The 69,847-nt window shown below is 45.1% G+C and overlaps 1 protein-coding gene and 1 non-coding gene across 2 annotated transcripts; both read left to right on the forward strand.

Annotated features, from left to right (window-relative positions):
- Positions 1-13,866: 13,866 nt before the first annotated feature.
- trnaw-cca (transfer RNA tryptophan (anticodon CCA)) lies at positions 13,867-13,938 on the forward strand. The gene has a single exon. It is a non-coding gene; the product is annotated as a tRNA-Trp (tRNA).
- Positions 13,939-28,548: 14,610 nt separating this feature from the next.
- On the forward strand, positions 28,549-47,626 carry LOC144687510 (lamina-associated polypeptide 2, isoforms beta/delta/epsilon/gamma-like). The gene is made up of 6 exons (XM_078553742.1): positions 28,549-28,871; positions 29,091-29,217; positions 31,145-31,264; positions 32,309-32,394; positions 43,199-43,278; positions 46,467-47,626. Exons 1-6 carry the CDS (start codon positions 28,638-28,640, stop codon positions 46,753-46,755), a joined length of 936 nt encoding a protein of 311 aa, XP_078409868.1. The 5' UTR covers positions 28,549-28,637; the 3' UTR covers positions 46,756-47,626.
- Positions 47,627-69,847: the final 22,221 nt, after the last annotated feature.

The following is a 69,847-nucleotide window of genomic DNA, read 5'->3' on the forward strand; positions in this document are numbered from 1 at the left end:
GAAAATGAATTTATAGTGTGTTTCCAGGACAACATAACATGGAACAAACCAGGGAGAAGGCTATTTTAGATCTTGTATTTTGTAATAAGATAGGGTTAATTACTAATCTCATAGTAAATAATCCTATGAAGCAGATTGATCCTTAAATGTTAGAATTACAAGTTAAGTTTGGCAGTGATATACTTAAATTCAGAACAAGAGTCTTAAATTTAAAAAAGCCAAATTACGTAGTTATGAAAGGCCAGTTGGCTAAAGTTGATTGGGAAAATAGATTAAAGGTCTAGAGGTAAACAAACAGTGGGAAAAATTTAGTGAAATAATTTAAAATTTGCATTGAAAATTCATTCTAATGAGAATAGGAAAAGTGATCCATCATGGCTGACTAAAGAAGTTAAGGATAGCTTTAGATTAAAAGAAGAGGCTTATAATATTGCAAAGATTAGTAATAAACCGGAGGATTGGCAGAGTTCTGGAAACCAGAAAAGAGCCACTACAAAGTCGATAGAGGCGGGGGGTGGGAAATAGACTATGAGAGTAAACTAGCAATAAATATAAAGCAGATTGTAAGAGCTTTTACAAGTATATAAAAATATAGAGTATTGCTGAAATAAGAGACATGCTGTTGAAGCTTTTCAACTTGCACTCATCAGGACAGATTCACAAGAATACCAAATATAAAGGGAAGAACAACTTATATTGCATGAGAAGAGGGTGCTGATTGGTTGGCAAATCAACTCTGATTGGTAGAGATGTTGCCATGGAGAATGCACCAGGAAACAGTTAACTGTCAAGCTTTCGTTTAAGTTCAAACCAGGCAGGTAGACTCTAATTGGGGAAGGCATTGCCATTGGGAATGAATCAGGGAATGGCTGTCCCCCAAGCTTTTGTTTAGTTAAAAAAGGTTCAATGTGTGGACATGTTCTTTCTGTCTCCAAAGGACAGGGCCCAGTGTGTATGTGGCTTCCAGCACACGTAAGTGAGCCACGCTGAGCCCAACTGATGTTCTTAAATTGGTTGTCACTGTAATTCTTAGCACAATCAGGATTGTTCAGCAAGTGCTGCCCAATCACGGGATCACTATGTTTTGAGTTTTGCAATCACTGGCTGGTTAGGTACAGCTAATGCTTTGAACAGGGATGTGCTGTTTGATATGATCCGCAAGTTATTAAAATGTATGGTCTATAGACCTGGCATCACACCAGCACTGAAATTCAGATACCATATTACTCATTTGTGTGATACGCAGAACATCTTTTTGGCTTGATGGCAGCACCGTGTTAGTAGAGGATCTACAGGTTCCTCTTTATATTGCAAACATTACACCCTTGTTCAAAAAAGGTTGTAAGGATAAGCCCAGCAATTACAGGCCAGTCAGTTTAACTTCAGTGGTGGGCAAAATTCTAGGAACAATTATTCAGGATATTAGTCACATGGAAAAATATGGGTTGATAAGGAGGAGCCAGCATGGATTTCTAAAGAGGAAATCATGTTTAACTAACTTGCTGGAGTTTTTTGAAGAGGTAACAGAAAAGGTCGATGAGAGTAATGCTGTTGATGTGGCGTACATTGACTTTCAGAAGGCATCTGATACAGTGCCACACAACAGACTTGTGAGAAAAGCTATTGCTCATGGAATAAAAGGGACAGTAGCAACATGGATACAAAATTGGCCGAAAAATCGGAAGCTGAGACTAGTGGTCAGTGGATATTTTTCAAGCTGGAGGAAGGTTTGTAGTGGAGTTCCCCAGGGGTTGGTATTGGGACCCTTGCTTTTTCTGATATATATTAATGATTTAGATCTTGGTGTGCAGGGGACAGTTTCAAAGTTTGCGGATGATAAGAAGCTTGGGAGTGTTGTAAACTGCAAGGACGACAGTGTAGAACTTCAAAAAGATATGGACAAGTTGGTGGAGTGGGCAGATAGGTGGCAGATGAAGTTCACTGTGGAGAAGTGTGAAGTGAAGCATTTTGGTAGGAAGAATGTGGACAGACAATATAAAATAAGGGGTGGAATTTTGAAGAGAGTGCAGGAGCAGAAAGACCTGGATGTATATGTGCATAGATCATTGAAGGTGGCAGGACAGGTGGAGAGAACAGTTAATAAAGCATATAGCATCCTGGGCTTTATTAATAGGGGCATAGAGTACAAGAGCAAGCAGGTTATACTGAATTTACAGAAGATACTCATTCGACCACAGCTGGAGTATTGTGTACAGTTCTGGGCACCACATTATAGGAGGGATGTGAACACATTGGAGAGAGTGCAGAAGAGGTTTACAAGAATGGTTCCAGGGATGAGAAACTTCAGCTATGAGAATAGAATGGAGAGGTTGGGAGTGTTCTCCTTGGAGAGAACGTGGCTAAGAGGAGATTTGATAGAGATGCTCAAAATCATGAGGGGGCTGGACAGAGTAGATACGGAGAACGAGAGGGCACAGATTTAAAACAATTTGCAAAAGAAGCAAATGTGACTTGAGAAAAAACTTTGTCATGCAACGAGTGGTTCAGGTCTGGAATGCACTGCCTGGAAGTGTGGTGGAACAGGTTCAATCGAGATATTCAAGGGGGCATTAGATGATTATTTGAATAGAAAAAATGTGCAAGGGTTCAGGGAAAAGGCAGGGGAATGGCACTAGGTCATAATGTTTATCTGGAGAGCCAGTGCAGACACTGAATGGCCTCCTTCTGTGCCACAAGATTCTGTGATCTGCCTTGCCTGTTATTTCCTCAAAAACTCTAATAAGTTAGTTAAACATGATTTCCCTTTCATAAAGCCATGTTGGCTCTGCTGATCTCCTTGTGATTTTCTAAGCATCCTGCTATCCTTGGTAATGGATTCTAGTACTTTCCCTATGACAGATATTAGGCTAACTGGCCCATTGTTTCCTGCTTTCTGCCGTCTTCTTTTCTTGAATGAAGGATTACATTCGCTATTTTACAATCCCCTGGGGCCGTCCCAGAATCTAAGGAATTTTGGAAGATGATAACCAATCCATCCACAATCTCTGCAGCCATCTGGTCCTGCAAACTTCTCAGCCTTTACATCTAATACTTTCCCCAGCACCTTTTCCCTTGTGATGGTGATTGTTTTAAGTTCCTCCCTCCCATTCAGTTTTTGATTTTCAAGTATCTGTGGGAAGTTTTCTAAGTCTTCTACAATGAAGACAGAGACAAAATACCTGTTCAATGCCTCTGCCATTTCCTTGTTTTCCATTATCAATTACCTAGACTATCTCTCTAATGGACTTTAGGGCGGGATTTTTTGGTCCCATCAGCAGCGGGTGTCATGGCGGGAAAACGTGGAGAACAGCCAAAGGTCAGTTTCCCACCAACGTAAAAGAAGTTTGCAGTTTTCCACTCCCTACTTTCATGGCAGGTTGGGTAGCCCACATAGCATGTCGGGAAGCGCAGTTGAATGCATCTGAATATCATGAATACTCATTAAAAAGGCAGCTCGCCAGAATGATGCCCACACTCCAGATCAAGTGCCCACGCCGGCAGCTAATTAGGCCGACGTGATTCACAACCGCATGTAGGTGACGTGCACCTAGCGAGCACCACTTCACTCATGACCTTGAGGTATCTTCGCCTACCTTTCATTGCGCTGCACTCGGGGCCGCCCTGTCTCCATGCCAAGGCTGCACAGGCAAAACCAGCGGGAACTCAAGGGGGGGTCAGGCTTACTACGCAAGATTAGCAGCAAAGCGGAGGATGTGGAAGGGGCTGGAGGGCAAAGTTTGATTGGGGGAGGATGACTGGGGAAGAGAGCACAGAGACATAAGAGTGGTGGGGGGAATTAGCCAGGGCCACACAGCACAGACTGTGGTGGATCAGCACCATGATTTGGAGGGCTGTGCTTGGCACACCTGTCCTGGTCCCAGTGCAGGGAGGAAGAGGGTCCTTTGTCAGTCATGCCCAGCATGGTAGTCAGTCCCTCACACACATCGGGCATTGGTGGCTTGATACTGGGCTTGATACAGATGGAACAGTCATAGTCAGTGGAGGTGTCTGCAGCCTGTCGATGGGGAACCTGTAATATGGCAACGGCACTTGATGGTCTCATGGGGCGGGGTGTCTCTGTAAGTCACGATACAATGGACCTCAAGGTGGGGTCAGGTCTACATGGGGCATCGGGACATCAACATCAAACAGTTCAGGGGGCAGGACAGGGATATCAGCCACTATCAAGATGGGATCGCGGATTAGAGGGAGAGGAAGGAGAGTGACTGGAGGGAGGGAAACCTGCACAGTGGGAGGGATTTCAATGGTCACAGGGGGGGTAGATGGGTGCTCAATGCTGGTCCGATAGTAAAACCTAAGCACCACCATTTTCCAAACTGATCCAATGATACGGCTGAAAACGAAGCGTTGGAAAGAATTGCCAGGGTAAGGCCCTCAGGGCTTGTGGGAAGAGTTGCCCACTGCACATGTGGGCTGACTGAAGGGGAACCCTAATAATTCCCATTTTTCCAAATGGAGAGGAAGGCACAGCTGAGACATGTAAGGAACAGTCAAATGCCAATTTAGGGGATGTGGCCTTAACTCATTTTGCAGATTCTTGTCAGAGTATAAACCCGATTGGGGCCATAGTAGGATTGGCTTCCCCTGTGTCCCCCTCGTGAGAAATCCTGAGTGTCAGAAGGAACCAACTGAAAAGGGGCCACGGGTCAAACTGCATCTGCCTAATAGCCCTAAGACCTCTAAATCAGGCAGCTGGCAGTTTAAGATTTTGAAGGCCCCGTCTCCCACAATACTCTCACTACATGAGTGCAGGTTGGGACTATTGTGTATCGAAGGACACAGTCCGACAGTGCCTTGACTGAGGATTCTCTTGCCTGGCAAAACTCAGTCTGATCCAAACCCTGTGTCAAAGCCCTGTCATGCCTGTGTTGTTTGGATGGGGTGGGGGGTGGTGCTCCCTACCGGTGGTCCAGAAGGTTGTGATAGAGCTCCAAGGGGCTCAGTGCAGATATAATGTCTGGATGAAAGTGACCTATGGGCTCCACACTGACTCCCTGGTTAGTGACTGGAAGGTGATGATTGCAGGCTCCTGTTCCTTCATGTTTCTGTTCAATGTTTCCGCAGACATGAGCACAAGTGCCTCATGGATGGAGCAGACAGTGCTGCCTTCAGCCTGGCAATCAGGCAACTAACGAGGAGGAGGAGAAGGACCCATCACTGCCAGGCTGGGCTAAGGGGAGAGCCTCACTCTGGCGAAAAGGGCCAGCAGGGCCCCCTCAACACCTAGAAGCTGAGGCTGACAGAGCCATTGAGCGGAGGCGCCTGGCAAGACCAAGGGTGTGTAGAAGATGCCTCTCATACCTCCAGATGAGTGATAGATACCTTCACACGTTTAGGGATGTGGTGTCTCATATCTGCCACATTCTCCAGGAGGGGTTGGCGCCATAGAAACTGGGAGGTCAGTGGCTCAAAAAGTGACCACTGCTCTGAACTTCTTTGTGAGTGGCTCGATACAGGGCTCCACTGGGGATCTCTGCAGGGTTTCTTAAGCACCTGCTCACAAATACATCCAAGAGGTTACGGACGCCCCAGTTAGCAAGACACATAATTACGTCCAGTTCTCCCTGGATGATGCCAGCCCGGCTGCCTGATTAGTGGGATTTGGAGCGATCTCTGGATCGCCACAGGTGCAGGGTGTCATGGACTGCACTCGTGTGGCCTTAAGAGCTCCCTGGGAACAGCCACTCCAATTCATCAACAGGAAAGGGTTCCACTCTCTCAATGTGCAGCTGGTCTGCAACCACCAGAAGCAGATAGTGCAGGTATGTGCGAAATACCCTGGAAGCTCCCACGACTTGTACCTCTTAAGTCACTCAAGGGCCCTCAGCACATCCAGGGTTGGTTCCTTGGTGACAAAGGCTATCACCAAAGGACGTGGCTGATGAGGCCTGTTCGGTAGCCACAAAGTGCCTCAGGGTAGAGGTTTAACGCTGCTCAATCTGCAACACACTCAGTGATCAGACCATTGGCATCTTGAAGATGCGTTTTTGATGTCTGGATGGCACTCTCCCGTATTCTCCCCAGAGGGTCTCCCGTACTCTCCCCAGAGGGCTTGCCATGCCCTAAACAACCCGGCACTCCAAAGGGGGTCTGAAGAAGAGTCACACGGACTCGAAACGTTAACTCTGTTTTTCTCTCCACAGACGCTCTTAGACCTGCTGAGTTTTTCTAGCATTTTATGTTTTTGTTTCAGATTTCCAGCATCCGCAGTATTTTGCTTTTAACTCCAAAGTGGGGATGTGTTATCAGAATAAGAGATGAAAAAGCTGCACATCTCCTCCGATGATGAGGATGTCGAGAGGGCTGAGCTCAATGAGGTTGAGGAAGCTGAGGTTCCAGAGGAAGAGACCACAGCACAGAACAGACAAGGTAGGCATGCACTTGACATGCATATAGCCACCAGGTTCCAGGAGGATGATGATGACTAGCTCATATGAGCCTTTTTTCACCAGTGGCCTCCATGCTGGGTCTGCCTTACCGGCTTGGTTGTGATCCTAATCAGGTCAATGCAGCATATCCATCTCTGAATGAGGAGTTACAATTTTGCATCACAATGTCCTCATCATGGAAGGTACAGCAGCCTCAGGAGCATGTGGCCTTTCTGTTACGGAATAACTGTATAATAGCTGTTTTTGTGAGCAGAGCTGAGATGGTGCAGCCTCTTCAAGCATCTTGCCAACATTCCACTGCCTATAGCAGCCTTCAAGAGGCAGGACCAGCACTGCAATCCTCAATACTCTCGTGGCAGTACACCTGCAGTCTGGCAAGGCGCCTCAAGGAGAAGAATCATCGCTCAGTGGTTCTCCCCTTCATGTGTGGGGTCAATTCTGAATCCACATTGCATTTTGTCCGCACAGGCAAGTGTTCAGGCCTCATCATTGTACTGAGTCCCCAGCATTAGATATATCTTCAGGACACAGTCATCTGTAACTCTCAGTAATGGCTGCGAGCCTGCACTTCAGCTCACCTTTCAGTGACTGTAAAACCTTCAGGAGCAGCAGAGTCTGATATCTGTCAAGCACTCCTGACCATGTCTCTGTTTGGAGTCTCCCAGTGTCCCATGCTGCCTAACCGTGGCATTTGTGGGCCCAAAAGAAAATGCTGACACTTCATCTGGGCCTTAAGGACCCCAATCGTTGATAATAAAGAGTCAGATGTCTCGGAGCCTCGCTTTGATCCTATTTGAGACATCCACATTTTCATTCCAAAAGTCTGACATGGAACCCAGGCACACCGACGTGATGGTGAGTTGTACATCACCATGTCAACTGACGATCTCAGAGCTGGTAGAGGGTTAATGTGACGAGACACTAGCCAGACCTTCTGGCCCAGTGCTGCATCCTCACATGTCCACATCTTCACACAGCTCCTATGTCGCACACTTTTAACCATCCAGCAGGAATCACAAGGCTCAACATGTTCTCAGCGAGGTTCACAGCTCTAAATGATGGAGGTTGGAATGTGGGGCTAATGTTGGGGTGTACACGCGGATATGAGATAATGCAGCAGGCAGACAGAAACGCAAACTGGGTCCGAGTTTGGGTCTATATGTGAAGCTCACTCAAGGCTGATGGAAAGTACATGGAGGCCGATGAAAGGTGCATGTTGCCAATCAATCCTGTAAGATCCACATTGAGCACTCTACAATACAGAAGCATCAGGGACTAAAGCAACCTCCAGGCTTCCTTCTAAACTCATGAGGCAACATTATACGGAGCTTTGAAGCAGGTCTCGGAGATGCCTTGGCCAACCACAACTTTCTTAGAGGCAGACGCTTCACTCACGTCGATACTGCGCATGAATGGTCAAGAGCTGTAATGAGATGCTCCCGGACACCATACAGCAGAGGCAGGGGATGGGACATCTAGGAAGAGCGGGGTGGGCAACATCTATGACACTTGACTGACCAGAGCACATATCATCAGGTAGAAATGGAATAAGTCAAAATCAATTTACATTTGTGCAAATTCTATACAGATTGCGGACACCTGTGTTATCTTTGTGCTTCTAGTATTTCTTAATTTATCTTATCCTACCGCTACATCTAGGTGCTTCTCTGACATCCACAGTGGAGGTGGAGGCAGCCTACTGACCGCTACACCCTGGTGTCTGTGATGATCTTGGCGGACGTCCTCTGGAGAGTTGAGGCCTGGAGGGCCCCGGCCTGCTTTGGGTGCCCTGCTGTGGGGCAGGTGGGCTCTCCTTGGCCTACGGAGCTGCAGATGATGGGGTTACAAGCAGAGGGGATTGGGATCGGCTGGACACTCCTGGAATCACCTGGGTGGATGGCCCCAGGGTGTCAAGCTCCTCCCTATGGGTGCCCGTGGGCCCCTTGCTGACTCCTTGAGGAGAAGGGGCACCTGGAGTTAGATCAAGATGCCCTATCCCCCTCTCGCCTTGGCACTGATGGATCCCACCTATGCCTAGAGCAATGGAGTGCAGGTCCTGGCACAGATCAGGCGCAAAGTCCTGGATAAAGGTCTCCATGGCAGTCGCTATCCTACCAGTGTTAACCTCGGCACATTGACATGTTAGCACAATGACATCAGGCAGAATCCGGGCAGATTCCTCCATCATCCGTTGCGATCTGGTGGCAGCATCTGAAAACCCGGTCTGATGTTCCCATGTCTGTCCTTGCAACGTCTCTATCAGGGCCGAGTCCAGAGGCTCATCATCGGACTCAGATCCAGCAGGAACCTGGCCTCCAGCAGTCCGCCGAGTGCCGGTGACCCTGTCTCCATTTGCTGCGGACCCAAATCTGAGCTGTGTTCACCAGATGGTGATCCCGAGCCTACTCTACAACTTGGTCCCACTTAGGAGAGTGTCACTGCGCTGGTGGAGGGTGCGGGTGAGCGCTGTGACGGCTTTACATCAAGTGTGACCTCAGGATCCTCATCCAAGGTGGTCTGGGGGCTGGAGCTGATGGGCTGGCTGCTGGTGGGCTTCTTCCTTTTGCTGCTGGTGCCTGTCAAAGAGAGAAGAGATAATATGTGATTGGCTGCATAGTCACCAACATTACAAAGCACTCACAGTTTCGGTGGGTGTCTGATGAGCTGTTAATGGGGCCTCACTGGCTTGGGAGATGCCAATCTCAACTCTCGGCATAGGCACGGTCCCAGTCCTTGCCAGCCAGCTCTGCTGCATGCTCCTCAAACTGGGGTCCATGTGGTGTAAGTGCAGCCACAGTGCTGTTAGGGAGGGAATTCCAGGATTTTGACCCAGCGACAGTGAAGGAATGGCGATAAATTTCCAAGTCAGGATGGTGAATGACTTGGAGGGGAACTTCCAGGTGGTGGTGTTCCCATCTATCTGCTGCCCTTGTGCTTCTAGATGGTAATGGTCGTGGGTTTGGAAGGTGCTGTTGAAGGAGCCTTGGTGAATTCCCGCAGTGCATCTTGTAGATGGTACACACTGTTGCTACTGTGTGTCGGTGGTGGAGGGAGTGAATGTTTGTGCATGTGGTGCCAATCATGTGGGCTGCATTGTCCTGGACGGTGTCAATCTTCTTGAGTGTTGTGGGAGCTGCACTCATCCAGGCAAGTGTGGAGTATTCCATCACACACCTGACTTGTGCCTTGTCGATGGTGGACAGGCTCTGGGGAGTCAGGAGGTGAGTTACTCGTCACAGGATTTCTAGCCTCTGACCTGCTCTTGTAGCCACAGTATTTATATGGCCAGTTTCTGATCAATGGTAACCCCCCAGGATGTTGTCAGTGGGGAATTCAGCAATGGTAATGTCATTGAACATCAAGGGGCGGTGGTTAGATTCTCTCTTGTTGGAGATGGTCATTGCCTGGCACTTGTGTGGCGTGAATGTTACTTGCCACTTGTCAGCCCAAGCCTGGATATTGTCCAGGTCTTGCTGCATTTGGTCACGGACTGCTTCAGTAACTGAGGAGTCATGAACGGTGTTGAACATTATGCAATCGTCAGCGAACATCCCCACTTCTGACCTTATGATGGAAGGAAGGTCATTGATGAAGTAGCTGAAGATGGTTGGGCCTAGGGCACTACCCTGAGGAACTCCTGCAGTGATGCCCTGGAACTGAGATGATCGACCTCCAACAACCACAACCATCTTCCTTTGTGCTAGGTATGGCTCCAACCAGTGGAGAGTTTCCCCCCTGATTCCCATTGACTCCACTTTTTCTAAGGTTCCTTGATGCCACACTCGGTCAAATGCTGCCATGATGTCAAGGGTAGTCACTCTCACCTCACCTCTGGAGTTCAGCTCTTTTGTCCATGTCCAAGGCTGTGATGAGGTCAGGAGCTGAGTGACCCTGGAGGAACTCAAACTGGGCATCAGTGAGCAGGTTATTGCTAAGCAAGTACCACTTGATAGCACTGTTGATGACCCCTTCCATCATTTTACTGATGATGGAGCGTAGATTGATGAGGCGGTAATTGGCCAGGTTGGACTTGTCCTGCTTTTTGTGTACAGGATATACCTGGGCAATTTTCCACATTGCCAGGTAGATGCCAGTGTTGTAGCTGTACTGGAACAGCTTGGCTAGGGGCGCGTCAAGTTCTGGAGCACAAGTCTTCAGTACTATTGCCAGAATGTTGTCAGGGCCCAAAATCTTTGCAGTATCCAGTGCCTTCAGCCGTATCTTGATATCATGTGGAGTGAATCGAATTGGCTGAAGACTGGCATCTGTGATGCTGGGGACCTCCGGAGGAGGACAAGATGGATCATCCACTCGGCACTTCTGGATGAAGATTGGAGCAAATGCTTCAGCCTTACCTGGGCTCCTCCATCATTGAGGATGGTGATACTTGGGGATACTTGTGGCGCCTCCTCCTCCAGTGAGTTGTTTAATTGTCCACCACCATTCACAACTGGATGTGGCAGGACTGCAGAGCTTAGATCTGATCTGTTGATTCTGGGACCGCTTAGCTCTGTCCATTACTTGCTGCTTGTGTTGGTTAGCATGTAAGTAGTCCTGTGTTGTAGCTTCACCAGGTTGACACCACATGTTACGTATGCCTGGTGCTGCTCCTGGCATGCCCTCCCACACACTTCATTGAACCAGGGTGGATGGTAATGGTAGAGTGGGGGATATGCCAGGCCATGAGGTTACAGATTGTGTTTGAGTACAATTCTGCTGCTGCTAATGGCCCACAGAGCCTCATGGATGCCCAGTCTTGCGTTGCTAGATCTATTCAAAATCTATCCCATTTAGCACAGTGGTAGTGCCACACAACACGATGGAGAGTATCCTCAATGTGGAGACAGGATTTCATCTCCACAAGGACTGTGCAGTGGTCACTCCTACCGATAATATCATGGACAGATGCATCTGCAGCAGGCAGGTTGGTGAGGATGAGGTCAAGTATGTCTTTCTCTCTTGTTGGTTCCACATTGCTGTGAGTCTGGAGTCACATATAGGCCAGCAGATTTCCTTCCCCAGCATTAGTAAACCACATGGATTTTTACAACAATGGTTTCATGGTCACCATTTGACTTTTAATTTCATTTTTATTGAACTCAAATCCCACTATCTGCTGTGGTCGAATTTGAACCCTGGGTCTCTGGATTACCAGTCCAGTGACAATACCACTATGCCACTGCCTCCCTTGTATGAGTTGGCATGTATGGGCATGCAGGTGGGTGGGGGTTGAGGAGGGGTGAGCGGTGAGAGTTAAAACAAAACTGAGGCAGGCCTTTAAACAGCCCACCTTGTCCTCAGCAGCTTCCCTGGCCGCCTCTAATCTGCATCTGGGGCATTGGGACCAGCTCCATCCCACACCCAACCCCAGAACAAAGATCCAACCATTGTGGTTAGTTCCTCCCAAGCCAAGCAAGATGAGCCATGTGATTTCACCAACTCCTGCTACCCAACTTGGGAATGAAAATAAGCCCAAAGAGTTTTTCTCTGGAATTGGGACTGCTGTGGAAATGTAAACTGCAGGCAATTAAATTAACTGTCATTTACAGTGGCTAGTATTGTAATAATGGAGTCAATCAGAGACAATGTTTTATTGCTGAAGTTATACATGATACAAATTAGACTGTTGTGGTTGTTGGACTGCAGTCATTTTAGTCCCAGGACAAAGCTGCAGGATTTCCTCATGGGTAATGCTTTAGGTCCAATTATCTTCAAACCTGAGTCAATAATCCAGGCTGACATTTCAGTGAAATACTTTTTGCAGTCTCCTGGATGACACATTAAACAAAAGCCCCCTCACATGGGTGTAAAACATCACGTGGCACTATTACCAAGAAGAGCAGGGGAGTTATCTCCAGTGTCTTGGCCAATATTCATAATTCAATCAACATCACAAAATAAACAGATTACTGGTCATGATCACATTACTGTTTATGGGAGTTTCCTGTGTGCAAATTGGCTGCCTTGTTTCCTACATTACAGAGGTGACCACACTTCAAAAAGTACTCCATTGGCTGTAAAGCATTGTGGGACATCGTGAGGTTATGAAAGGAGACATATAAATGCAAGTCTTTCTTCCTTTTTTCCATCAGAAAGTCATGGTTAGGGCTATTGGTTCCTTCACTGTCGCAGGGTCAAAAACCTAGAACTCCCTCCCTAACAGCACTGTGTATGTACCTACACCACATGGACTGCAGCCGTTCAAAAAGGCAGCTCACCACCACCTTCTCAATTAGAGACAGGAAACAAATAACAACATTGCCAGTGTCCCTTAACAACAAATAAGAGGAAATGATAGGGTTATATATAAGAATGATGACCATGTGTCTCTAAGTGGTGCCTGCCTGGTTATCCTGCTGATCCTGCTCTCTGAATGATTGTTCAGCAGGAGGTGCTGCTGCTCCATTCCCACCTCCAGGAAACAGCCACAGTGGGATCACAGGGAGGCGGAGAGGGAGAGGCCAGGAAGCGAGGGGGGAATCAGGGGAAGGGGAGGGGTCAGGTAGAGGGGTGTGGTCAGGGGAAGGGGGGGGGGCAGTGTTGGGGGAGGGGCTAGTGTTGGGGGTGGGGTCAGTATAGGGGAGGGGCCAGTATAGGGGAGGGGCCAGGGACAGGAGAAGTGAGTGCAGGTATGAGGAAGGGGCGGGGCCAAGATTTGGGGATGGGCCTGGCTTGCGGGTGGGCTGGGGCCAATGTTGGGGTGGGGCCGGTGTTGGGGGTGGGCCGCTGATGGGGAAGGGGTGTGGTCAGTGTTGGGGTAGGGCCAATGTTGGGGGTGGGCCGCTGATGGGGAAGGGGTGTGGTCAGTGTTGGGGTGGGGCCAGTGTTGGGGGAGGGCCGCTGATGGGGAAGGGGTGTGGTCAGTGTTGGGGTGGGGCCAGTGTTGGGGAGGGCCGCTGATGGGGAAGGGGTGTGGTCAGTGTTGGGGTGGGGCCAGTGTTGGGGGAGGGCCGCTGATGGGGAGGGGGTGTGGTCAGTGTTGGGGTGGGGCCAGTGTTGGGGGAGGGCCGCTGATGGGGAGGGGGTGTGGTCAGTGTTGGGGTGGGGCCAGTATTGGGGGAGGGCCGCTGATGGGGAGAGGGTGTGGTCAGTGTTGGGGTGGGGCCAGTGTTGGGGGAGGGCCGCTGATGGGGAGGGGGTGTGGTCAGTGTTGGGGTGGGGCCAGTGTTGGGGGAGGGCCGCTGATGGGGAGAGGGTGTGGTCAGTGTTGGGGTGGGGCCAGTGTTGGGGGAGGGCCGCCGATGGGGAAGGGGTGTGGTCAGTGTTGGGGTGGGGCCCGTGTTGGGGTGGGGCCAGTGTCGGGGGTGGGCCGCTAATGGGGAGGGGGTGTCTGTCCGGACGGAGCCCGGGCCGCGGTCGGTCCTCGCCAATTGTGCCGGCTCAGAGATGGGAAGAGACGGCAAGCAGCGGCCTCAGTGCCGCAGCTTTAAGTAGATTTCCCGGAGCAAGTTCTTTAGACCTCGTGGCGCAACGGTAGCGCGTCTGACTCCAGATCAGAAGGCTGCGTGTTCGAATCACGTCGGGGTCATAACTTTTTGTACAATGAATGCCATCTTTATAAATAATTACCTTTAACTATTGTACATGTTGCATACACTATATACAATTATGACGATCTCTAATTCATTCATTAATTACTTAATATATATTTTGAGGTACTATATTTTATTTTGCTTTTATATTATTCAATCTCCTGCGGCTTCATGTTCGCCTCCTGCAGGAATCTTTCCCTCATGACAAGAACTGCAACCCCCTGCACACTGACCCTGGACATTAACCCCGCACACTGACCCTGGACACTGACCCTGGATATTAACCCTGGACACTGACCCTGCACACTGACCCTGGACATTAACCCTGGACACTGACCCTGGACACTGACCCTGGACATTAACCCTGGACACTGACCCTGCACACTAACCCTGGACACTGACCCTGCACACTAACCCTGGACATTAACCCTGGACACTGACCCTGAACATTAACCATGGACACTAAACCTGGACACTGACCCTGGATATTAACCCCATACATTGAGCTTGGACACTGACCCTATTTATTGCTGGTGCTACGTCGAATGCAAAGCTCACAAGCGCAGTGTCTCAGTAGCAATTGCATGAAATTAACAAAGCTGCAGAGGGCGGTACTGAGAACTGAAATGTTACATGGCCCAGCTGACACATTGCCTGCCTTGTTGGGAAGAGGAAGGGGAGAAGCTGCTGAGCAGATGGTATCAATTCTATTGACAGAAAAGCGAATGAGTTCCTTGCATGTGTTGGAGGTGGTGGTGGAGGAAACAGGGGAGAGGGGTTTAAAGAGAGGGCTGCAATAATTCATTTATAAGTGTTTGTAAAGGCTATAAGGCTGACATCCTATCAGCCGTTAATTTACAATCTGTACACCAGATATGGCGTATTGAACATTGAATTTATAAGTCTTATATTTTATGCTATAGTATATGAAGTTTGGTGATTTTTAATTAAATTGGATTACGCATAATGTTATACCTGGTCTCACATCCCAGCCATAGACCCAGGATCATTGAGGGTTCTTCCCCTCTTCAGCCTCAGTGGAAATCCCCCTGCCCCTCCAGGCTCCACAGTCATCATGGTTTGTATCTCTGAAGTCTTCTAGTTTGGCATCAACCAAACTCAACAAGAAGCCTTCCAATGAATGAAAAACTAGAGTGGGGGATATGCCAGGCCATGAGGTTACAGATTGTGTTCGAGTACAATTCTGTTGCTGCTGATGGCCCACAGCACCTCATGAATACCCAGTCTTGAGTTGCTAGATCTGTTCGAAATCTATCCCATTTAGCACGGTGGTAGTGCCACAACATGGTGGAGGGTTCCTTAATGTAAAGGCGGGACTTTGTCTCCACAATGACTGTGCAGTGGTCACTCCTACCGATACTATCATGGACAGATGCATCTTCAGCAGGCAGGTTGGTGAGGATGAGGTCAAGTAGGTTTTTCCCTCTTGTTGGTTTCTGAGCCACTTGCCGCAGACCCAGTCTAGCAGCAATGTCCTTTAGGACTGGCCCAGCTCAGTCTGTGGTGGTGTTATCAAGCATCTTGGTGATGGACATTGAAGTCCCCCCACCCAGAGTACATTCTTGCCACCCTCAGTGCTTCTTCAATTGGTGATCAACATGGAGGGGGGTTGGTAGGTGTTACGCAGCAGGGGGTCTCCTTGTCCATGTTTGACCTGATACCATGAAACTTCATGGGGTCTGGAGTCAATATTGAGGACTCCCAGGGCAACTCACACCCGACTGTCCCCAAACATTAGGAAGGAGGACTTGGCAGGGTCAACAGGGCTGGGTTTGCCGTTGTCATTTCTTTTGCCTAGGCTGATGCTGGGTGGTCATTCGGGTTTCATTCCTTTTTTTTAGACTTCGTAGCGGTTTGATTTGAGTGACTTGCTAGGCCATTTCAGGAAGCATTTAAGAGTCAACCACATGAACACTGTGTAATGACTGTGCAATGTGTAACTCTCCCCCATATCCTGCACTCAGTCCAGAAGGAAACAGTGCAAAAATAATGTTGCAAGTTCCTACCTGCTGGAGGAATCTGAACACAGCAACAACAGTTATTTAATCAAACTGTAATCTCCTGTTTTTTATAAGCCAATTTGACCTGCAAAGTATTCAACCTCAATGTAGGAAAAAGCGAGAACGTTGCTCCATGAGTTGAGGCATTCATTTTCAGACACCAACTGTCATTGCCCCATAGTTAAGGATTGATACAGGGCTATGGGGAGAGAGTGGGGCAGTGAGATTAGTTTGGGATTGATACAGGACTATAGGGAGAGAGTGGGACAGCGGGATTTGTTTGGGATTGATACAGGGCTATGGGGAGAGAGTGGGGCAGTGGGATTTCTTTTGGATTGATACAGGGCTATGGGGAGAGAGGAGGATAGTGGGATTAGTTTGCGATTGATGCAGGGCTATGGGGAGAAAGGGGCACAGTGGGATTAGTTTGGGATTGATACAGGGCTACGGGGAGAGAGCAGGGCAGTGGGATTAGTTTGGGATTGATACAGGGCTATGGGGTGTGAGTGGGACAATGGGATTAGTTTTAGTTGGCTCCAGTAAAGAGTTGGCATGACACAATGGGCTGAATGGTCTTGTTCTGTGCTGGAAACTTCTGCTGTTCCCTAGCCTCAATGGCAATAATTGCTGACTGAACATTCGTGTTTCCATAACTGTAACCTCCTCTTTGTCCCTACAGTTGTAACATAGAAACTAGGAGCAGGAGTAGGCCATTTGGCCCTTCGAGCCTGCTCTGCCATTCAATATGATAATGGCTGATCCTCTATCTCAACGCCATGTTCCCATTTTCTCTCCTTACCCCTTGATGCCCCTAATGTCCAAAAAATTATCAATTTCTTTCTTGAATATACTCAGTGACCCGGCCTCCACAGTCTTCTGTGGTAGAGAATTCCACAGGTTGACCACCCTCTGAGTGAAGAAATTTTTCCTCATCTCAGTCCTAAATGGCCTGCCCCATATCCTGAGACTGTGGCCCTGGTTCTAGACTCACAAACCAGGGGAAACATCCTCCCTGCATCTAGCCTGTCTAGCCCTGTTAGAGTTTATATGTTTCAATTAGATCCCCTCTCATTCTTCTAAACTCTGGTGAAGACAGACCCAGTCGAACCAATTTCTCCTCATAGGACAGCCCTGCCATCCCCAGTATCAGCCTAGTGAACCTTCGCTGCACTCCACCTATGGCAAGTATATCCTTTCTTAGGTAGGGAGTCCAAAACTGCACGCAATACTCCAGGTGTGGCCTCACCATGGCCCTGAATAACTGCAGTAAGACATCCCTTCTTCTGAACTCAAATCCTCTTGCAATGAAGGCCAACATACCACTTGCCTTCCTAACTGCTTGCTGCACCTGCCTGTTTACTTTCATTGATTGGTGTACAAGGACTCCCAGATCCCTTTGTCCACATTTCCCAATATATCACCATTTAAATAATACCCTGCCTTTCTGTTTTTCATACCGAAGTGTATAACTTCACATTTATCCACATTATACTGCATCTGCCATGTGTTTGCCCACACACACAACTTGTCTAAATTGCCCTGAAGCCTTGTAGCCCAAGCTTCCTACTTCTGTGCTCTGTTATTAGCAGGAGATTAGGATGTGAATGGTAGATTCTTGGGCGGATTAAATATCTTTCGTCTCAGATCAGCTGTGGCTCCATGTTCTGGCTTGACTGTTTACTCTCACATTTGAGGGAGTGGTTGCAGAGCACAGCATTGGTATTGGGCGGTGAGACAGTCTCATTGTGTAAGGCCACAACCTGCCATCCATTAGTACTGAGCAATAGATCTGTTTGGTACTGATTGGTGGAAAAGCAGACTGAATGGTTGCAGTCAACTTCTGGTAATGTTGGGAGAGATCAGTCAACTCTCGAATGCAAAGCTTCTACAGCAGCAATAGTAGTTCCCATGTGGCATTTTGGATTGTTCCCTGATCCTCTGTTCAGGAGCCTCTGCTACAGATTGTGAGAGTGGCCATATTCAAATACACAAGAATCTGGGTTGAGAGCTCAACTATTCACCGAATTTATAAACAACCTGGGTGATGGAATACAAATTTAAAAATCTAAATTTGCCAATGACACAAAGAAAGGTGCTATTATAAGAATTGTAGATGGAAGCTTAAAATTAATGTGAGAGGTTGGGAAGTTGTATGGAATACAGTGTGTGTGTGTGTGTGTGTATGTGTGTTTGTGTGAGTGAGAGAGACAAAGGGGAGTTAACCATAAGACCATAAGATGTAGGAACAGAAGTAGGCCATTCGGCCCATTGAGTCTGCTCCACAAGTCAATGAGATCATGGCTGATCTGATAATCCTCAACTCCACTTTCCTGCCTTTTCCCCATAACTCTTGATTCCCTTACTGATTAAAAATCTGTCTATCTCAACCTTGAATATATTAAACAACTCAGCCTCTACAGCCCCTGTGGTAAAGAATTCCACAGATTCACTACCCTCCGAGAGAAGAAATTCCTCCTCTTCTCTGTTTTAAATGGGCAACCCCTTGCTCAGATTATGCCCTCTGGTCCTAGACTCTCCCACAAGGGGAAACAACCTCTCAGCATCTACCCTGTCAAGCCCCCTAAGAATCTTACATATTTCAATAAGGCCCCCTCTCATTCTTCTACACTCCAATGACTACAGGCCCAACCTACTCAACCTCTCCTCATAAGAAAATCTCTCCATACCCAGGATCAACCTAGTGAACCTTCTCTGGACTGCCTCCAATACCAGTATATCTTTCCTTAGATAAGGGGACCAAAACTGTTCATAGTATACTAGGTGTGGTCTAACTAGTGCCTTGTATAATTTTAGCAAGACTTCCCTATTTTTATATTCCATTCCCTTTGAAATAAAGGCCAACATTCCATTTGCCTTCCCTATTACCTGTTGAACTTGTATGCTAGCTTTTTGGGATTCATATGCAAGGACTCCAAATCTTTCTGTGCAGTAGCTTTCTGCAGCCTTTCTCAATTTAAATAATACTCAGCTCCTCCATTCTTCCTGCCAAAATGCATATCCTCACATTTTCCCACATTATATTCCATCTGTCAAATTTTTGTGCTCTGTAGACTCTTTGTTCATCCTCACCACTTGCCTTCCCACCTATTTTTGTCATTCGCAAACTTGGCGATAGTACATTCACTTCCCTCGTCTAAGTCATTAATATATATTGTAAATTATTGTGACCCCAGCACTGACCCCTGTGGCACTCCACTAGTTACAGGTTGCCATCCTGAAATTGCCCTCCCTTATCCCAACTCTCTGTCTACTATTAATTAGCCAATCCTCTATCCATGCTAATATACTACCCCCAACACCATGGGCTCTTATTGAGTAGCCTTATGTGCAGTACCTTATCAAACGCCTTTTGGAAATCCAAATATATTAGACCTACTGGTTCCCCTTTATCTATCCTGCTTGTTAACTCCTCAAAAAATTTCAAATAAATTTGTCAGGCACGATTTCCCCTTCATGAAGCCATGCTGACTCTGTTTGATTATATTATGCATTTCTAAATCCCCTGCTATTATATCCTTTATAATAGACTCTAATATTTTCCCAATGACGGATGTTAAGCTAACTGCCATATAGTTACCAGTTTTTTGTCTCCCTCCCTTTTTGAATAAGGGTGTTACATTGGCAGTTTTCCAATCTTATGGAACTTTTCTAGAATCGAAGGGTTCTTGGAAGATTACTACCAGCACATCCACTATTTGTGTAGCTACTTCCTTTAATATCCTAGGATGCAACCCATCAGGTCCAGGGGACCTATCAGCCTTTAGCCTCATTAGTTTCCCCTATACTTTTTCTCTAATGATAGTTATTTTATTTATTCCCTCACCCCTTTTTGCCCCTTGATTATTTAGTATTTTTGGAACGTTATTAGTATCTTCTACTGTGAAGACTGAAGCAAAGTATTCATTCAACTCCTCTACCATTTTCTGGTTCCCCATTATTACTTCCCCAGCCTCATTCTGTAAGGGACCTATGTTCATTTTGGCCTCTCTCTTCCATTTGATATATTTAAAGAAGCTCTTACTGTTTGTTTTTATATTGCTTGCTAGTTTACTGTCAAAGTTTATTTTCTGTATTTTTTTTGATCATCTTTTGTTGGTTTTTAAAACTTTCCCAATCCTCTGATTTACCACTAATCTTTGCCACATTGTATGTTTTTCCTTTCAATTTGGTACTGTCCTTAACTTCTTTGGTTAACCATGGTTGGTTTATTGCCTTCCTAAAATCCTTCTTTCTCACTGGGATATATCTTTGTTGAGAGTCATGAACTATTTTCTTAAATGTCTGCCATTGTTCATCAACCGTCTTTTCTGCTAAACTCCTTTCCCAGTTCACTCCAGCCAATTCTGCTCTCATTCCTTTGTAATTACCTTTATTTAAATTTAGCACAGTTGTTTCCAGCCCAAGTTTCTTACTCTCAAACTGAATGCTAAATTCTACCATGTTATGGTTTCCCAAGGGATCTTTTACTCTGAGATCATTTATTAAACCTGCCTCATTACACATTACCAGATTGGATCCTGGTTGGATCCATTACACATTGTTCTAGAAAACTGTCCTGGATACACTCTTGCTCGTGGCTCCCACTGCCAATTTGATTTTCCCAATCTACATGAAGATTAAAGTCACCCATGATTAACGTACTGTCTTTTTTACATGCCCTCATTATCTCCTGATTTATTCTCTGTCCTACAGTATAACTACTGTTAGAGGGCTGATAGACTACTCCCACCAGTGTCTTCTTCCCCTTGTTATTTCTTATCCCCACACATAAGGATTCTACAGCTTCCGATCCAAGATCATTTCTTGCTATCGTACTAATTCCATTTTGTACTAACAAAGCTACCCCACCACCCTTTCCTTCCTGCCTGTCCTTTCAAAAAGGTCACGTAACCCTGAATATTTAGTTCCCAGCTTTGATCTCCTTGTAACCATGTCTCTGTAATGGCAATAACCTCTACTTGTGCCTTTAGTTCATTTATTTTATTCCAAATACTATATGCATTTAAGTAAAGAGCCATTAATTTTGCCTTTTTTACCATTTTTTTCCCCTTTGACCCTATTTGCTGCTATTTTTATGTTTGTATACTCTGTCCTTTCCTGTCACATTCTGAATATCATTACCTAAATAGCTGCCCTGCAAAGCTGCCAAATCCTTTTGCTTTGTAAGCCTACGTATCCCCTCTCCAGAACCCTCACCCCATCCCCCCCCCAACTATTTAGTTTACAGCTCTCTCTGCATCCCTAGTTATTCGATTCACTGGGACACTGGTCCCAGCGCCATTCAAGTGAAGCCCAACCCACTGGAACAGCTCCCTTCTACCCCAGTACTGGTGCCAGTGCCCCATGAACTGAAACCCATCCCTCCCACACCAATCTTTGATCCATGCATTTAACTCCTTGACCTTATATTCCCTATGCCAATTTGCCTGTGGTTCAGGTAATAATCCTGAGATTATTACCTTGGAGGTTCTGCTTTTTAATTTAGCTCCTAACTATTCAAATTCTTTCAGCAGAACCTCCTTTCTAGTCCTGTCAATGTCATTGGTACCAACGTGGACGACGACAACAACTGGATCCCTCCCCTCCCACTCCAAGTTCCTCTCCAGCCCTGAGGAGACGTCCTTAATCCTGGCACCGGGCAGGCAACACGGCCTTCGGGACTCATGCTCACGGCTGCAGAGAACACTATATATCCCCCTAATTATACTGTCCTCTACCACTACTACTTTCCTATTTCCTCCCCCCACTTGAATGGCTCCCTGTATCACCATGCCATGGTCAGTTTGCTCATCCAGCCTGCAGTCCCCGCTCTTGTCCAGTTGGAGGGGGTACAGTATCTCAGATACGAGTGATGAGGTGATGAATGTGGGAGAGCGACTGTTCAGATGGTCTGTTGAATAACTAAATATGATTTTGTTTTTCAGAATTGTGAAGTTTAAAAGTGCTTTATATGAATCAGATCGCACAGATATTGTACTCTGTGGGTGAGTGGGGGTGATGTCTGCAAATATCTGCTGTACTTCCGTCAGAATCATGGGAGGCCATAAAGAGACACTGCAGCCGGGTGAAAGGAGGTATTTCATGCTCTTCTTGGGACTTTCTCTTACCCCTGTTTAAGTTCTGTCAAGATATCAGATCCCTCAACACCCGCCCCCCACCACCCCCCACCCCCCCCACGCCCCCCCACCGCCCCCCACCACATCCCATATCACTTACAGAAGTTCATGGTCTTCATTTTTAAAGTAAAATTTCTAATATTTTTCGAGGAACAGTGCCCTTTGCCGAAAGCCCCCCTAGAAATGCATCACTAATTTTATCCCTTAACTGTTGGGATTTTCCCTATGTATTTCCTGTTGTACTGTTGGTACTGAATTCCCTCAGGGCAATCACCACTCACCAGCTTTACTTCAGCAGAAAACCGTTGCGCGTAGTGTGAATGGCATTGCAAACCATTTCTACATAGAACCCACTGATTTATCAATTAGCTGTCAATTTTCCCCAGAGACTGGAGGGAGGATGCTCTCCCTTTTGTGTATGCTGACCGATTCAGACACAGAGTTGTCAGCTTTCAATGTTTGCCACTTTACCAGTTGGCCTGTTGCACAAGATGCTTCTGGTGAAAAGATGAATGGTCACCCTGGACCTTTCCCATCTGCAGCCCAATTAATTGTTCCTGTCCCAAACAGTTTGCCAACTGCGCCAGGAGATAGAGGAAGGAAATATCATCGGCATCATCATGGCAGCTGGATATGCAGTCCCAGAGTTAACCTGCCAGAGCATCATCCCGTAAATAAAACCATCCCTGAGCCAATCACTTTTAAACCTGGAAACAGTAAGAAGGACTGTCCTATGATAAAGAATTCAGGTAATAACTCTATCTCCAGTCTCAGGCTGGACAACTCATGATGTACAAATGTAGAACAGAAAATGCTGGAAATACTCAGTATTATGTTTTCTGGGGTTATGATGCTCTTCTACTAAATTTAGAGAAGATGAGCAGGAGAATTCCTGTGAGCATTTGCCCTGATTAACGCTGTAACTGCTGACGCCAACTGGAAAAGCATCAGGGACAGTTGCACATGCACATTTGGCCCACACTCAGCCACTGGCACATACCCAGCTGTTCCTGACGCCTTCCCAGTCGCAGAAGGAGTTTGGACCAGCATTGATTTGACTGTGGTACACAGTAAAACATAATTTGCCAGCAACAGTTCATCCCAGATGCCAATCTGTGATGGACACACAATCTCAATGAGATTTTGTAGGTATCATCTCCTTAAAACAGATCCAGTGAGTTAAGGTTTGTGCACAATGTTTCTATACAGCCCGGTAGCATGTCCGGTAGATAATGGGACTCTCAGTCCCAGCGTCATTGCTTTGAAGGAGGTGTTAATATCAAGAAAATCCAAGCTTGTTATGAGGAAATACTCATAAGATGGCACATTCCATCCACTTTACTGTCTGCTTCAGAAAGCTGGAAGAAAATAGAGGCCTTTGAAATGTGGCTGCTAAGATGTATACTAAAAACTCCACATTCAGACTGTAAGACAAATGATGAAGTGTTTGAAATTGTAAGAGCTAAAAGAACACTCAAAAGTGACATCCAGAAAAGAAAATGTCAATATTTTGACCATTTGATCAGAACTGAAAAGCTACAGAGATCTCTACTAGAAAGCAAAGCGGAGGGCAGCAAGACAGTGTTTGACCTAGGTGTAGTTGGATGATGGATGTCACAGAGTGGTTGCAGTCGAGCCACGGTGGATGTGTGAGGATAGCGCAAGACAGACAAGCATGACATACCATGACAACACATCTCCTGACAGGAGTAGGTACAAGCAGCATCAGCAGCAATGATTTGTGTCCCCCACTGGGTGATGATTTGTCCTTAAATATTTTAGTGAAAAATACTTCCTTTTCATTGATTTTTACTTAAAAGTATCTTTAAACTAAATATTACAATCAATTCTCCACGTGGAAATTGAGACTCTCATTCACTGAAATTTCCTGATTATATATCCTCTTCATGTACTGAATCACCAGAAGCAAGTTTTACAGAGAGAACAGTTGTTAAGTGAAAGGTGAACTAGATACAAGAACTTGCAATTGGCTAAGGACTGCACAGACCTCAAAATGGGTAACTTGAACTATATTGTTAGTCTATGTCAAGCTGACTTGTTTGTTTTAATACATGCAACTGGAACTTTGACACTGACAGAGGCTGCAACAGCATATGTGTATGAAGTGCTCCACCTAGTGTTGCAGCACAAATGACACAGCTCCCAATTAATGTACCAAGTTTTGGAATTAGAAGGTCATGGGTTCAACTCCCTGTCCAGACCTTCAGCACTCATTTTAGGCTGATACTTCAGAGCAGTATTGAGGATGAGCCTCACTGTCAGTGGTTGGTTTTTATATCAGATCAGGACAAATACTCTAGCTCCCTTCCTTTTTTAATTAACAGTTTTGTCATTGCATGAGATAGTGAAATATCTGATGTTTATTAATTAAAGAGAACACACTGTACAGTACATGCAAGCAATATTGTTAATGCACAAGATCCCATGTTCAATCCTGGATTTCGACAATTCTCACCTATTTTGTTGAATGGCAATGGTAGCATGGTGGATTATATTGATGGACCAATTATCGAGAGGCCCAGCCTCATGCTCCAATGACATGAACTCAAATTCCATCACAGCAATTGGCGTTATTTCAATTCAATTAGTCTCAGCAAGCTTGTGTCAGTAATGATGATGATGAAACTGTTGTTTCCGGCATGGATTGGTTGGGCTGAATGGCCTATTTCTGTGCTGTACATATCCTTTGTAAAGCCCACTCATAATGGAGGGATTGGGGGGAATGTCCCTTCTCAAGAACGCAAGAAGTAGGAGCAGGAGAAGACCATATGTCCCATCATGCCTGCTCTGTCATTCAATATGATCATGGCCGAACTTGGGCTCAAAATTCCATTTTCCTATCCACTGCCCGTATCCCTTAATTCCCCGAGAGACCAAAAATCTGTCTATCCCAGCCGTAAATCTATTCAATGATAAAGTATCCACAACCCTCTGGGACAGTGAATTCCAAAGGTTCACAACCCCTTGAGTGAAGTAATTTCTCTTAATCTCAATCCTAAATTATTGGCCCCTTATGCTGAGACTGTGACCCTGTGTTTTAGATTCCCTGGCCAATGGAAACAATCTCTCAGGATCTACCCTGTCAAGGCCATTCAGAATATGAATGTTTCAATGAGATCGTCTCTCATTCTTCTGCACTCCAGAGAACATAGACCCAATTTACTCAGCCTCTCATCATAGGTCAATCGTTTCATCCCAGGGACCAATTTAATGAACCTTCACAGTACTGGCTCCAAATCATGTATATCCTTCCCTAAATATGGAGACCAAAACTGCACTCAGTATTCTCTCCTTCACCTCCTGGATATATGGTAAAGATATTGAAGACAATTTTCAGTAGCGCATTCAGTTGCTAATGATCCACTTATGTGACATTACACTGGCAATTGCATGGAGTGGGCAAATTCCCTCTATTCACCTCACCCATTTCCCCTAACATCACCCCCCCCTGCAACCCACCCACCCCTCTGTGCCTAGTCTGGCCACATTTTCTTTCTCCTTTTGTTCTCTCCCTCTCTATGGTTCAAAATGTGTTCTCTCCATCCACCCCTCAATTCAAGCAGGGTCAGTTAACCTCATGAGTATCTAAGCTCCAAATGCTGCGCCCCACTCAAGAGGTGAAAGATCAGTTTTATGAGGATGTTGATACTGTTATCAGCAGAATCTTCAAGTTACAACATCTTTATCTACTGGGGGATTTCAACACAAGAGTGGGCACAGACTATGAGGCATAGTTCTCCAGCCTCGGACATCATGGCCTGGGAAAGATAAATAAGAACAGACAGAGTTGACCTGAGTTTTTCTGCTGCCTTGCGCTTGGTGTAACGAACACCTTCTTTAAGAACAAAACATATGCCACAAGGTGTTGTGGAGACATCCAAGATCTTCAGTTGGAAAGCACGAGCTGGATCCGATCATCACCAGATGTGACTCTCTGAACAGCATTCTCAACACACACAGATACCACAGCGCTGACTGATATAGATCACTCCCAGGCACTCCCTGGGATGTAATCCTTGAATTCTCCCTCTCTATTCTCTCTTGCCCACTTTTTATTCTCTGTCTCCTTCTTTATTCTTTCATGGGATGTGGGCACCACTGACAAGGCCAGCATTTGTTACCCATCCGTAATTACTCTTGAACTGAGTAGCTTGCTAGACAACTTGAGTCAACCACATTTTTTTAAAAATTCATTCTCGGGATGTGGTCTTCGCTGGCTGGGCCAGCATTTGTTGCCCATCCCTAGTTGCCCTTGAGAAGGCAATGGTGAGCTGTCTTCTTGAAATGCTGCAGCCCATGTGGTGTAGGTACACCCACAGTGCTGTTAGGAAGAGAGTTCCAGGATTTTGATCCAGCGACAGTGCAGGAACGGCGATATATTTCCAAGCCAGAATGGTGAGTGACTTGGAGGGGAACTTCCAGGTGGTGGTGTTTCCATCTATCTGCTGCCCTTATCCTTCCAGATGGTAGTGGTTGTGGGTTTGGAAGGTGCTGTTGAAGTAGTCTTGGTGAATTTCCGCAGTGCTTCTTGTAGATAGTACACACTGCTACTAATGTGTGTCAGTGGTTGAGCAAGTGAATGTTTGTGGATGTGGTGCCAATCAAGTGGGCTGCTTTGTCCTGGACGGTGTCAACCTTCTTGAGTTTTGCAGGAGCTGCACTCATCCAGGCAAGTGGGGAGTATTCAATTACACTCCTGATTTGTGCCTTGTAATGGTGGACAGGCTTTGGGGAGTCAGGCGGTGAGTTACTCGTGGCACGATTCGTGACTCTGACCTGCTCTTGTAGCCACAGTATTTATACGGCGAGTCCAGTTCAGTTTCTGGTCAATGGTAACCCCCAGGATGTTAATAGTGAGGGATTCAGTGATAGTAATGCCATTGAACATCAAGGGGTGTTGGTTGGATTCTCTCTTGTTGGAGATGATCATTGCTTGACACTTATGTGGCGTGAATGTTACTCGCCACTTGTCAGCCCAAGCCTGGATATTGTCCAGGTCTTGCTGCATTGACTGCATGGACTGCTTCAGTCTCTGAGGAGTCGCGAATGGTGCTGAACATTGTGCAATCATCAGCGAACATCCCCATTCCTGACCTTATGATGGAAGGAAGGTTATTGATGAAGCAGCTGAAGATGGTTGGGCCAAAGACACTACTCTGCGGAACTCTTGCAGTGATGTCCTGGAGTTGAGATGAATAGCCTCCAACAACCTCAACCATTTTCCTTTGTGCTAGGTATGACTCCAACCAGTGGAGAGTTTTCCCCCTGATTCCCATTGACTCCAGTTTTGCTAGGGCTCCTTGATGCCACACTCAGTTAAATGCTGCTTGATGTCAAGGGCAGTCACTCTCACCTGTGGGTCTGGAGTCACATGTAGGCAGGCCTGGGAAGGACAGCAGATTTCCTTCCCTAAATGGCATTAGTGAACCAGATGAGTTTATACAACAATTGACTATAGTTTCACAGTCACTGTTACTGGGACTAGTTTTCGATTCCAGATTTTATTAATTGAATTTAAATTTCACCAACTGCCATGGTGGGATTTAAACCCATGCCCCCATAACATTAGCCTGGGCCTCTGGATTACTAGTCCAGGGACATTCCACTATGCCACCATCTCAACCCACCTCTATCCTCCCTCTATTCTCCCTCTTCTCTCTATTCTCCCTCTCCTCTCTCTCTTCTTGGGGCTGGATTCCTTGGAGAAAAGAAGGCTGAGAGGAAACTTGATAGAGGTGTTCAAGATCCTGAGGGGTATGGACAAGGTAAATAGTGAGAAACATTTCCCACTCAAGAGAACATCAAGAACTAGAGGGCACCGATTCAAAACAATTGGCAAAAGGATTAAAAATCAGGTGAGGAAAACGTGTTCTCCCTGAGGGTGGCTGAAGTCTGGAATGGACTTCCTGAGAGGATGGTGGAGGCAAGTTCGATCGAAATATTGAAAAGGGAATTGGATTGCTATCTAAAAAGAATGTTCAAGGTTATGGGGATAAAGCGGGAGTGGAACTAGGCAAAATGCTCTTTCAAAGAGCCAGTGCAGACTCGATGGGCCAAATGGTCTCCTTCTACTCTGTAAAGATTCTATGACTCTCTCTAATCTCCCTCTCCCTCTATTTTCTCTCTCTTATTTTCTCTCTCCTTTTATTTTCTCTCTCCTTTTATTCTCTTTCTCTATTCTCCCTCTCCATTTATTTTCTCTCACTATTTTCCCTCCTTTTATTCTCTCTCTCTGTTCTCCCTCTCCTTTAATTCTCCCTCTCCTCTTATTTTCTGTCTGTATTCTCTCTCTCTATTCTCCCTCTCCTTTTATTCTCTCTATTCTCCCCCTATTCTCTCCCTCTCCCTCAGAGTCCTTGGTTACGGTCCCGCCCATTTTCCCACTCTGTCCAATGAGAGTATTGTGACTGTGGTGGCTGAGCCAATGGCGGCTGTTGTTGTTGCTGGGTGTGAGAGCGGGAGCCTGCGGCCTCTAGGCCTGTCGGATTTGGCGCTCGCTGTCTGAACCCCGGCGCCATGCCCGAGTACTTGGAAGACCCGTCGGTGCTGACCAAGGAGCGGCTGAAGAGTGAGCTGATCGCCCACAGTGTGAAGCTGCCGCTGGGGGAGCAGCGCAAAGATGTTTATGTTCAACTTTACCTCAAACACCTGACAGCGCGAAACAGCGGCCGGAGCCCCGACTTCTCCAGTGATGAGGAGGAGAGCGGCCTGGGAGCGGCCCGGGGCCGTGGACGAGGCCGAGCGGGAAAGGTGAGGACCAGGCATTCTGGCCCTCCTCCCACCTCCCCCGTTTCAGATGGTGAAGTGAAGGGATCAGCAAGTAACCCAGCAGTGGATATTTGGGCAGAGAAATACTGCTTGGGGCCAATACGCACCTCAACACCCAGAGTTGGGCATTTAAAGAATATATGATTTAAATGTTTATATTTATATCAGTTTCTTAGCTTTAATATTGTGTTTGTTATACAGAAAGCCACAAGGAAGACGGATAAAACTAACGTGGGAGAGAAAGATTTAATAGATGTGACTGAGTTGTCAGATGAAGATTTAAAAGAACAGCTTGTAAAATACGGGTTTTCTGCAGGTCCTATTGTGGGTGAGTATTAATAACGAATTACACAGTTATTTTGCAATGTAGGGCTTCCAAGTGTTGAGAGCCTTGACGCAGTTGGCAGGAAATACCCTTAATTCCTCCATAATTATTGGTGAGGAAAACCATCAAATTAACCTCAGTCATTCAGCCAGAAAGTTGCCCATTGAAGCATCCAACTGTGTTTTAAATTATTCCGGAACTTTCACATTCACTATCCAGAAGCTGTTTCATGATATGAAATCTGAATTTATGTTGTTTGAATCTATGACCCTATTATCCACCTCTCGGTTCAGTTTCATACATTACTTGGAATTTCTTTCTACCATTTCCTTGATTATCTTGTATCCCTGTCTAAAATCAGCTTTCCGGCACCTCGCCACCAGTATGAAAAGCTCAATGTTCTCCAGCCTTTACTCGGAATTCAGACACCAGACACTATCCACTTGAGTGAACACATTAATAATCCATACATGAGTTGTGCTTTCCACTGAAAACTGCAATAGAATTATATCCTGTGGGGAATTACACATTCAAATGTCAAATGCTACCTGTGACATTCCTCGTGATTCTTGTAAGTGACCTTTAATATGGCTTTCCATTGTCACCAGGCACAGCAGTTATAGTCACAGAGGTCACACAACTAAATCGTCTTGTTTCACCCATTATATAGTTCTTTATTTAGCAGTCTCAATCTCTGTGCACCACTCCTATTACAATATATATATATATGGCATGTATTCCTCCTTTCTCAGCCAGGATTTTCCACTGTTCATACTTTGGTGTGCTCATGCCACCATTCTGTCCTGGTCCTTTGCAGAGAATGGTTGACACCGGCAGCAAAGAAATTGTAGGGTTAACTCCTTGTGCACTTAGTTCAGTGCTGCTCATGAGTAGGATTCATTCCTTCATATGCCCATTGTGTAACTGCTAGCAGAAACCTGCAAAACATTTGCGGTGAAATTATTGCAACAGTATTTCTTTAAATCCCCATCCAATGCCATTCCATATAATGTCATCCATCTCATGCCATATCCATCCCAAGCCATATCCATCCAATTTCTTTCATCCGTCTCGTATCATTCACATTCCATCGATCATCCCAGCCCTTCCTATGCCAACCCCATCCCATCCCTCCCATGCATTCCACACTGCCCTCCCCCCACCCCCAGTAAAGATTTCTGTTTTGTGGAAACTCTTCCCTCCTTGTATTTTCAGTAGATTGTTTTGCTGTTCAATTATTGTGTTTGGTATCCATTCCCAAACTTTTGTGGGGAAAATGGCAAAGTGCTGAACACTTTGCATATCACATCTCATGTGTTATACTTCAGCCTGAGGGAGCAAGTCTTGCCTTTTGGAATGCATGTCACAATGCTGGGATTGTGCTGAATTTGAATGATGAGATTTGATTATGAATCAGGAAAGCTGAAAATGGGTTTTTGTTAGGGCACAAGCAAAATGTTTCATATCCCACAAAGCAAGACCCCAGGCCATGTCACTCTTGGCAGCAAGCTTATGGAGACAGCTCGTGCCTTTGTGAGACTGTCACTTTGTGCTGTGTGGTTGAGATTGGGAACTCAGTTTTTCATCGTGCACTGGGTGAAAAATCACCTAATGTGGAGATACTGAAGTCGACTACCCTGGACTAAGTAAAGGGGAAAAACAACCAGAGTCACCATTCCTGATTGTGCAGTTACTCTTTCCACTTAACTCGCTGTTACCTAGCTGAAAGAGCGTTACATATGCTGATCAGTGTTGTCTCTTCCAATAATGTAATGTGCAGATCACTGTTGTACAAAGCTCTTGTTGAGGGCCATTTTACTTTTCTCTTATTTTCACATTTTCTTTTTCTCGCTCTTTGGGGGTATCGAGATTGATAAGCTGCAGGTGAAATGAGTAGCATGTCCTAATTCTCTCCCTCATCGTTGTGTAGCCACCACTAGGAAGGTTTATGAGAAGAAGCTGGAGCAGCTGATGGACCAGGGCTCAGTAACTGAGGAAAACCAGCCGAATGGGAGCACAGATTCTGATCAATACAGTGACACAGAAGAAGGTGAATAGACCTTTGTAACTGCCAGTTTATAGGACGAAAATAAGAGGTGCTCTATGGCACTGCTATAATACAACTAACACTGAATTTACCGCCTCAGATTGATGGATTTTCATTCAAAAGGAAAATGTTTGCCATGAGCTTTGGTTCTTATAATATATATTTTGAAATATGAATTCCAGATGCTTAACAAAAGTTCTTGAGAATACAAAAATCATTGAGTCCAACTGTTTCTAATTGATATCCACCACAAAAAAACAGCTTCCACCCCAATATTCTTCAAATATTTCTCCCTGATTCTCTCTCCTCCTGTTAATCTGAGTTTGTAATTATCTGAGTGAGACCAAAGGGAGTTTCGGTTCAGTTTGGGTCAGGAGACCAGAAGGAACCAAACTCTGTTCTAGTGTACTGTGATAGTCAGCTGTAGGGTGGCACACTGGGATGGCTGATTCTGTATGAATTGGAAGAGCTTTCCATTACATGAATAAAAGTTGCTAGAATATTTCTGAAGTTTAATTTTAACACAACGTCATTTCTAATGGAGCTCAGCTGAATCTGTGGATTGGCAGTCGAACAGCAGGCTGATGTTTACCTCAGCTGCTGGTTCAAGTGTAAATTAACCATTTATCTTATCTCCATAGAATTTCGAGCCCTTGACTAAAAACAGAAAATGCTGGAAATACTCAGCTCACATGACATCTGTGAAGAGAGAAACAGAGTTAACGTTTTAAGTCGATGAAACTAACCGAGTTTTAACGGTATATAGTACAGTACAAGCTTTCCCATTGCCCCAGTTTGCTTTAGCACTACCAAATTTGTGTTCAACGTCAATTAAATGTTTTTGTAAATTCTCCCTGTTAGTCACCCCAGGTTCCAGGTTGGACTGGTTCAGTGCTGTTTAAAATTCTGCTTGTTTTTCCTCTCTGTGATAGTGAGATCAGGTGTGTTGGAACCCCAGAAAATTGTAGATTGGACTGTTTGTGATCAGACAGCAATTCCAGAACTTGGTGAATTACCTACCTTTGTACTTATCTTTTGATTATTCAGAGATCATAAGTGAAAATAAGGAGCTGTTTACAAGCAAGACCAAGACTCCTGTAATAACCAGGCACAGAAAAACTGAGTACAGTTGGGTAAGTGATTTAGATAGATTATTCCATAACATTTTCAGTCTTGATCCTTCCTCTGTCAAAAGTCCAAATATATATTTAAACAATTATATACTATGAGTAAAAATGATTAATAATTTGAATTAAGCAACGCAAATAACAATGGGATTTAGTGCTGAAAAGATTGGTCTTTCAGGTAATTTAAATTGAGAGGAATGCTTTCTGATTTGTATAGTGGTTTTCAAAAATTTTGCACATATGCTATGCTATCAGAGTGAGTGTAAAGTAGCTTGCAGCAATTTGTGAAACACAAAAGTTGTCTACTAAAGTGAAGAAGAATGTTTTATTTCCGGACTTAATATTGAGTTCAACAATTTCAGATCATGAACTCTCTCCTCCATCCCCACCCCCTTTCCGATCCCCCTTTTTCCAATAATTTATAATTTATTACTAATATATTTTTCTTTTCCCTCTTATTTTTAAATTTATTTCGATCTATTGTATTCCATCTTTTAGCCCATTTCGATCCCTTCCCCCCACCCCACCCCCACTAGGACCATCTGCCACTAGCTTGTCCTGCTTGCTACCCTTAATGTCCACATTAGCACATCCTTTAGATAATATCACCACCGTCAACACCCCTTTTTCCTTTTGTCTACGACATCTTTGGCGGTCTCTTCTTGGCCTCCACCTATCACTGGCCCCCTATCGAGCTCTACCTGTCCCACCCCCCTCTACCAGCTTATATTTCGTCTCATTTCTATATGTCTTAGTTCTGATGAAAGGTCACACGGACTTGAAACGTCAACTGTATCCCTCTCCGCAGATGCTGTCAGACCTGCTGAGTTTTTCCAGGTGTTTTTGTTCTAGATTTCCAGCATCCGCAGTATTTTGCTTTTATATAAGAATGTTTTATTGATGTCGTAATGAGGCACTACATTATTTATAGCTGTAATTAGACTGTTTGCTGGAGTAACACACAACTGGTCAATGTTGGTGTTTATGCTCAACATAAGCCTCCTACCACCCTACTTCTCACTCTATTAGTGTGCCATTCTATTCCTTTCTCCTTCAATGCACTAACCTGACTTGCACCTAACATGCACAGCACATTACGCAGTTACTGGTAGATTAATTACACATGGAACATAGTCTGCTGATGAATATGTTAAAATGTGGAGCAGTGGTGCACACACATGGGAGAGGGCAGGTTTCTACCAGTAATATGTGTGTGTGTGTTTTATATATAGGCTTTCACAACCTGCAGACATCTCAAAGCGCTTTACAAACAATGAAGTACTTTTTCAATTGTAATCATTGCTGTAAATGTAGGAAATGTGGTAGCCAATTTGCATGCAGCAAGGTTGCACAAACAGTAATGGAATATATGACCAGATCAACTAGTTTTTGTCTTAGGCTGTTGGTTGATGGATAACTATTGATCAGAACCACTGCTTGGTTTGCAAATTGTTAAAAGGCTACTCATTCTTTCTGAAATAAAAACAGAAAATGCTAGCAATGCACAACAAGTCAGTCAGCGTCTGTAAAGCAGCAATGCAGGTCATTGTATACTATTTCAAAGTATAGGCACCATTAATTTATCTTGATAAATACTGACTTACCTGGCCATTTACAGCATTTGCAATTTTTTTAATTCTCTACTACAGTCAAACCCTCTTAAGAAAATTGATAAAAGGCTAAAGCATTTAAAAGTGTAAAATATCCATGCCCTTTTCTAATGATGGATATCCCTGTTGAATGAATGTGTCAATGAATTGCAAAAGCCTGGATGTAGTGCACTCAAGTGTGTGAGCTCTTTTTAAGAAGTGGGTTGTGAAAATTGCTCACTAACCAGTTCAGTGATATTTGAATCTTTTTCACCTCATAGGTGCTAGGGCCCAAACAATTGGAACTCAGTGTGACAGGCACTTTTACTTAGGTAGGAAAACCATCTCAGCCGATGCTCAAGCTTTGTTATGCTTCAGATTTATCCATGTACAGTGCCACATTTGATATAAAAAAATCAAAACAAAAAATAGAAGGTTAAAGGAATAAAATTACTTGGCAAAAGCATTTATAAATTGGTTTCCATTGTAATACTTCCAGATTCTTTCTATATTACCAGTTTTATCTGAAATGTAGTAGTAACCACTTCCAGTCTTAAATAGACTGCTAAAAGAAAACTCTTGGCCTGGCTTCTAGTGATCATTAGAGTTGAAAATCAATTGCCCCCTCATTTTATGGAATTTGCAAAGAAATCAGAATATATTTGTTCTAAAACCATTTGCAATAATTTTGAGATGGATGATAGTGGTTGGGACATGGGAATCCGATGGAGGATGACTTGGATACCATGCTTGAAGGTAACTCCACTGAACTGAACCAGAATTCCCTGGAACTCCCAAGTATAAATTTGATATTTAGTCCTGACTTAAATTGGTACATCTAAGAATCCTACACTTCAGTTTGTATTTTGAAAATGGGATCATTGAGTTAAGTCGTCACTTTTTAGATTTGCTTTCTTCTCTCTTCCCTTCTGTCTCCTTGATTTGTCAAGTATAAAATGTTGGTTAACTGTTTGTTTCTACCATTTTTCTCCACCATATATTATTTGTCAATGATTTGGACACTGCAAAGCTTGAGGTTTAGTTTTGTTGTACTTGAATGATAGGCTGTTAAATTTGAGGGGTTCTTGTAAACTTTCTCTCAACTTTAGGGACTTAAATATTTAACTATGATTGACAGGCATAACAAGTAGGGAAACCTGACAATGATTCCAGTTTCAGGATCACTTAGTAACCTTGAAATCATTTTTGTAAGTATTCCTTTAATCCTTTGCTAGTTCGAATTAGGTGTTGAAAAATTAACTGCATGCAATCATTATATTCTTTATATCTTTCATCATCCATTCTTTTAACCTTGGATTGGTTTATTTTAATTTCTCTAGCCTTGCTAGTGTGTGTACTTTTTTGTTGTTTACCTTTTGTTTTGAATGCAATTCTTCTATATAAAATTGTTTAGTCTTTTGTTGGGATTGGAGATAATTACACACAGGACACTGGAACTGAGGTGAAAAAGAAACTAAGACCCTTGTGTGTAGAATATTGCATTGGAGTTTAGGGAAGGCAGTCTTTGCCAACAGTTTTAGCTTCATATTGAAAATGACTTTGGGCTGAAACCACTGGTTGAGTTTTAAAAGACAGAGCAACAGCATTTCTGTGATTTAAAACAGCTAAGATGGTTGAGCATTTGGATAACTACCCTACAAATACCAATTCCATTAAAGCAGAGTCAGGCTGTCCAGAAGAATCTATCAGAGACAATCATCTTAGAGAAATGTGAATGACCCCCATGACCCATTCACAAAACATCCAGACATCAACTGTATATTCAGCTGGGTGTTGGACAAGCCATTAAATGCAATCACTTTGGACAATGGACCCTGGCTGATAAAGGAACTCTTCCAGCTATAATCTCATCATGCCTAAACCATGGACCTGGAATCAACTTGCTATGACCATGTTTGGGTAACTGGTCAGGTTGTGACGAGAGATCATGATGAGTAAACTAACCCCCTTTGTGTTAAGAAACTGCTTTTCTCCAGACCAGGCAGAACAGAAGAAGCAGAGATATGGAAGAATAAGGTCCCTGAGTAGGGGCAAACACACATGTGCCTACAGACATCTCCCCTCATCTCTCTTTCTCTTTCTCTCTCTCTGGTTTCCCCCCCCTCCCCCCCATCTTTCTCTCTCTGGCTCCCCCACCCTCCCCATTTCTCTCTTGCTGGCTCCACCCCCCCCCCCCCCCAATCCCATCTCTCTTTCCCTGGCTCCCCTCCGCTCCCCCATTTCTCTCTCTCTGGCTCCCCCTCACTCTATCTCGCACCCCACCGCATCCCCCTCACTAGTTATGTCCACACAAAAAAATTTCAATAGGTTTGTCAAACATGGTTTCCCTTTCATAAACCCATGTTAAATTTGTCTAATCCTGTTGCTATTTTCTTAACTGTCCTGTTCTCACATTCTTTATAGTAGACTATAGCATTTTCCCTACTATATTGTTAGGGTAACCAGACTATAATTCGCTTTTTTCTCCCTCCCTTTTTGAAATGGTGCGGTAACATTTGCCACCCTCCAATCTTTGGGGAATGTTCCAGAATCTACAGAATTTTGGAAGATGACAGCTGAAGCATCCACTATTTCCAGACCACCTCCTTTAATACCCTGTGATGTAGATTATCAGGCCCTGGGGATTTATCAACTTTCAGTCCCATTAATTTCTCCAGCACTATTGTTTTAGTCATGCTAATTTCTTTCAATTCCTCCTTCTCACGAGTCCCTTGGTTCCCGAGCGTTTCTGAGAAGTTATTTGTGTCTTCCTCCATCAAGACAGAACTCGAGTAGTTGTTTAATTGCTCTGCCATTTCCTTGTTTTTTTATTATAAATTCTCCCATTTTGGACTGTAAGGGACCTACAGTTGTCTCCGCTGATCTTTTTCTTTTTACATACTTATAGAAGCTTTTACAGTCCACTTTTAGGTTCCTTGCAAGTTTACTCTCATATTCTCTTTTTCCCCTCTTAATCTCTTGGACTGCCTTTGCTGAATTCTAAACTGCTCCCAATCCTCAGGCTTGCTACTTTTTCTAGCAACTTTATATGACTCCTTTTTGGACCTAATACTATCTTTAAGTTCTTTTGTTAGCCATGGTTGGGCTGCTTTTCCTGTTGTGTTTTTGTGCCAGAAAGGAATGTATAACTGTTGCAATGCATACATTCATTCCTTAAATATTAGTCATTGTCTATCCACCGTCATGCCTTTTAATGAAGTTCCCCAATCTATCTTAGCCAACTCAATCCTCATACCTTCGTAATTTCCTTTGGTTAGATTATAAAGTTTGTATACTTTGCAGTAACAAGGATCAGGAAAGAAGGTACCCTAGAGTAATTGACTTAAAAGATTTAATTTAAAGGGATAAGTCATGGCAGGATCGCTCAAAGCCGTGGTGTGCTCCATGTGGGAAGCCGGGGACATTTCCAGTGCCCAGGACCGGCATGTGTGCAGGACGTGTGTCCAGCTGCAGCTCCTGGAAGCTCGGGATTCAGAGCTGGAACGGCGGCTGGGGACACTGGAGAGGTGGTCACACCGCAGATGAAGGGACTTGAGGAAGGAAGGGAATGGGTGACCACCAGGCAGTCGAAGAGAAACAGGCAGGTAGTTCAGGAGTCCCTTGGGGTCCCACTCGCAAATCGGTATTCCGTTTTGGAGGCTGATGAGGGCACTGGTTCCTCCAGGGAGTGCGGACAGAGCCAAGCTTCTGGCACCACAAGCAGCCTGTCTGTACAGGAGGGGAGGAAGGGAGGAAGAGCAATAGTAATAGGGGATTCTATATTCAGGGGAACAAATGCTACTGTGGCCGTCAACATGACTCCAGGATGGTATGTTGCCTCCCTGGTGCCAGGGTCTGGGTTGTCACTGAACGGCTGCAGGGCATCCTGAAGGAGGAGGGTGATAAGGCAAAGGTCATGGTACATGTTGGTACCAATGACATAGGTAAAAAGAGGGATGAGGTCTTGCATCAAGAATTCAGGGAGTTAGGCAGTAGACTAAAAAGCAAGACCTCTCGGGTTGTAATCTCTGGATTACTCGCAATGCCACGTGCTAGCGAGCTCAGAAATAGGAGAATAACACAAGAGTTGGTGCAGGAGGGAGGGTTTTAGATTCCTGGATCACTGGGACCATTTCTGGGGAAGGTGGGACCTGTACAAGCAGGACGGTCCATATCTGAACTACAGCGGGACTTGCGGGCGTGTTTGCTAGTGCTGTTGGGAGGAGTTTAAACTAATTCGGCAGGGGGTGGGGACACAATGTTAGCAGAATAGGGACATGTCATAATACAGTAAAACAATCGAGTCAGAGGGAGTACAGCTGCAATAAGCTTCAAGGCAGTAAGGCAAGGCTGGATAGCCTCTACTTTAATGCCAGGAGTATTACAGGTAAGACGGATGAGGTAAGGGTGAGGATTGACTTGTGGAATTGTGATATTGTAGCCATCACCGAGACATGGTTGAGGGAAGGGTAGGATTGGCAGCTCAACATTCCGGGATATAGAATCTTCAGGGGAGACAGGGAAGGGGGTAAAAGAGGAGGAGGTGTTGCATTATTAGTTAAGAAGTCAGTTACTGCAGTAAGGAGAGATGATATCTTGGAGGGGGCATCGAATGAAGCTTTGTGGGTAGAGTTTCGGATTAAAAGGGGGCAACCACGTTGTTAGGTGTTTATTATAGACCCCCAGATAGTCAGCGGGTAATTGAGCAAATATGTGCACAATTTGTGGAGGTGTGTAAAAACAATAACAATAGGGTAATTATATTAGGTGATTTCAACTTTCCCAACATTAATTGGGATAGACATAATGTTAAAGGCTTGGATGGAGTGGATTTCTAGAAATGTGTACAGGAGAACTTTTTAGGTGCATTGCCGGACCTAACTCTGGGAAATGAAGCCGGACAAGTGGCTGAGGTGGTGGTGGGCGAGCATTTTAGTTATAGCGACCACAGCATGGTACAGTTTAAGTTTGTTATGGACAAAGAAATCAACAAGTTGCAAAAAAATGTTTTGGATTGGGGGAGAGTGGATTTTAGTAAAATAAGACAGGATCTGGCCAAGGTAGACTGGGAACAGTGACTTGTGGGGAAATCTACAGAGGAACAGTGGGGGGTGTTCAAAAAGGAAATGGGGAGGGCACAGGCTCAACATGTTCCCTCTAGGGTGATAGGAAGGAGTAACAAGCCCAGAGAACCATGGATGACCAGAGATATTCAGGTTACAATGAGAAGTAAAAGAGAGGCTTTTAGCAGGTACAAGGGAAGCAAATCAGCAGAGGCATTAGTGGAGTGCGGACAATGCAGGGTGGAGCTTAAGAAAGCAATTAAGAGAGCAAAGAGGGGATATGAGAAAGCTCTGGCTGGTAAAAGTAGGGAAAATCCCAAGATATTCTATAAGTATATCAATGGGAAGAGGATAACCAGGGAAAGTGTAGGGCCCATGAGGGACCAAGGGGGCAATCTATGGGTGGAGCCAGAGGACATCGCTAGAGTGTTGAATGAATATTTCACGTCCGTCTTCACCCAGGAGGATGAAGGTATCGAATTCGGGGAAAGAGACTGCGAGGTTCTTAAACAAATTGATATAGGGAGTGACAAGGTATTGGAGGTGTTGGCAGGCTTAAAAGTGGACAAATCTCCAGGTCCGGATGATTTGTGTCCCAAACTGCTGAGGGAGGCAAGGGAGGAGATCACAAGGGCTCTCACCCAAATTTTTAATTCCTCTCTGGCCACGGGGGAGGTGCCAGAGGACTGGAGAACAGTTAATGTGGTTCCGCTATTTAAGAAGAGTTGTAGAGATAAGCCAGGGAACTACAGGCCAGTGAGTCTTGCGTTAATGGTAGGAAAACTATTGGAGAAATTTCTGAAGGAGAGTATCTCTCTCCACTTGGAGAGGCAAGGTTTGATCAGGGATAGTCAGCATGGCTTTGTCAGAGGGAGGTCATGCCTAACAAATTTGATTGAATTTTTTGAGGAGCTGACCAGGTGTGTAGATGAGGGTACTGCAGTTGATTTAGTTTACATGGATTTCAGCAAAGCCTTCGACAAGGTCCCACATGGGAAACTCATAAAGAAGGCAAAGGCACATGGGATACAGGGTAATTTGAAAAGGTGGATTCAAAATTGGCTTAGTTGTTGGAGGCAGAGGGTGATGACAGAAGGATGCTTTAGTGACTGGAAGCATCCAGTGTCCAGTTTCATACCACAGGGATCTCTGCTATTATTTGTCATTTATATAAGCGACATAGGTGACTAGGTGGGGGGTAGGATTAGTAAGTTTGCGGATGACACAAAGATTGGCTGGGTGGTTAACAGTGAGGTTGAGTGTCTTGGGCTACAGGAAGATATAGACGGGATGGTCAAATGGGCAGATAAGTGGCAGATGGAATTTAACCCTGAAAAGTGTGAGGTGATACACTTTGGAAGGAGTAATTTGACAAGGAAGTATTCAATGAACGGCATGGCATTAGGAAGTTCTGAGGAACAAAGGGACCTTGGCGTGTGTGTCCATAGATCCATGAAGGTGGAGGGGTATGTTAGTGGGGTGGTGAAAAAGGAATATGGGATACTTGCCTTTATCAATCGAGGCATAGATTACAAAAGTAGGGAGGTCATGTTGGAGTTGTATAGAACCTTGGTGAGACTGGAGTACTGTGTGCAGTTCTGGTCACCACATTATAGGAAGGATGTGATTGCACTGGAAGGGGTGCGGAGGAGCTTCACCAGGATGTTGCCTGGGATGAAACATTTAAGTTATGAAGAGAGGTTGGATAGACTTGGGTTGTTTTCGTTGGAGCAGAGAAGACTGAGGGGCGACCTGATCGAGGTGTACAAGATTATGAGGGGCATGGACAGGTTGGATAGGGAGCAGCCTTAGTTGAAGGGTCAGCCATTAGGGGACATAAGTCCACGGTGAGGGGCAGGAGGTTTAGGAGGGATGTGGGGAAAAACTTTTTTACCCAGAGGGTGATGACGGTCTGGAATGCACTGCCGGGGAGGGTGGTGGAGGCGGGTTGCCTCACATCGTTTAAAAAGTACCTGGATGTGCACTTGGCACGTCATAACATTCAAGGCTATGGGCCAAGTGCTGGTAAATGGGATTAGGTAGGTAGGTCACGTGTTTCTCACGTGTCGGTGTAGACTCAATGGGCCGAAGGGCCTCTCCTGCACTGTGATTCTGTGACCCTAGTTTCAGATCGGATTGCTTCACTTTCCATCCTACTGAAGAATTCTATCATGTTTTGGTCCCTGTTCCCTAAAGGACCCCGCACAACAATATTATTAATTAACCCCTTCTCATTGCACGATACCAAATCTAGAATAGTCTGTTCCCTAGTCGGTTCCTCGACGTACTGGTCTAAAAAACCATCTCGTGTACACACTCCAGGAATTCATCCGCCACTGTATTATTGCTAATTTGGTTTGTCCAGTCTATGTATAGATGAAAGTCACCCATGATTACTGTAGCACCCTTGTTACATGCATCTCTAATTTCCTGTTTAATACTGTCCCCTACCTTATTACTACTGTTTGGTGGCCTATAGACAACTCCCACTAATGTTTTCTGCCTCTTGTTGCTTCTTAGCTCCAACCAGACTGATTCTACATCTAGATTTTCGGAGCCAATATCCCCTCTCACTATTGCACTGATTTCATCCTTAACTAACGACGCCACGCCACCTCCTTTACCTTTTTGTCTGTCTGTCCTAAATATCGAAAACTCTTGGATATTCAGTTTCCAGCCTTGGTCACCCTGTAACTATGCTTCCGTAATCACAATCACATTTACATCTATTTGCACTGTAATTTGTCTACCTTATTGCAAATGCTCCGTGCATTCAGATACAGTGCCTTTAGACTTGTCTTTTAAATATTTTATACATTTTTTTTTGTACTATGGCCCTATTTGCTGCCAGCCCTTGTTTCCCCTGCCTTCCACTTTAGCTTTTTACATTTCTGTCTTTCATTCTTCTTTGTTTTCCTCTCATGTCTCCCTGCTTGGTTTCCCTGCCAATCTTGTTTAAACACACCCCTACAGTACTAGGAAACCCTGCGAGGATATTGGTCTTGGTCCTACTGGGGTGCAACACGTCCAGCTTGTACACGTCCTATCTTCCCCAGAATCAGCCCCAATGCCTCAGAAATCTGAATCCCTCCCTCCTACATCTCTCCAGTATTCATCTGGTCTATTCTCCTATTCCTCATCTCGCTAGCTCATGGCACTGGGAGTAAGCTTTATAATTTATTTCCTAATTCTGCTTTCAGAACCTCATCCCTCTTTTTTACCTATGTTGTTGGTACTGATATGGACCATGACCTCTGGCTGTTCACCCTCCCCTTCAGAATGTCCACCAGCTGCTCAGTGACATCCTTGACCCTGGTGTCAAGTCTGTGGCTGCTGAAATATCTATCTGTTCCCCTTATGATAGAATCCCCTGCACTATTGCTCTCTAACTCTTTTTTTTCTCCACCTCTGTGCAGCTAAGCCACTCATGGTGCCACGGACTTGGCTCTTGCTGCATTCCTTAAGAAACCATCTCCCCCAGCAGTATCCAAAATGGAAAATCTGTTAGAGAGGGTTTTGGACCCAGGGGACTCCTGCACTACCTGCCTAGTGCTTTTACTCTGTCTGGCAGTCACCCATTCTCTTTCTGCCTGTGCACTCTTTACCTGCGGTGTGACCACCTCACTGTAGAGGTTCGATGCTATTTCCTTCAGAAAAGTTGATGACGTATTTGCACAGAGCTTTTAAAATATATCTGCGCAGAACTTTTTTAAATGTGTGTGTGTGTATATTTTGCTGCAGAAAAATGGAAGAGTTCTAATCTCTCTCACAACTGCACCTGCCATGATTAACGCTAGATCCATAGATAGGCCTTGTTAGAGGTAAAGTGATTTAATTTAGTTTTCTTCCTTACGCCAGAATGCTTGAGTGCTGTAAATAGTGGTAAATAGAGTGGGATAAATCTAAATAAATATTTTATGCAGGAGAAGCAAAGAGCAGAAGAACTGCTGAACTGCCATACGCCAGATGACCAGTCATCCCAGCAAATCAGAAATTGGAGCAAAAATCAGGGAAGTTGCCAATTCCTGTATCGCAGAGTTGACTTTCTTTAATTGTACCTCCCTGTGGAGTTATGGGTCTTTTGTTTCTATTGTTTTAAAGTCACTCACTACAACAAAACTTGCAGTGAAAGCATTATAATCATTTTTCATTTTATAGGTTGAACAAAAAGAAGTAGTGAAGGACAACTTGCTGGAAGAAATGTTCCCAAATCAGGCACCAACACCTACAGGGATCAGGTAGGGCAGGGTCTGTTATTCTTTTTATATCTTTCAGTAACACATTGGAAGCTGGTTGCTGTGGTGCCCCCTCAGTCATATCACAAACATTTCAGTCTGCAGTACCTAAAATGGAGCTTAAACCTCTTTACAGAGGTTTAAATTCATGGGACACTGGCACCAGAGAAAACAGTTCCATTTGGACAGACCCCACCTAAACTGGGCTGGGACTAGTGTCCTGGCGAATCGAATAACTGGGCTGGGAAATAAGGCTTTAATCTAATAAGGAGAGAGGGAGGGTTCAGGTAAGAAATCTATAAGTCTAAAGAGAAGAATCAGGTCTATCGAACAGAGTGGTGATTCGGGTAAAATCAAACAAGCTGTGTCAGAAAGAGACAGTTTAATAGCGGTAATAGGACAGTTCCAACTTTTTAAAATTAATTTATGGGATGTGGGCTTCACAGTCTAGGCCAGCATTTATTGCCCACCCCTAATTGCCCTTGAGAAGATGGTGGTAAGCTGCCTTCTTCAACCGCTGCAGTCCATGTGGTGTAGGTACACCCACAGTGCTGCTAGCAAGGGAGTTCCAGGATTTTGACCCAGCGACAGTGAAGGAACAGTGATATATTTCCAAGTCAGGATGGTGTGTGGCTTGGGGGGAACTTCCAGGTGGTGGTGTTCCAATGTGTCTTCTAACTGAGGCTGAACCAGGGAAAAATATAATAAATAGCTAAAACTAAAGGTGCTATATATGAACGGGCAAATCATTTGTAACAAGATAGATGAATTAATAGCACAAGTAAAGATAAATAGACTCATAGACGTTTACAGCACAGAAGGAGGCCCCGTTTTCCAGCGCTTGGCCTATAGCCCTAGAGGCTATGGCAATGCAAGTGAATATCTAAATACTACATAAATGTTACAAGAGTTTCTGACTCAACCACCCTTTCAGGCAGCGAATTCCAGACTCCCACCGCCCTCTGGGTAAAAAGATTTCTCCTCAACTCCCCTCTTCACCTTCTACCTCGTAACCTAAATCTGTGCCCCATGGTTATTGGCCCCTCTGCTAATGGAAAAAGTGCTTTCCTCTCCACCCTATCTACACCCCTCCTTCTTACACACCTCTATAAGGTCCCCTCTCAACCTTCACTACTCCAAGGAAAGCAATGCCAGCCTATCAAATCTTTCCTCATAGCTCAGACCCTCCAGCCCAGACAACATCCTGGTGAATCTCCTCTGCATCCTCTCCAGTGCAATCACATCCTTCCTATAATGTGGTGACCAAAACTGCACGCAGTACTCCAGTTGTGGCCTAACCAGCGTTTTATACAATTCCAGTGTAACCTCCCTACTCTTGTATTCTATACCTCGGCTAATAAAGGCAAGTATCCCATATACCTTAAGCACCTTTTCTACCTGCCCTGCTACCTTAAGGGATCTGTGGATATGCACACCAAGGCCCCCTCTGATCTTCAGTAATTTCCAGGATCTTACTATTCATAGTGTAATCCCTTGCCTTGTTAGCCCTCCCCAAGTGCATTACATCACACTTTTCCAAGTTGAATTCCATTTGCCACTGCTCTGCCCACCTGACCAGTCCATTGATATCCTCCTGCAGTTTACAGCTATCCTCCTCACTATTTACCATCCTACCAACTGTAGTGTACCTTCCAGCCCTCTTAAGCCAATATCCCATTAGCCTTTTAAATTGATTTTTTAACCAGTCCAGTTTTTAATAATTTCTCTTACCCCTAAATCTCTGCTGCTCTATAGTTCCTAGTTTCTCATGGTTTATAAAACATTGATCTAAATTTCTTGGGTTCAAAGCAGATGCCCTCATATTTTCCCAAATGAACTCCATCTGCCAGAGTTTTACTCACTCGCTTAATCTATCAAAATCCCTTTACAGCTTTCTGCTCCCACCTATGTTATTTACTGTGCCATTATTAAACTTGAGAATACAGTTCTTTATTCCTTCATCTAAGTTATTTATAAACATAGTGGACAAACTGAAGATCTGTGGTGAATACTACTAGTCACATTCTGCCTGGACTACGTACCCATTATCCCTATTCTTTGTCTCTAAACAATTCCCCATCCAAATACTCACTCAGATGCAATTCAATGGACAAATGTTGCTCGGCCCAGTGTGTTACTTTCAGGAATTTTTTCAGTGATGTGTACCTTGCATTGAAATTGGTAATTTTAGTCATACAGTCACTACACTAAATTAGTGCAAGCTTATTGTATCAAACAGATGGCCACCAGCAAGAAACGCTGTGTGGCTGGTGCCACCTCCAGTTATGTACATTGAAGAATATGCTGTGCAAATGAATTTTTGTTTTTGTTTTCTCACCTCACCAACATTGTTGTGGAACCATCAACTGGCTTCACCATCATTATAATCTCAGAATTGCACTAAACTGCATCTTTGTATGAGATCTTGCCAGTATCTGGTAGAGGTGTGTAGTCGTACTAAGGGTCTGTGATTAACTGAAATTTTACTTGGAGCTTTCAACATTCAAAATAAACATCTAAACTTTTTTTTTACAAAAAACAAACCAGTTATTCTTGTACTCACCCACCCACCAAACCTGGTAACCACAACATAATTATTGGGTGACCATTTGTAACTAAGCCCTACAATTTAATGTAATATTTTAAATAACTTCTCATCCATACTGTACAACAGATTAGGTCTATCAAGTAGTTCACTCAAGGCCAGGAATAGAATCTTAATATTCCAGATTACCAAGTATTCTGGAATGGTGGAGAAGGAAAACAAAGTGGAGTCTAGCACTATTGATTAAGAATGATGTTACAGTTATAAATAGGATTTACTGTGGTTCTAGGACTGAATCTATTTGGCAGTCTTATTTATTGTAGGAGCCATCCTAGCTAAACCTAATTTTGTCCTTGCTCAAAATCCACACATGCAAACACACAGACACATTCCCAGCAGAAGTCATTAAATGGGGATCGAGCTCATCTCTCTAATCCACGTTGTGCTGACAAGGGATTGAACCTGGAGCCTTCTAGGGCTACTTACTGGGAACATTGGGCCATCAAGGATCAAGCAAATATAAAGTTTTTTTCAATGGGTCTATTGCTCTTAAAAACCCAAAATGCAATTCAAAGTTTTAAGGTCTGTAGTAAGATTAAAATATCCTAATGTTTTTATCTGCTCCATTCTGCCTGACTCTTCGTAGTGCCACTTGCCGGAGACCAATTAGAGGGGCTGCTGGGAGACCAATTGAGTTCATGTTCAAGGATGCACTTCCAAGAAGGCCTTTACCCAAAGTCCAGCCAGTGACGCAGGTCAAACCAGAGAAGAGTAAAAATCACCGCTCTGTCTCCATCTGGATGCAGATTGTGGTGCTCCTCATCGTGGCATTCTTCCTGTTCTTGGTGTATCAAGCCATGGAAACAAACAAAGGGAATCCATTCCCCGTCATCCCCGAGGGTTCCTCTAAGTCAGCGGCTGGCAGTCACCAATGAGCAGGACAGCTAATCGTGGCTACATCCTCAAGTTCAAATGTGAACGAACAGTTCTGTTTTTTGTATTTGAGCAGAGACTGGGGTAGGGGGATTATTGGGAGGAAAGTGATCACGTGCAAATGTTTAATAATGGCAGAAAAGGAAAATGGACATCTGATTTCTGCTTTGGAGATGGACTATTATGTATCAGGTCTCTGTGCCATATAAGGAAAAAAACTCGTAAAAATTACAGCCTCAGACTTTTTTGTAAACTATTTTTCTAAATTTAGAATTTCTTCACTTTTTTTTTAAAAAACAATTGATCTGGGTACAATTGGCACAGTGAGGGTAAGGTATAATGTGATGCTACAATGTGTGTTTGTAGCCATTTTAAGTAGTGACCAATAAGGATTATATATGATGTCAGTAGTAATGTTGAATCTTTTATACCTTTTGAGGTGTGGTTAGACTGGGCATGAGGTCAAAGATCTATGTTCTAAAAATAATACTGTGATCCATGTAATGTTAGTTGAATTGTGTTGATCTGGTAAAATGAGGATTAAACTAGAATAAAAGTTTTCTGCATTGCTGCTTATAGCAAGAAGTACGTCTACTTCTGGCAGAATATGTTTGAAAAACATTGCATCTGTCAGTGAAGAATTTAATTGGATAGAACTACAAATTGCACCATGAACCTTGGCACATGCCAATCTGTAGCATCAGATATTCTTCACTATGAGGTTTTCATTGTTAGATCATTGTCTTTTACTAGAGTGTACTTACAGGCATAACATAGACTTGTGTATTTTAATTGTCTAGAACCATGTCTTTTTAGAAGTCCTATTTATTAGCAATACTAAATGTTCTTATTAAAATAAAATGACTAAAATAATGATGACAATGGAGCTCGTATGCATCTTACTAACAGCACTTTTCTTGCCAACTAGTGACCAGCAGGGCATTACCTGCCACAGCATCCCAACACGCTCCTTGGCGATTTTCTCATAGGTCACCATACCTTTGCTGGAATTCAGTTTGTGTGAATACCCTGATGTTTCTGCAGAGGTTACAGTGCCCAATCAGGAGAACCCACAAGGGAATTTCTGTCAACTGTTGTCTTTGTAATCTGGCAGAGCAAAGCATTCAGCTCAAAACAGTCTTAGTTTTGACCTATTTGTAATGTAAAAACAAAAAACTACTGCGGATGCTGGAAATCCAAAACAAAAACAGAATTACCTGGAAAAACTCAGCAGGTCTGGCAGCATCGGCGGAGAAGAAAAGAGTCAACGTTTTGAGTCCTCATGACCCTTCAACAGAACTGAGTATAGTTAGGAGAGGGGTGAAATATAAGCTGGTTTAAGGTGGGGGGGCGAGGGGGTGGTGGGAGAGAAGTTGAGGGTGGGGTGGTTGTAGGGACAAGCAAGCAGTGATAGGAACAGATAATCAAAAGATGTCACAGACAAAAGGATCAAAGAGGTGTTGAAGGTGGTGATATTATCTAAGAAAATGTGCTAATTAAGAATGGATGGCAGGACACTCAAGGTACAGCTCTAGTGGGGGTGGGGTGGAAAGACTGACAAGGTTTTAGTTGTAGATTTAAAAATAATGGAAATAGGTGGGAAAAGAAAAATCTATATAAATTATTGAAAAAACAAAATGGAGGGGGAAGAAATGGGGGGGGGGATGGGGGGAGGGAGTTTAAGATCTAAAGTTGTTGAATTCAATATTCAGCCCGGAAGGCTGTAAAGTGCCTAGTCAGAAGATGAGGTGCTGTTCCTCCAGTTTGCGTTGGGCTTCACTGGAACAATGCAGCAAGCCAAGGACAGACATGGGCAAGAGAGCAGGGTGGAGTGTTAAAATGGCAAGTGACAGGGAGGTTTGGGTCTTTCTTACGGACAGACCGCAGGTGTTCTGCAAAGTGGTCGCCCAGTTTGCGTTTGGTCTCCAATGTAGAGGAGACCGCATTGGGAGCAACGAATGCAGTAGACTAAGTTAGGGGAAATGCAAGTGAAATGCTGCTTCACTTGAAAGGAGTGTTTGGGCCCTTGGATGGTGAGGAGCGAGGAAGTGAAGGGGCAGGTGTTGCATCTTCTGCGTGGGCATGGGGAGGTACCGTAGGTGGGGGTTGAGGAGTAGGGGGTGATGGAGGAGTGGACCAGGGTGTCCCGGAGGGAACGATCCCTACGGAATGCCGCCGGGGGGGTGAAGGGAAGATGTGATTGGTGCTGGCATCATGCTGGAGTTGGCGGAAATGGCGGAGGATGATCCTTTGAATGCGGAGGCTGGTGGGGTGATAAGTGAGGACAAGGGGGACCCTATCATGTTTCTGGGAGGGAGGAAAAGGCATGAGGGCGGATGCGCGGGAGATGGGCCGGACACGGTTGAGGGCCCTGTCAACGACCGTGGGTGGAAAACCTCGGTTAAGGAAGAAGGAGGACATGTCAGAGGAACTGTTTTTGAAGGTAGCGTCATCAGAACAGATGCGACGGAGGCGAAGGAACTGAGAGAATGGGATGGAGTGCTTACAGGAGGCGGGGTGTGAGGAGCTGTAGTCGAGGTAGCTGTGGGAGTCGGTAGGCTTGTAATGGATATTGGTGGACAGTCTATCATCAGAAATTGAGACAGAGAGGTCAAGGAAGGGAAGGGAAGTGTCAGAGTTGGACCATGTGAAAATGATGGCGGGGTGGAGATTGGAAGCAAAATTAATAAAATTTTTCCAAGTCCAGACGAGAGCATGAAGCCGCACCGAAGTAATCATCGATGTACCGGAGAAAGAGTTGTGGGAGGGGGCCGGAGTAGGACTGGAACAAGGAATGTTCCACATACCCCATAAAGAGACAGGCATAGCTGGGGCCCATGCGGGTACCCATAGCCACACCTTTTATTTGGAGGAAGTGAGAGGAGTTAAGTTCAGCCAGACGGAGGAGAGTAGTGGTGGATGGGGATTGTTGGGGCCTCTGTTCAAGGAAGAAGCTAAGGCCCCTCAGACCATCCTGGTGGGGGATGGAGGTGTAGAGGGATTGGACGTCCATGGTGAAGAGGAAGCGGTTAGGGCCAGGGAACTGGAAATTGTTGATGTGACGTAAGGTGTCAGAGGAATCACGGATGTAGGTGGGAAGGGACTGGACAAGGGGAGAGAGAAGGGAGTCAAGATAACGAGAAATGAGTTCCGTGGGGCAGGAACAGGCTGACATGATCGGTCTGCCAGGACAGTTCTGTTTGTGGATTTTGGGTAGGAGGTAGAAGCGGGCCGTCCGAGGTTGGGCGACTATCAGGTTGGAAGCTGTGGGAGGAAGATCTCCAGAGGAGATGAGGTCAGTGACAGTCCTAGAAACAATGGTTTGATGTTCAGTGGTGGGGTCATGGTCCAGGGAGAGGTAGGAGGAAGTGTCTGCGAGTTGACGCTCAGCCTCCGCGAGGTAGAGGTCAGTGCGCCAGACAACAACAGCACCACCCTTGTCAGCGGGTTTGATGACAATGTTGATGACACTATTTGTAATGTGTTTGGGAACATTTAACGGTGGTATGCATTGTGACATTGGAACTTACTTTTGCACTAAATTTGTCCAGTTTTCATACAAGCACAATTGTGACAATATAAGCATTATATTATGATATGGTAGTCAGTGTAAATTCTCATCTTTATTCCTAAACTACTTAATCTGGAATATGTAAGTGGTGCGATGGCTTGAGGACCTTGAAAGGAGCACGTCTAAAACTGAATGACAACATAACTGAAAACCCTGATGTAACTGGGAAAATTTCATAAGTCTCAGAACAGCTTTATCTGTAAATTTAGCCACGTGGCTAGCTGTGTAAAGGAAGCACAGTAGAACGACTGCAATGGAGAAGCTTCCAAAGGAGATGGGGTGGGATTAAGTTATTTTGAGACACTTCCTGGTGCAAGGCAGAACAAGATGATAATGGGACAAGTAAAGAAAGAAAAGATCTGTCGAGAGGAGATGGGTATCACAGGATCTTTACCAACAGCTGCTGTCCAACTAAATGGGAGCATTGGTTGTGATCTGAAATTATTGAACTCAATGTTGAGTCCAGAAAGCAATCAAATAATGAGATGCTGTTCCTGCAGCTTCTGTTGAACTTCATTATAACAGTGTAGGAGACCACTCATAGCTTTCAAAAGGGTATTTATCAATAATTATCTTAAGTGGAAAAATAATTGCAGGACAAAAGGAGGGGAGTGGAGCTAGCAGAGTTGCTCTTGCAGAGAGCTGGCACAGACATGATGGGACAAATGGTTACAGCACAGAAGGAAGCCATTCCATAAATCTTTTCTGCACCTTCTCTAATGCCTTTACATCCTTCCTCTGGTACGGTACCCAGAATTGGACATTCTGTTCAAATTGAGGCCTTTCTTGGTATTCAAAGAACAAATTCAGCCAGGCAGAGGAGGATGGTGGTGAATGTGGACTCAAAGGAGAGAACCCTCAAGGCCACCTGATGAGGGATAGGACATCCATAATGAAAGGGAGCGTGTTAGGGACAGTTACCCGTTAAAGTGGTGGAGGGCATTGGATGAGCCATGTGGGTGAGGTCAGGAGAGAATGAATAATTAAAATAGCAAGAAAGCAGTTCTATGGGGCAAGAACAGGTTGAAATGATGGATCTATCAGTCAGTCTTGTGACTGTTGATGCAATTATTAGTAACTGCTCAGTTCAGGTGATGTCTACAGTTCAAATGCTAAAAATAACTCTCCTTTGATCCCAATTTGCTATCAGCAGCAATAGTGTATTGATGCGATATCTGTAGTGTGCTTTAAAACTGGCAGCAGGAATTTAGTTAGATGGAGGATATATAAAATATGGCATATTGCATTTCAATTCTGCTCGACACTGATCCTGTACAAAATTGAAATCTATTGAATTTACCCAATTCATTTTGTTGCTTATAGATTTTTTTAAAAATAGACTTACTCCTTTTAAAAGCTTAAAAAAAAAAGCAATTGATCAATTTGGTATTTTACTGGTTATGTTATTGAACCAGTAATCCATACTCTGGACTAATGATCCAGAGGCAGGAGTTCAAATTCCACAAAGGCAGCTGAAGAATTTAGATTCAGTTAATTAAATAAATCTGGAATAAAAAGCAAGAATCGGTAATGGTGAGCGTGTAACTACCAGGTTGTCATAACCCACCTGATTTAGTAGGAGAAGAAAGCAGCTATCCTTATCCAGTCTGACCTGTATGCAAATTCTGACTCTGAACAATGCTGTTGATTCTTAACTGCCCTTTGAAATGGTCTAGGAAGCCATTCAGAAAAGGGCAATTAGAGGAGAAGAAATTCTGGCTTTGCTAGCAGTACCTACATTCTGCCACTGTTTAAAACATTCCCAAACATATTACAATTTAATAAATACAGTAGATGCTTTGGTTTTATGTAAATTTGTCAATTCCAAAACAGTATATAATGTAGAGTGAGACTACATTTAGTCCAATAAACAATGTTTGTAAGTAGGGAATTGTTAATCCTTGAGTTTGCAAAACTTTGCGAGGCAGGTTCTTGTAAAGATACAGCTTTCAGCTACTTAATGGAAATACTGTGAAAGAGTGGAGCAATTTCAGAAAATACCTCATAATAATTGGAAACAGTGCATTGGAATATATTTGGAGACTAGACAGACTGTTAGCGGATTAAATTGGACCAATCTAAGCAAAACAATACAATGTGAGACTACCAGCTACTACAAAGCTGATGTTTGTCCAAGAGATATGAAATTGAAGTACACTATGTGAAACTGGTGGTTAAAAAAAACACAACTGCAACATGAGGGAGACGAAGCAGGATTACAGCTTATGCAAGAGAAGAAAGATGAGCAGTGGAGCTGGAAGTCAACAGACAGGAGGAGGGTGAAAGAAAGTCAGAATAGTCTCAATGATGTAGGAGTGCAGTAGGTCCACCCACAACTTAGTTTTATTACATCTAGCTTCATTCTATTTGTTTACATAGGAGCAACAGATTTGAAACTAGTCTCGTCATAATAGAAACTGAGGAATGGGTAGAGAAATCACCAAGGAAGCACTTATTTTCTATAGAAACCTTTATTTTCTATAGATGCAATTCTTACATATTTCAATTTCGTTCCAGAAAACACATAGTTATAATTCAAAGTGACAGAAACACAAGCTTGTGCTTTAAAGACACAGTTCAACAGCAGAAAGTAGGAACAGGGAGAGGCCATTCACTTCCATCATACCTGCTCTATATCTTAACTCCATATAGATGTCTTGGTTCCATATCCCTTCATACCTTAGCTTAACAAAACCTATCAATCCCAGTTTTGAAATTTTCAATTGACCTCCAGCATTGACAGTGTTCAAGATTTCCACCAATATTTGGTGTGAGAAGTGGTTCCTGATATCGCCCTGAACAACCTAGCTCTAATTTTAACAAAATGCCACCTTGTTGTGGACTCCTCTACCAAAAGAAAGAGTTTCTCTCTAGCCTATTAAATCCTTGAATTATCTTACCCCTTAATCTTCTATACTTGAGAGAATACAAGTCTAGTCTATGAAACTTGTCCTTTGTAGCCCTAGTTTCATTCTAATGAATTTGTATGATGTCCAGACCTGGACACAGTGTTCTAGATGCAGTCTAACCAGGATTTTATACTTGTATTCCAACCTCCTTGAATGAAGGTTTGAAGATGATTTATTCACCCATTCAGTATTGATTTAAAAAAAAACACAATTTGGCCACCAGACATAGTTTTAATACCCCACATAAATGTTACTACCAGTTACACAAAATACAACCTCAACACAGCACACAGAATGGCACTGCCACTGAAAATCAGACTCAGTTCTGTTTCACTGGGCTGTGGCTTTTCTTATATTTGGTTTTTCTTCATGTCCTGCACAATCTCCTAGTTCCCCTTTACAGTACTAGTTAGTATGGAGATGGTTATTCTGATGTGTAATTCTGCGTACTGAGTCTACAAGTAGGAAGATCTCACCCACTGTGATAATGAATCCTTACAACCGCAAGTCTTGTCCCATAAGTTACAGGGCACAAACCTTGAGCTGATAAAATACCAGACCTTCCTTTTCCATCGAGAAAACTGCTGGACTGGTCCTATACACCCGCATGAGCCTTTGCTGTCCAGTTTGAACTATTTTTCTGAAACACTGAATAAAGTTACTGGATTCCTGCTTTACAGATGGCTAACGTTGTATTAGTCTTCTAATTTATTTTTGCACCTGTCCACTCCCTTTTAGTTATCTCCCACGTTGTCCCTGAATCTCTCTGCTGCTCTCAACATTTAAAACACTCTGAACAAATCTTTCTTGGGTCCAAAGTGATGGGTTCTCACATTGGACTCCACCTGCTCCTGTTTTCCCCACTCACTCAATCTATCCATGTCCCTTCACAACTTTTTGCTGCTACCTACAATGTGCCACTTAATATGGAGGTGTCAGCAAACCTAGATATTCAGCTCTCTATTCTTTCATTTAAGTCATTGATAAGTTTAGTGGAAAGCTGCTGCCCTGGTACAGATCCCAGAGACACCATGGACCAAATCTACTAGTCAGCAGCGGTACTGGGCGGTCACCTCTGACTGTGAAGGTTGCTGCACCCCACCCCTTTTGCGTCCTTCTAGCTGTGTCTTCCTGCCCTGGGTGCAGCAGCGATGCTTCAAGACAGCCATCGCTGGACAGCACTGGCAAAAATAAGCAGCGAGGAGAACACCCCCCAGCCCCCCCCCCCCCTCTTTTTCACGACATTAGCTGCTGTATTCAGTTAGGTGTTGAGCAATCTCAAAAATTTTTGAGTGGGTGGATGGATGAATGTTTGGGAGATGGGCTCAGTTACGCTGTTAATTACTGACTTACACCAAAGATTAAACTGTAATAATCCTAGGGTAGGTATCCAGATCAGTGTAAGAGATATTTGTGGAGGGTCCAGGGGAGCACAAATCAGCCCATTGGAAGTTTAATCTTCGCAGGCAATTATAGTACTTGTGTCTCTGTCAGGGCTTCTGATGAGTGATACTGGCCCTTCCCAATCCAAAGGGACAATTACTGTTTCGAGAGTGTTGTGGAACATCAGGACTGAAGTACCTATAATTTCCTTACCTTGTAGCATCCTGGAGTGGAATCTATCAGGTCCTGAAAATTCATCTGTCGTCAGTTGCATTATTTTCTCATTTACCATAATTTTTACTTGTCTTGAATCTAGTTAGTTACTCCTCTTGATTTTTTTATTTAGTTTGCCTCATATCTCTGGTACATTATCCTTTTCCTCTACTGTGATGATTCATATAAATTAACTATTTAGCAAGATAAAGAATTCATTTATAATATTGCCTGCTTCTGCCTTTAAGGGATCTATATTACCCTTAGTATCCCCTTTTCTCTCAAAATACTTTGAAAACTTGTGATGATGTCAACTATCCGTCACAGGCTTTTTCTCTTAGTCCCTTTTTGCAGTTCTTTATATCTCTTTGCTGTTTGTTTTTATTTCTGGGTCAGTCCTAATGGACAATTTTTGCCTCAAACCTTCAAAATCAATCTTACCTAAATGTAAAACTTTGGTCTGCCCTTCTCCCTCTACTGAATTCTATATTACTATCACTGTTAGCTAGGTGTTCCTTAACATTAGATCATCAGATTGTGGGTTAATTCTGGCTCATTACACATTACTAAATCTAACATGGCCTGTTCTTTTGTTGGGTCAAGAACATTGTTCCAGAAAACTGTCCCAAATGTGCTCAAGAAATTCACTTCCTTTGAGATGCAAGCTGTTCTGTTTCTGCCATCTTTGTGAAAATTAAAGTCTTCCTTTATCACCACTCTGCTTTTGCAACAAGCTTCTCTGACTTCTGCATCCTACTATTTTATCACTGTTATCAGGAACTTTGTACACCACTCCCACCCAAGCTTTACATCGTTTTTCAAATTCCTCATTTTTAGCAGAGTTCTGTTCAGCCATATTGACACATAGTCATAAACAGTGAGACCAAACACAGTAAAATAAATGCAGGAAAAAAAGAATCAGAGGATGGGGACAAGAAAATCACAACCCAAAAAGGTGACATCAAAGCTAAGGTAAGAACAGTGGAACCCAGGGACTTGCAATTTTGTTTGATTTTATTATACAATTGCTTATTTTCCTTCTGACCTCTTGCTTGCCAAGACTGCCCACTTCCACCTCCGTAACATCATCCAACTCTGCTGCTGCCAAAACCCTCATTCATGCCTTTCTTACATCAAGACTATTCCAATGTTCTCCTGGCCAAGCTCCCATCCTCCACCTGCATAAACTTGAGCAAATCCAAAACTCTGTGGCTCGTATCTAATCTTGAATTATGTCTTGTTCATCCATCACTCTGACCCACATTGGCTCCTGGTTAAGCCACGCCACTTGGTTTTAAAATTCTCATCCCTCAATTTTGGCCTTGCCGTTCTTTATCTCTATAACTTCCTTCAGCTCTACAACCCTCTAAAGTATCCATGCTTCTCCACTTTTGGCCTCGTGCACATTGTGAATTTTTATCACTCCAACATTGGCTGTGCCTTTAGTTGCCAATGCCCTAAACTCTGGAATTCCCACCTCTCCATCTCTTTCTTTCAGACACTCCTTAAAACCAAGCTTTTGGTCAACTGTCCTAATGCCATCTATGTGACTCAGTGTCAAGTTTAGTTTGATAACACTCTCTGAGGTGCCTTGGGGACATTTTGCTATGTTAATGCCATGTTAATTATCACAGGTCGCCATACTTCCTAAGACTGGTGTGAGGAACTAAGACCTCACACTGTATATTTTATGAAATATATATAGATATGCTCATTGCTATTTCTAAAATTTTAAAACTGAGCAAAGACTTTTAAAATGGCTGAATCTTATGTCCATCTGTGACCTCTGAACAAAAGAAGCTTTTGGCAGTTTCAGGAAAACTCGCACCCCGCTATCTCTGAGGAGCCACTAACAACCCCCTATGGACTGTACAACCTAACTTCAAAGAGAGCTATAACAAAGGCCGGCCAAGAAGAGATGGATTGTCTGCTAAGACAAAGGCGCCACAACCTTCCTTTCAATTCCTAATGGCTGATAGATTTAACAGTCTTTGGAATCCAGACGATGGATACACATCCTTTGTCAAAGGCCTGGTGGGACCGGTGGGAGTCACGTTACATGAGCCTCTGGCTTGTGGAACAAGTAATATTGTTATGCTGAACTACATAGCTCAGTCTGCTGTTTTCCATATAACTAGCAGCCTCACAGACAAGGAGCTCTGCCCAGGTGGAATACATGACCCCACGTACACTGTTACTGCTGGAAATTTTGTACCATTGCCTACAAGACTGATTCATCTCGGCATACCTATCTCATCAGGTGAAGTCAACACCACCGGAAAAGTGAATTATCCAGCATCAGTTTTCAACTCACCATCCTCCGTGTAGGAATATCTTATTGAACTTTGATTCCGGGCTCCACGTGAAACCATATTTCTTATCTCTGTGGCCTCTGTACTGTAAATCTTTATTTTCTCTCTCACTCTTTTACTATCTGAAAGTGAGAGGGATGTTGCGAATCATCTTCGCATTTTGAGTGTGTGAGTTCGTCCTATCTCGAGTTTGCTGTGGGGTTATTAATGGAAAATTGGATCGCACCAAAAACAAGGGGTTTGGAAATACACCACCACTTATAAAGAGGGAAATGAATCAAAACACCTTTGTTTATGAACAGGTGGTGAGGGGAGAAATTAGTGCTGTTTTAATTACCCCCCTTACCCCCCCCCACCCCCCCCCCCCCCCCCCCCCCACTCCTGTCTGTAACACTAGCAAAAAAAAAAAAATGAAAATCTAATGGCAGTTAACATAAAAGGGAACCGAGAATCTTTTGCCAGCAAGGAGCAATCCAGTCTGAGAATAATTGACTGGTGGAAAGCCAACTTCTATGAGGTAAGAATGGATCTGGCCAGATAAACTGGAATCAAAGATTAGCAGGCAAATCTGTAACTGAACAATGGGCTGCCTTGAAAGATGAAAGAGTTCAAGTACAGTCAAGGTATATCCCCACAAGTGGGAAAGGCGGGGCAAACAAATCCTGGATGACGAAAGAGGTAAAAATTAAGATGAAGCAGAAAAAGTGTGCTTATGACAGATGGCAGGTGGATAATACAACCGAGAACCAGGCTCAGAGGGGAACTGAAAAAGCAAATGAGGGAAGCAAAGAGAGAGCATGAGGAGAGACTGGCAGCGAACATAAAAGGGAATCCAGAAGTCTCCTATTGGCATAAATGTAGTAAAAGGGTGGTAAGAGGAGGAGTGAAGCTGATTAGAGACCAAAAAAGAGATTTATGTATGGAGGTAGGGAGCATGGCTGAGGTATTAAATAAACACTTTGCATTTGTCCTTACCAAGGAAGATGATGATGATGAATTATGTAGAGTTTAAAATTGATAAAGAGGAGGTATTGGATAGGCTGTCTATACTTAAAAGCTGAGAAGGCACCTGGGCCAAATGAGATGCATCCAAGGATACCCGAGGACAGTGAGGATTGAAATTGTGGAGGCATTGACACCAGAATTATCCAATGCTCCTTAGACCCAGGGGTGGTGTCAGAGGACTGGAGAAATGCAAATGTTACACCCTTGTTCAAGAAAGGTTGTAATGATAAGCCCAACAGCTACAGACCAGACAGTTTAACCTCAGTTGTGGGGAAGATTTTCAAAATGATAATCTGGGACAAAATTAATAGCCACTTGGGCAAATGCAGGTTAATTAAGGGTAAATTGTGTGTAACTAACTTGCATGAGTTTTTTGATGAGGTAACAGAAAGGGTTGATGAGGGCATTGCTGTTGGTGTGGTTTATGTGGACTTCCAAAAGGCATTTGATACAGTGCCACACACCAAACTTGAGCAAAGTTAGAGCTCATGGAATAAAAGGGAAAGCAGCAACATCAATCTGAAATTGGCTGAGTAACAGAAAATGGTAGTGGCTAATGGATGTTTATCAGACTGGAGGGAGGTTTATAGCTGAATTCTCCAGGTATTAGATAGCTAACATTTGCTTCCCTCATTTGCTTTTTCAGCAAAGTGATTCATTTTGGTAGGAAGAATGCAAAGTCACAAAAAAAATAAAGGGTACAACTCTGAAGGAGGTGCCAGGAGCAGAGGGACCTGGAGGTATATGTGCATAAGTCATTGAAGGTGAAAGAACCAGTTTAGAGAGTGGCTAATAGAGCATAAAATATCTGGGCTTCATCAATAGGGGCAAAGAGTGCAAGAGCAAGGAGCTTATCATAAACCTATATAAAACACTGGTTCAGCCTCAGCTGGAATATTGTGTCTGGTTCTGGGCGCCACACTTTAGAAAGGATGTGAAGGCATTGGAGAGAGAGCAGAAAAGATTCACAAGAATGGTTACAGGGATGAGGGACTTCAGTTATGTAGAAAGTTTGGAGAAGCTGGGACTGTTTTTCCTTGGAGAAGAGAAGGCTGAGAGGAGATTTGAAAGAGGTGTTCAAAATCGTGAGGGGTTTGTACTGAGTAGTTAGAGAGAAACTGTTTCCATTGGTGGAAGGATCCAGAACCAGAGGGCACAGATTTAAAAATAAAATGGCTGAAAAGCAATGCCAATATGAGGAAAAATGTTTTCACGCAGTGAGTGGTTAGAAACAATAATCCAATAATAAAACTCATGGTTGACAAATCTAATTGAATTTTTTGATGAAATAGCAGAGAAGGTTGATAAAGAGAATGCGGTGGTTGTTGTCTGTATAGATTTAAAGTGTTTGACAAAGTGCCGCATAAGAGGCTGATAAAATTGAGGCTCACGGAATAGGAAGTTAAGTTGGATAAAAAAAAAATTGGCTTAAGGACAGAAAACAGTGAGTCATTGTAAATGATTGTGTTTGAGACTGGAGGATGGTAGGCAGTGATGTTCCCCAAGGGTCAACGCTACGACCACTGCTTTTTTGATATATAGAAATGACTTGGATATTAGAATAGAGTAAAATTTTAAAATTTGCCGATATCAAACTTGGAGGTGTGGCAGTGAGGATGGTACCGACCGACTGCAACAGGATATGGGTTAGAAGAATGGGCAGACAAGTGGCAGATGGAATTTAATACAGAGAAGTGTGAGGTGATAGCATTTTGGTCAAAGCAATAGGGAGAGGCAATATAGACTTAAGGCACAGCTCTGAAGAATGTACAGGAACAGAGGGATGTGGGAGTCATGTGCACAGATCCATGTTGAGAGAGTAGTTAGCAAAATGTAGGGGCTTCATAAATAGAGACATGAAGTACAAAAGCAGGCGAATTATACTGAAGCTTTATAAAGCTCTGATTCAACCCCAAGTAGAATATTGTGGCCAGTTATGATCACCGCATTTTAGGAAGGAAGTTAGGGTCCTTGAGAGTGTCATGATAATAGCTGATTGCAGTTGTGGACTCCAGTATTAGATACTATATGGTACTCTGTATTATATATGGGGTCACCTGACCTGGGGGTTGAAGGTCAGATAGCACATGTTGGAGTCTGTCTCGATAGAGTTCAGACATTGCAGATATGTGTTCATATTAGGAAAATGTGTTATCAATAAAGTTAGCTCAGCTACAATGTCGGTGGCCTGTGTGCATCATTAAAAAAAAAACAAGAAACAAGATGTGGTGTCAGAAGTAAACAATGGAGGTTCTGAAACCACCAACAGAGCTCAGTTTGGAGGGCAATCTCGCCAAAAACTGGAGGTGGGTCTGGCAGCGATTCGAGCTATACCTCACAGCAACGGACAGTAATAAAAAAAGACCATTGGGTATTGTCTTCCATCTTTCTTCACGAAGCAGGGGAAAAAGCCCTAGAAGTCTATAACACATTCACACTTGAAAGTGATGAGAAACAAAATGACTTGGAAGAAATAATGGAAAAATATGAAACCTCCTGCAGCTCTAAGAAAAACATCATGTATGAAAGATAGTGATTTTTTTTATGTGCATGCAAGGCACTGACAACATTAATCAGTACGAACTGAACTGAGAAAATGAGCTAAATCGCGTGAATTTGGAGAACTCAACCGAGATAGAATAATTTCTAGAGAGAGCAGCTTTTGAAAGAACTCGATCTCACGCTGGAGAAAGTAATAAATATCTGCAGAGTGGCAGCTACAACGAAATGCCAGATTAAACAGATGATAGAAGATGATAAGCCGCACACAATCAAGCATTTATATGCAGTTAAGCAGAAACAGCCCCTGGAAAGGACAAATAGCCTGACGGTAAAAAGAACAAAACTGCTATTGAAACATTTAAATGCAGCCAATGCGGAACAGAGCATTTACCATGTAGTTTTCCAGCCTATGAGAAGCAGTGTAAGAACTGTGATGAACGAAATCACTTCACAGAATGGCCCTCCTCCTCTTCCTGTGTAACAGGCTCAAGAGGCTCTAAGATGTGTAAATTGAAGAAAGTGCACACGACTGACACAGACACTGAAACAGAACTTTTCGTTGGTGCAGTAACAACAAATTCCAAAGAAAACGAATGGAAGGTTGATTTAAAAATTGGCAACATGATGGTAAATTTCAAGCTTGACACAGGTGCACAAGCAAATGTCATTCCCATAAGCCTGTATCATAAGATAAGCAAAGAAAAACAGCTAACTGAAACAAAGGTGAAACTGTCCACTTATACAGGTGAAAAAATTGCAATAGAGGGCAAGTGCACACTTAAAGTGAACTACAAAAAACAGTCTCAAGCACTTTCATTCATAGTGGTGAAAACTGATGCAAAACCCATTCTTGGAATCAAAGCTTGTGAAAATCTGAAGCTAATCAAGAGAATAATGACCGTCACCACTGATGACATCCTGAGCGAGTATAAAGGTGTGTTCCGGGGGATTGGCTGCCTAAAAGGAGAACACATCATCAAGATTGACGAAACTGTGACACCCAAGAAAATACCAGTGATGCTGAGAGAGCGGCTGAAAGCAGAGTTGGACAGAATGGAGACACATCACATCATCAAGAAAATTGAAGAACCGACAAAGTGGGTTAATCTAATTGTAATTGTAGAAAAATCAGATGGGAATCTGCAAGTCTGTCTGGATCCCAGAGATATAAACCAGGCAGTACAAAGAAAGCACCACCAGCTGTCCACAGAAGAGATCATGTGTAAGCTAGCTGATGCTAAATACTATTCAGTCTCGGATGCGAGTTCAGGTTTCTGTCAGGTCAAGCTGGATAAATGCAGCTCCTATCTCTGTACCTTCAACACACCATAAAGGTGATACAGGGTTTTACCCTTTGTGTACTTGAGTTATATAAAAGTTTTTCTTTTAAAAAGGGGAAATGTCTTAATAGTTGACTGTGGTTGTGGACTCCAGTATTAGATACTATACGATACTCTGTGCTAGATACAGGGTCAAAAATAAAAACAAAAAACTGCGGATGCTGGAAATCCAAAACAAATACAAAATTACCTGGTAAAACTCAGCAGTTCTGGCAGCATCAGCGGAGAAGAAAAGAGTTGACGTTTCGAGTCCACATGACCCTTCAACAGAACTGAGTAATATTAGGAGAGGGGTGAAATATAAGCTGGTTTAAGGTGGGGGTGGGGGGGGGAGAGAAGTCGTGTGGGTGTGGTTGTAGGGACAAGCAAGCAGTGATAGGAGCAGATAATCAAAAGATGTCACAGACAAAGGAACAAAGAGGTGTTGAAGGTGGTGATATTATCTAAACAAATACTGGAACAGCTTGGCTAGGGGTGTGGCAAATTCTGGAGCACAAGTCTTCAGTACTATTGCCAGAATATTGTCAGGGTCCATAGCCTTTGCAGCATCAGCCATTTCTTGATATCACGTGGAGTGAATTGAATTGGCTGAAGATTGGCACCTGTGGTGCTGGGGACCTCCGGAGGTCTAATTAAGAATGGATGGCAGGATACTCAAGGTACAGCACTAGTGGGGGTGGGGTGGAAAGACTAACAGGGCATTAAAGGTATAGATTTAAAAATAATGGAAATAGGTGGGAAAAGAAAAATCTATATAAATTATTGGAAAAAACAAAAGGGAGGGGGATGAAACGGAAAGGGGGTGGGGATGGAGGAAGGAGTTCAAGATCTAAAGTTGTTGAATTCAATATTCAGTCCGGAAGGCTGTAAAGTGCCTAGTCGGAAGATGAGGTGCTGTTCCTCCAGTTTGCGTTGGGCTTCACTGGAACAATGCAGCAAGCCAAGGACAGACATGTGGGCAAGAGAGCAGGGTGGAGTGTTAAAATGGCAAGCGACAGGGAGGTTTGGGTATTTCTTGTGGACAGACCACAGGTGTTCTGCAAAGCAGTCGCACAGTTTACGTTTGGTCTCTCCAATGTAGAGGAGACTGCATTGGGAGCAACGAATGCAGTAGACTAAGTTAGGGGAAATGCAAGTGAAATGCTGCTTCACTTGAAAGGAGTGTTTGGGCCCTTGGACGGTGAGGAGAGAGGAAGTGCAGGGGCAGGTGTGGCACCTATGGCACCTCCCCATGCACACGCAGAAGATGCAACACCTGCCCCTTCACTTCCTCTCTCCTCACTCTGAAGTTGGGAGCTGTGTCTGCCTGTACACGCACTCTCTGACTCTGGGTACTCCCTCTGCCTGTACCCGCACTCTCTGACTCTGAGGTCTCTCTCCATGTGTACCCACATACTCTGACTCTGGGCTCTCTCTCTGCCTGTACTCCCAATTCTCGGGCTCTGGGCACTCTCTCTGCCTGTACCCACACTGTCTGACTCTGGGCTCTCTGTCTGTACCCGCACGCTCTGTCAATGGGCACCCTCTCTGCCTGTTCCTGCACTCTCTGACTCTGGTCTCTCTGCCTGTACCCGCACACTATGTCATTGGGCACTCTCTCTGCTTGTACCCGAACTCTCTGACACTGGGCTCTCTCTCTGCCTGTACCCACAATGTCTGACTCTGGGCTCTCTGCCTGTACCCGCACGCTCTGTCAATGGGCACTCTCTCTGCGTGTATCTGCACTCTCTGACTCTGGGCTCTATCTCTGTCTGTACGCACACTGTCTGACTCTGGGTTCTCTCTCCATGTGTACGCGCACACTCTGACTGTGATCACTCTATCTGCATGTACCCACACACTCTGAAGTTGGGAACTGTGTCTGCTTGTACACGCACTCTCTGACTCTGAGGTCTCTCTCCGTGTGTACCCACATACTCTGACTTGGCTCTCTCTCTGCCTGTACCCTCAATTCTCTGACTCTGGGCACTCTCTCTGCCTCTACCCTCACTGGCTGACTCTGGGCTCTCTGCCTGTACCCACACCCTCTGTCAATGGGCACCCTCTCCGCCTGTTCCTGCACTCTCTGACTCTGGTCTCTCTGCCTGTACCCGCACGCTATGTCATGGGGCATTCTCTCTTCTTGTACCCGCACACTCTGATGCTGGGCTCTCTCTCTGCCTGTACACACACACTCTGAAGTTGGGAACTGTGTCTACCTGTACACACACACTCTGACTCTGCGTACTCCCTCTGCCTGTACCCGCACTCTCTGACTCTGAGGTCTCTCTCTGTGTCTACCCACATACTGTGACTTTGGGCTCTATCTCTGCCTGTACCAGCATTCTCTGCCTCTGGGCTCTCTCTATGCCTGTACCCGCTTTCGCTGACTCTGGGCACACTCTCTGCCTGTACCCACTCTGTCTGACTCTGGGGTCGCTGCCTGTACCTGCACGCTCTCTTAATGGGCACTCTCTCTGCCTGCAACCGCACTCTCTGACTCTGGGCTCTCTCTCTGTCTGTACCCACACTGTCTGACTCTGGGCTCTCTGCCTGTACCCGCACGCTATGTCAATGGGCACTCTCTCCGCCAGTAAATGAACTCTCTGACGCTGGGTACTCCCTCTGCCTGTACCTGCATTCTCTGACTCTGAGGTCACTCTCCGTGTGTACCCGCATACTCTGCCTCTGGGCACTCTCTCTGCCTATACCCGCATTCTCTGACTCTGGGCTCTCCCTCTGCCTCTACCCACATTCTCTGACTCTGGTCGCTCTCTCTGACTGTACCCGCACGCTCTGTCAATGGGCACTCTCTCTGCCTGTACCCGCACTCTCTGACTCTGGGTACTCCCTCTGCCTGTACCCGCACTCTCTGACTCTGAGGTCTCTCTCCGTGTGTACCCACATAGTCTGACTCTGAGCTCTCTCTCTGCCTGTACCCTCAATTCTCTGACACTGGGCACTCTCTCTGCCTGTACCCTCAATTCTCGGGCTCTGGGCACTCTCTCTGCCTGTACCCACACTGTCTGACTCTGGGCTCTCTGCCTGTAGCCGCACGCTCTGTCAATGGGCACTCTCTCTGCCTGTACCCGCACTCTGACTCTGGGCTCTATCTCTCTGTATGCACACTGTCTGACTCTGGGTTCTCTCTCCATGTGTACGCGCACACTCTGACTGTGATCACTCTCTCTGCCTGTACCCACACAGTCCGAAGTTGGGAACTGTGTCTGCCTGTACATGCACTCTCTGACTCTGGGTACTCCCTCTGCCTGTACCCACACTCTCTGACTCTGAGGTCTCTCTCCGTGTGTACCCACATACACTGACTCTGGTCTCTCTCTCTGCCTGTACCCTCACTCTCTGACTCTTGGCTCGATCTCTGCCTGTACCCTCAATTCTCGGGCTCTGGGCACTCTCTCTGCCTGTACCCACACTGTCTGACTCTGGGCTCTCTGCCTGTAGCCGCACGCTCTGCCAATGGGCACTCTCTCTGCCTGTACCCTCACTCTCTGACTCTTGGCTCGATCTCTGCCTGTACCCTCGCTCTCTGTCTCTGGGTACTCTCTCTGCCTGTACCCACACACTCTGAAGTTGGGAACTGTGTCTGCCTGTACATTCACTCTCTGACTCTGGGTACTCCCTCTGCCTGTACCCGCACTCCCTGTCTCTGAGGTCTCTCTCCGTGTGTACCCGCATATTGTGACTCTGGGCTCTATCTCCGCCTGTACCCATATTCTCTGACTCTGGGCTCTCTCTCTGCCTGTGCCCGCATTCTCTGACTCTGGGCACTCTCTCTGCCTGTACCCGCAATGTCTGACTCTGGGCTCTCTGCCTGTACCCACAATGTCTGACTCTGGGCTCTCTGCCTGTACCCGCATGCTCTGTTAATGGGCATTCTCTCTGCCTGTACCCGCACTCTCTGACACTGGGCTCTCTGCCTGTACCCACACGCTATGTCAATGGGCACTCTCTCTGCCAGTAGCTGAACTCTCTGACGCTGGGTACTCCCTCTGCCTGTACCCGCACTCTCTGACTCTGAGGTCTCTCTCCGTGTGTACCCGCATACTGACTCTGGCCTCTCTCTCTGCCTGTACCCGCATTCTCTGACTCTACTCTCTCTCTCTCTGCCTGTACCCTCACTCTCTGATTCTTGGCTCGATCTCTGCCTGTACCCTCGCTCTCTGTCTCTGGGTACTCTCTCTGCCTGTACCCGCACTCTCTGACTCGGAGCTCTCTCTCTGACTCAACAAACACTCTCTGACTCTGGGGTCTCTCTCTGTGTGTACGCGCACACTCTGACAGGGGGACCTCTCGCTGCCTGTACCCACACACTCTGAAGTTGGGAACTGTGTCTGCCTGTACACACACTCTCTGACTCTGGGTACTCCCTCTGCCAGTACCCGCATCTCTAACTCTGAGGTCTCTCTCCGTGTGTACCCACATACTCTGACTTGGCTCTCTCTCTGCCTGTACCCTCAATTCTCTGACTCTGGGCACTCTCTCTGCCTCTACCCTCACTGGCTGACTCTGGGCTCTCTGCCTGTACCCACACCCTCTGTCAATGGGCACCCTCTCCGCCTGTTCCTGCACTCTCTGACTCTGGTCTCTCTGCCTGTACCCGCACGCTATGTCATGGGGCATTCTCTCTTCTTGTACCCGCACACTCTGATGCTGGGCTCTCTCTCTGCCTGTACACACACACTCTGAAGTTGGGAACTGTGTCTACCTGTACACACACACTCTGACTCTGCGTACTCCCTCTGCCTGTACCCGCACTCTCTGACTCTGAGGTCTCTCTCTGTGTCTACCCACATACTGTGACTTTGGGCTCTATCTCTGCCTGTACCAGCATTCTCTGCCTCTGGTCTCTCTCTATGCCTGTACCTGCTTTCTCTGACTCTGGGCACACTCTCTGCCTGTACCCACTCTGTCTGACTCTGGGGTCGCTGCCTGTACCTGCACGCTCTCTTAATGGGAACTCTCTCTGCCTGTAACCACACTCTCTGACTCTGGGCTCTCTCTCTGTCTGTACCCACACTGTCTGACTCTGGGCTCTCTGCCTGTACCCGCACGCTATGTCAATGGGCACTCTCTCCGCCAGTAAATGAACTCTCTGATGCTGGGTACTCCCTCTGCCTGTACCCGCATTCTCTGACTCTGAGGTCACTCTCCGTGTGTACCCGCATACTCTGCCTCTGGGCACTCTCTCTGCCTGTACCCGCATTCTCTGACTCTGGGCTCTCCCTCTGCCTCTACCCACATTCTCTGACTCTGGGTACTCCCTCTGCCTGTACCCGCACTCTGACTCTGAGGTCTCTCTCCGTGTGTACCCACATACTCTGACTCTGGTCTCTCTCTCTGCCTGTACCCTCAATTCTCTGACTCTGGGCACTATCTTTGCCTGTACCCTCACTGTCTGACTCTGGGCTCTCTGCCTGTACCCACACCCTCTGTCAATGGGCACCCTCTCCGCCTGTTGCCGCACTCTCTGACTCTGGTCTCTGCCTGTACCTGCACGCTGTTTCAATGGGCACTCTCTCCGCCTGTACCCGCACTCTCTGACTTTGGGCTCTCTCTCTGTCTGTATGCACACTGTCTGACTCTGGGTGCTCTCTCCATGTGTACGTGCACACTCTGACTGTGATCACTCTCTCTGCCTGTACCCACACACTCTGAAGTTGGGAACTGTGTCTGCCTGTACACGCACTCTCTGACTCTGGGTACTCTCTCTGCCTGTACCCGCACTCCCTGTCTCTGAGGTCTCTCTCCGTGTGTACCCGCATATTGTGACTCTGGGCTCTATCTCCGCCTGTACCCACATTCTCTGACTCTGGGCTCTCTCTCTGCCTGTGCCTGCATTCTCTGACTCTGGGCACTCTCTCTGCCTGTACCCGCAATGTCTGACTCTGGGCTCTCTGCCTGTACCTGCATGCTCTGTTAATGGGCATTCTCTCTGCCTGTACCCGCACTCTCTGACTCTGGGCTCTCTGCCTGTACCCACACGCTATGTCAATGGGCACTCTCTCTGCCAGTAGCTGAACTCTCTGACGCTGGGTACTCCCTCTGCCTGTACCCACACTCTCTGACTCTGAGGTCTCTCTCCGTGTGTACCCGCATACTGACTCTGGCCTCTCTCTCTGCCTGTACCCGCATTCTCTGACTCTACTCTCTCTCTCTCTGCCTGTACCCGCACGCTCTGACTCTGCGCTCTCTCTCTGCCTGTACCCGCACTCTCTGACTCCGGGCACTCTCTCTGCCTGTATGCTCTCTCTCAGACTCTCGGCTCAATATCTAACTGTTCCCACACTCTCTCTCTCTTGGCACTCTCTCTGCCTGTACCCACATTCTCTAACTCTGGTCTCTCTCTCTGCCTGTACCCGCACGCTCTGACTTTGGGCTCTCTCTCTGTCTGTACCCACACTCTCTGATGCTGGGCTCTCTCTCTGTCTGTACCCTCACTCTCTGACTCTCGGCTCAATCTATGTCTGTACCCGCACTGTCTGACTCTGCGCTCTCTCTCTCTGCCTGTACCCTCACTCTCTGATTCTTGGCTCGATCTCTGCCTGTACCCTCGCTCTCTGTCTCTGGGTACTCTCTCTGCCTGTACCCGCACTCTCTGACTCGGAGCTCTCTCTCTGCCTCAACAAACACTCTCTGACTCTGGGGTCTCTCTCTGTGTGTACGCGCACACTCTGACAGGGGGACCTCTCGCTGCCTGTACCCACACACTCTGAAGTTGGGAACTGTGTCTGCCTGTACACACACTCTCTGGCTCTGGGTACTCCCTCTGCCAGTACCCGCATCTCTGACTCTGAGGTCTCTCTCCGTGTGTACCCACATACTCTGACTCTGGGCTCTCTCTCTGCCTGTACCCTCAATTCTCTGACTCTGGGCGCTCTCACTGCCTGTAACCGCACTGTCTGACTCTGCGCTCTCTGCCTGTACCTGCATGCTCTATCAATGGGCACCCTCTCTGCCTGTACCCGCACTCTCTGAAGCTGGGCTCTCTCTCTGCCTGTACACGCATTCTCTGACTCTGGGCTCTCTCTCTGCCTGTACCCACATTCTCTGACTCTGGGCTCTCTCTCTGCCTGTACCCGCATTCTCTGACTCTGGTCTCTCTCTCTGCCTGTACCCGCACTGTCTTGACTCTGGGATCTCTGCCTGTACCTGCATGTTCTGTCAATGGGCACCCTCTCTGCCTGTACCCACACTCTCTGAAGCTGGGCTCTCTCTCTGCCTGTACCCGCACTGTCTGACTTTGGGCTCTCTGCCTGTGCCTCACGCTCTGTCAATGGGCACTCTCTCTCTGCCTTTACCCGTACACTCTGACTCTGGGCTCTCTCTCTGCCTATACCTGCATCCTCTGACTCTGGGCTCTCTCTCTGTCTGTACCCAGACTGTCTGACTCTGGGCTCTCTGCCTGTACATGCACGCTCTGTCAATGGGCATTCTCTCTGCCTGTAGCTGAACTCTCTGATGCTGGTTACTCCCTCTGACTGTGAGCCTTCTCTCTGCTTGTACCCACACACTCTGAAGTTGGGTACTGTCTCTGCCTGTACGCACAATCTCTGACTCTGGGTACTCCCTCTGCCTGTACCTGCACTCTCTGACTCTGAGGTCTCTCTCCATGTGTACCACACTCTCTGCCTATACCCGCATCTCTGACTCGGGGCTGTCTTTCTGCCTCTACAAACACTATCTGACTCTGGGGTCTCTATCCGTGTGTACGCGCACACTCTGACTGAGGGCCCTCTCTCTGCCTGTACCCACACACTCTGTAGTTGGGAACTGTATCTGCCTGTACCCGCATTCTGTAACTCTGTTCTGTCTCTCTGTCTGTACCCACACTCTCTGATGCTGGGCTCTCTCTCTGTCTG

The sequence above is a fragment of the Cetorhinus maximus genome, chromosome 12, assembly GCF_964194155.1.
Source record: "Cetorhinus maximus chromosome 12, sCetMax3.hap1.1, whole genome shotgun sequence".
Classification (NCBI taxonomy): Eukaryota; Metazoa; Chordata; class Chondrichthyes; order Lamniformes; family Cetorhinidae; genus Cetorhinus; species Cetorhinus maximus.

Excerpts from the sequence above, each read along its gene's own strand:
- LOC144687510 (XM_078553742.1), top strand. The coding sequence starts at position 28,638 with ATGCCCGAGTACTTGGAAGACCCGTCGGTGCTGACCAAGGAGCGGCTG. Across the intron at positions 28,872-29,090 it reads GACGAGGCCGAGCGGGAAAG|AAAGCCACAAGGAAGACGGA; the intron begins GTGAGGACCAGG and ends TTTGTTATACAG. Across the intron at positions 31,265-32,308 it reads ATACAGTGACACAGAAGAAG|AGATCATAAGTGAAAATAAG; the intron begins GTGAATAGACCT and ends TTGATTATTCAG.